At 41.9% G+C, this 72089-nt stretch overlaps 1 protein-coding gene across 1 annotated transcript; it reads left to right on the forward strand.

Moving 5' to 3' along the window:
- Positions 1-10538: 10538 nt before the first annotated feature.
- DUT (deoxyuridine triphosphatase) lies at positions 10539-21818 on the forward strand (the record flags this gene model as incomplete). The annotated part of the gene is made up of 6 exons (XM_084241271.1): positions 10539-10731; positions 12945-13036; positions 14369-14413; positions 20549-20623; positions 21255-21325; positions 21762-21818. Exons 1-6 carry the CDS (start codon positions 10577-10579, stop codon positions 21816-21818), a joined length of 495 nt encoding a protein of 164 aa, XP_084097397.1. The 5' UTR covers positions 10539-10576.
- Between the last annotated feature and the right edge of the window lie 50271 nt (positions 21819-72089).

Here is a 72089-nt window from a genome sequence, read left to right on the forward strand (position 1 = left end):
ACCTTTAAATAAACCTGACTTTCTTAAACAAAGTTGTTTATTTTATCTAAAATGTCTGCTAATTCCTTTTTCGGCTTCATGGGACAAGAACCTGTGGTGGCCAAAGGGCTAAATTAACAGCATAGACCAGCATCAAAGGCACAAAACAATGCCTGAGCTAGCCATTGTTGCAACCATCAAGGAACTTTAGTTATGTTTCTCCAATTGCTAGCCGATTAACTCACCTAAAACAGCCTCAAACATCCCCTGCACTAACCTCACTCATTTTGAGTTGTTTCTGTTGACAGATGAAATTGAAAACATATGACATCATGAAACCATGACAACTCAGTCCACTGGTTCCACCCGGACAGCACAGCAGCCCCAGTGTCCCAGGAGCGGGAAGAGCAACTGTCCTGGCAACAGGAACAACTGAGTCATGCTGAGCCCCTAGCAAATGCATCTCTTCCTACCCTGCACTCTGCTAGAAAAACCCTTCCCTCTTACCCAGAAAGCTGTGATGGTTTCTTGAGCATGTGAGTCCCCTGTCTCCTTAGCTCTCCAGGTTTCTGAACAAATCTCACTTTCCTAACTCCAGACCTTGCTCCCATGATTGATTAACTTAGCTGTGGCGCGGAGCCGAGCTTTCCCATCATCAGCCTCTTATATCTCCAGGTCATCACAGAAACTCTTATCCCACCAAGCTCTTGTAAAATATCTCTCTATTGATTTAACTCCCCTGTTCAAGAGCCTACACCTTGCAATCTTTCTAGACTTCATTCCTCTGAACATGAGCAGCTCTGTAGTGCTTCCTCTGGACCTTCCAAGAGGGAAGACAGGAGACTCCTTTTAATAGGGAAAGTCTTGCGTTCATTTGTCTTGCATATTGTGTTCCAGTATGAAACAAGTTAAAAAGTGGATTCCATTGCTTTAAAAGATATTTTACCTATAACATCAAATATAAACTATTCTGCTCAATTTTTAAGGCTTTAAAAGCATTTCTCTTCAGAGGATATAGGAAAGCTCATCTAATCATTTAACCCTTTTAGTCCCCAAAAGTAACCTTTCACACCAGTCATAATAATTTACTCACACAAGTAGTCAGATTCATTTAATGGCCACACCCTGGTTAATGCAAATTCTGAAGCTTAGAATCACTTAGGTTTCTCTCACCTCAGACTAAACCTTTTCTATTGCCTCCAGGCATTTCTCCACCAGGATACCCATTTAATTTCCTCATTCTCTCCATCCTGGAAAACCACCTCCTGGAAGTTTCTGCCACTCTCAGTGCTGGACACCATGTCAAACCACATTTAGGCACGGAGTCACAGGACATACCTGTATCCCAGCCACACACCTCTCCCCATTTCATGGATTACTTTCCTGCAGCTTCTTTGATAGTCAGTCTGTTCTAAAATCTGATTCTCTAGTGTGTCTAGTTTTTTCCCACAACCTTCTGCATGACCGTAGACCTTAGTCACTTCTGTTTATTACTGGGGGGATTCTATTACTGAGAATCTCCATTAATGAGATGTTTTTATCATCAGAATAAAACCAAATGAGGTATGATCCTTGGTAGGCATGCTCTTATTATCTGCTTTACACATTCTCTTTATCTGTTTTTTCTCTTTATAGCCAAAAATGCCACCATGCTTTATTGAAGGTTTAGAATAACTCAAAGGGGTCAAAATATAGATTAATGAGCAAAAATGAAAAAAAAAAAGCAAAACTGGACAGTAAATTTGTTTTTCTAGACTTTTAATAGACACAGCTCCAAAGCAGACATACAAATGACCCAGAGACACACAAAAATTGCTCAATATAACTTATTTTAAGAGAAATGAAAATCAAAACCACAATGAGCTATCATCTCCCCCGTGTAGGATAGCATTTATATAAAAAAAAAAACTGGAAACAACAGATGTTGGTGAAGATGTGGAATGAAAGGGTACAGCTGAAATTGGTACAGCCTCTCTGGAAAACAGTATGGAAATTCCTTCAAGAACTGAAAACAGAAATACCAAAAACCCAGCAAAACCACTTCTAAGTTTTTGCCCAAAGAATATGAAAACAAATACGAAAAGACTTATGCACTCCCATGTTCATAACAATTATTCACAATAGCCAAAATATGAAATCAATCTAAAGGCCCACTGACATGACTGGGTAAAGAATGGTGGTATATATACTCAATGGAATTGCTGGGTCACGTGGTATTTCCATTTTTAGATTTTTAAGGAATCTCTAAACTGTTTTCCATAGAGGCTCTACCAATTTAATTTCTTTCCAACAATGAATGAATGTCCCTTTTTCTCTACATCCTTGCCAACATATAAATTGTTTCCAGTCTTTTTGATACAGGCCATTCTTACAGGTGTGGACATTAAATTGAACTGCAAACAAAGATCAAAGTGAAATATAAAAAATTAATCTCAGGGCTCCTAGAAGCTGCCTGCCCTTTCTAGTTTGGCCATTCTATTCTACAGATTGAACAAAGCACCCACTGTTTCTGCATTACTTTTCTTTGGTTGCTGAGCTAGCTCAGGATGGTTTCTATTACTTTCAAGCAAAAGATGGCGAATGTCTCTAGAAAATAAGTACAGTTCTATGGCCACACATATTTGGGAAATGCTGCAAAGCACATAATGCCAGTTTGGAATTTCACAATGCCTATTAAAGACTCTGAAGAGTCCTGCAGTACAGAAATTGCTTTAACTACCTGATCCATCATAACCAAGGGCAGGTGTCCCTGACTTGCGTGTAACTTCCCTTAACATCCTATATAAGTAATATTTCACTTCAGGGAATACATGAAGACAGGAAATCACATTGTCATCCCAAAACAATTCATCCTATTATCTTGGCCACCTTCCATGTAGCATTTTATCAATTATTTGCATGAATTTATTGCTTCAAAGTAAAATATAAATACCTTGAGGTGTTCTCCTTGGTAATCCTTTTTTTCCCCATAAATTTCCCTTTATTGCTCAGAGTACAGAAAGGTGATATCAAAAAGGCGTATGAAGAAGGAAGAACAAGTTAGTAGAATATGGAAGATCTTAACCAATGGGAAACAACAGGAAGACTGAGGCAGAGAAATCTGAGAATTCTAATTTCCTCCTGGGTCAAAATACTGGAGAGAGTGGGGTTCTTTCTTTTCTGGAAAATGTTCAAGCTCGTAAAAGAAACTATCATCAATACAAAAATGTTTGATGATCTAGAATGTATTCCCAAACTGAAATTTTGCAAAGTAATGTGTTTTGCACTGAGAAATAATCAAGAAAAATGGTCAGGGATACACACTATTTTTCTAAGAATGGCTTAAAGGAAGAATATATTAGTTCATGTTATGCAGTGGGACTGTGTCCCTCCAAATTAATCTGATAGGACTGGCGGTGTGAAGATGGAAGAAGAGAGTAAGAGTAAGGAGGAGGAAGAAGAAAGTGAGGGGCAGGTAGATGGGGAGGCAGAGGGGAAAGGAGGGAGGAGAGGAAGGGCAGGAGAGGAAGGGCAGGAAAAGTCTACATAGTGTTTTGTCTGTAACAATTATTCACAATAGGGGCCTCCCTGATGGTGCAAGGGGTTGAGACAGCACTGTGAGGCTGTCCGCAGCCTCTGCAGCACGAATTCGATCCCCGGCCAGGGAGGTGACCCGCAACCTGCATGGCGCAGCAGACTCTCCTGTCACACCTGCTGCTCCCCTCAGCAGTGTACTTCAATCTGCCTGTTCTGCTCCCCACTCTGTCTCTGGTGAATCCTCTCACCCCCCAAACCTCTGGCCTGTACCCCAGTTCTTATATGCATAAATAAATAAATCTTTAAAAAAAACACAATTATCCACAATAGCCAAGACATGAAATCAATCTAAAGGCCCAGTGGCATGACTATGTAAAGAATCGTGGTATATATACCCAATGGAATTGTTTTGTTATACGGTCTATAGTGTTTTGTAATAGCAAAAAGATTTAAGACATAACTAAGATTAACTATTTTAAAGAAAGACTATCTTCATTTCCGACCTTTCATGAAATGGCTTAAAGTGGTCCTAGATCCCAAATCTCTGTTGCAAAAATTGCAGCTTGGTACCTCTTATTTGTCACACCAACTTGCAGACATTAGTTGTTTTTGACATTGGGTCCATATTTACTTCAGTTTGATTAATGCAGTTATGGATGGGAATATTACCTGGGCCTCCATCATCATACTTTGAAACTACTAAGCCAAAGGTCAGGCTGGAAGGTTAGTGAATATTGCTGAAGGTGACTTGAAATGATTCCTTGGAGATACTGGTCAACAGGATTTTCCAAGACAATAGGAATTTTCTGTGGCTAGAGGAATACATTGCACAGTTTATAATCTCAGTGTTTGCCAAATATCCTGCCCTTCTGATAAAAACAGTTGGTGTGCTGGAGAGAATCCAGTTCTGCTACTCTGGCCAGAGAGGACCATACAGTTAAATACTGAAGCAGAGACAAGTCCATGGAAAGGTCTATAGCCTTTTCCAGTCCAATGAGAGGCTCTTCAAAAAGGAAAGATGGAGACACAATTTGAAGAAGATAGTGTGAATCAGGAGAGACAGTAGAAGTCTAAAGTGACTTGGTTTTGAACAGCTTTCTAATTTAGTCCATATATTTCCAATTCTTCTTTGTCTAATCTTGCAATTAAAATTGTCAAGTACATCAAGTTTCTAATTATTCAAAATTTCACTTTGCATTCTACAGGAAGTTTCAGACCTATGTAACTGTTGGTGACTTGCTTTAATAGCCTGCATTTGGCTTAACCAGGAAAAAACTCCAAATGCTATTCTGCAATTATTAAGATTTCTTATTCTTAGTAAAATTATACCACACATTTACTGCTAAAAACAAAGGCCCTCGTGTTGACTCTATATTTAGGTAAAGGAGCCTCTATCAAATAGTATAGGGTACAGTGGTTTTAGTGAATTTGGTAATATTGGTTAAATGTGAATTCTTTCCAGGATATAGTAATCAGGTGATTGTTCAGAAAGAAATTCCCCAAAGCAGTGGACCTTAATCAGGAATGTAAAACAAAATTGCCCTGGAGTAAGTAGTCAGACTATAGAGGGGTTTGGACATGTACATTTGGGCAAACTTTCTAGGTGCTTCTCCTGAGTACCCTGCCTCTTAAGCCATCTGCTTTTATTTTCTTTACTTCTTGAAAACTCAACAATGCTTTAAAATGAAATGACAATTGTCCTCTGGGCTTTAATGACAGAAATTTCATCTCCTGGTGCTTCTACACATACTGGCATAGTTCAGATTCAGCATTTCATATTCATTGTGTTAGTTGAGAGAGACTTGGTATGTGGTGTGTTGGTGAGAACTATAGTTCTGAGTTAGTATGTGAACTATCCTGATCCCCTTGAATCTTTGTAGTGTGATACGGCAATAATCTGTGAATTAATCCAAAGTGGCTTTGTACCAATAAATGCTTGTTTTGTTGACTAAGTGCTAGTGCTCTACTTGTTTATCTAACTGCCACTCAATTTCATGTCAATCTACTAAACAACTTATATGCTTAAGGTTCATGTGCTGCTCTTGTGAAATTGAAAGGTTATTTATATTTATCTGATCTCTGTTCTTCCTAAGAACCTGGCAAAAACATCCTTTGGCTTCCACATGTTAGATGCTAGATCAGTTTTTTCCAAATTGGGTTATCTAAGCCATCCCAGGAGCTATAGCAATGGTATTCTGGACCAAATAGTTTTACAAGAATGCGCTTCCATATGACCAACATATATTTGTATTTTTTAATGATGCTGATCTGCCTGGGTCTTCTTTCACATCTCCCTTATTTCGCTAGCACGTTTACAAAAGTTAGGCATTCTTCTTACGCATGTTCAGACTTACTCTGGTGCTTTGCCCATGGTGTAAAAACCTCTGGTCTTGAAACAAAGTTGTATTTCTAAGTTTTGGTATCAGAACACAAAGTATGACTTCTCTCTTTTCTTAGTTTACAAATTTTTCTAGTAAAGGTGAATGGTGGTATGATAAAGTATTTGGGCCCACGACAGAATGTTCTAAATTCAGATACAGTACAATTGTGCAGTTATGGGGAAATATGGTGATTTCCTATCAACATTCTCACCTCTTACATTCTTGAATGACTGTTAAAAATGCACTCCCCACACTGCTCCACAGACCAAGGAGAGTATAAGAGTTTTGTTTAAACTGACAAAAACAGAGAAAAGTTCCCTACTGGAGAAACTCTCATAAGAGATTTGGGCAAAGGGACAGCCTAAGATGCAGAAAGAAAAGCAAATAAAGTGATAAAAATATGGGTGTGCATTTTACAAAAATAATTATAAAAAGTAGTAAGGGGCCTCCCTGGTGGTGCAAGGGGTTAAGCACCGCACTACGAAGCAATTGGCAGCCTCTGCAGTATGAGTTCGATCCCAGGCTGGCCAGGGAGCAACCCACATGGGGTGGCAGACCTCTCCTGTCTCGCCCGCTGCTCCCCTCAGCAGTGTACGTCAGTCAATCTGCCTGTTCTGTTCCCCTCTGTCATTGGTGAGACACACCTCTGGACTGTACCCCAGCTCTTGTATGCAAAAATAAATAAATCTTGGGCTTCCCCAGTGGCGCAGCGGTTGAGCGCTGGGTTGCGAAGCTGCCCGCAGCCTCTGCAGCGCTGGTTCGATCCCCGGCTGCTCCCCGGCCACCGGAGGAGGGTCCCACATGGCGCACAGACCTCTCCTGCCGCCCGCTGCTCCCCTCAGCAGTGTACTTCAGTCCTTCTGCCTGCTCTGCTCCCCGCTCTGGCTCTGGTGAATTCTCTCACCCTCCTGCGCTTCTAACTGTACCCAGTGCTTGTATAAATAAATAGATAAATAAATAAATCTTTTTAAAAAAAGTAGTAATAATAGTGCTTATCGAGATTCAAAGAAAAGTTATAAAGTACTAGGCTTTAACAAAAGAAGGGTAATGGAGTTAAAATGTTCTAAAGCTTATGTAGGAGAAAGATAATAATTTTTACTAATCTTAGATTTTAGACACTGGGGAAGTAAGTGTCCATGTTTTAATTTATCTAAAATGATCAGAGAGTGAAACTTATAAATTAGAAGAGGGAAAAGTAAACTAATTTAAATTTTAAAAACCTAGTTAATAAAATTAATAAAACGAAGGCAAAGGGATACAAAGAAACTTAAAACACCTAGAAAGAACTCAAATGAAAACAGATTTCAATCCATCACAAAGCTTAGTGGAGGTAACACAACAAATGAAATGAATAAATTTGTAATTGTATGCAGCAGTGCGTGCCATGAAGAAAAATCAAAGAGGGCATGAAGAAAAATCAAATAGCATCTGAGCTGAGAAATCAAATATTGTATAAAAATGAACAACGGTGTAAGAAAATAAGTGAAATATATACAGCACCATAAAATTTAGAAGCAAGTAAGTAAATTCCAGTGGGGGAGGGCATTTGTTGAAGGGTAGGGCAGGGACTGCTATTTTTCATTGTGGGCTTGCAAAAGCAATAAATGGAGGAGTAGAGGGGACACCCTTTGAAAACTAAAGGAGTAGACAGAAAAATGAAGACTGTGAAAAGTGATCACATACAGGAGCTACATGGAATAGGCAATGAGCTCTCTAGCATTCATTCACAAAGCATTTATGCAGCACTACTCCCAGGCAGGTGATGCAGTTACAAATGACTGGTCTCTCAGATAAGCATTAACAACGTTGTCTTTCCCATATTTCTTGCCATTCCCCCCTTGCTGGACAGGTTTGTCTTCTTGCATTCCAAGGAAAAAGCAAGCTGGTACACCCATCTCTGTGCTGATCTCTTCCCCCTCCCCTTTGCAGACCCCTGTCCATCTTTTTTTCTCCTATGTATAAATACCCCTGCACGCTGCCAAAGAGCAGGCCGGCTGTCTTTCAGACATGAGTCCTTCTCATCTGTCAACAAATTAAACCATTTTCCTTTTCCTCAAACTCTGTTTCTGTTTATGGCTGAGGGACACTGAGGCCAGCCTTCAATATCACAGATACTAAGGTAGGCCCCAGATATAAAGGGATGAAGGAAGACATATTATCGTTGCCTCAGGGAGCTTATGTCTACTAGAGCAAACAGACAATAAACAAGAAAATAAGTAAAAAAAGACTGTAGTAGTAAGTAGTGAAACCAGAAAAATACTCAATTACTTTTCTAGTAAGTAGTGAAAATGGTGGTGAGATGAAGATAGGACAAGCTACTTCAGTTCAATTTGTCAGGGAAGTTATTTGATTTAAATTTGTCTGAATTAAGTTGAACTTGAAACACAGGAAGATAAATTAAAGCAGGCTGTGTGCAGGTTCAGCAGGTTCCTGGTGGGGCAAAACTTAGAAAGCCACAGCGGCCAGAGGGGCAGGATGACGGCTTGCAACAAAGTTGGGCCAGTAGCAGCCCATTCGTAATAGCTACAGGTATAAATTTGGCACGTCATCAGGATACAGGTAATATTTAAAGTCACGTGAGGTGTGCAAATAGAGTATAAACCATAATCTCACCCAGAGTAATTCCAACATTTAAGATGGGGCCAGTAAAGGAGACCGAAAAGGTGTGGCCTTGTAAGGTGACCCATCAAGGGAGTCTGAAACCCCCCTAACACTACCCTGATTTCTTAGTCATTTCTCTGAAACTGATCTCTATTTCTACCTATATCGACAAAAGCGCATTACAGACTTTGTGTCAGTTTCAGAGAAAATTGGGGACACGTGTATCAAACTTACAAATTATCTAGCAAGTTATTTCTTCATCCCCAAGGTAAGTTATAGCCAGAGTCTTGGTATGACAGCCATGGCAGCCAGCCCATGCTTCTGTGGGGTCGTCCCAGGGTAACAGGGTGGTTCCCAGAAAAGGGGGAGCTTCCAGGTTTCCTGCCCCACCCAAGGGAGGGTGGAGCTGAGCAGGGAGAGAAGAAGCTGCAGAGGAGACTGAGAAAGGAAGCAGGATAGAGCCAGAAGGAGACCTGGAGGAGGCACATGTTGCCGAGAGACACATAAAGAAACTACACTTGCCCTTTGGTCGTGGACGGGGTGACACAGATGTGGGTGAGACCCGTGGTGAGGTGATAATGGCAGCTTTTATCTTGATTTTAATTTTGCTCTTTTCCTTCCAGGCTTGTCTGGTTGTTTCTGACCCTTTTCTGTGGGTCCCCACTGGAAGATGCTTTGGACTTGGGGCAGGCTTTGGGGCCTTGCTCTGGGCCAATCCCATTTGGATGGAGTTTTACCCACGAGGGGACGGGCAACTGTGGGTGCTTGATTTAGAAACTAGATTCTTTGCCTTTCCTGTATTGTTTCCTAATTGTACTAAAGTCTCATGTTTAGTGTTGATGCGGTGGATGGCAGAACCCATGTAGAATAGGCAGGTTTGCGGGGTTTGGGCTGCCCCTCTCCCTGCCCTGTAACACCAGCTGAAGACTACAAGACCTGTGGTCACCCTGAGGGCTCTGTCCCCCAACTTCCTCCCTTTCCCTTCTCGCACCCCCTCCCCCCCCAACAAGCCGCGCGCGGCCTTGCGCTCCCGCTCCCGCGAGGCCCGCGTCCCCGGGCGCGGCACGGAGCTAGCGCGCCAGCCCCGCGAGGCCGCACGGCCGCGCCGCCGCTTTGGGGACCCCGAGACTAGACACTGGCGTCATGGCGGCGAGCGGCGGCGCCCCCGGTAAAGAGCAGAGCCCCCGGCCCCGGCCCTGGGCCTCGCGGGCGGCCTCGCAAAATGGGGGCGGGCCTCAGCGCGGCCGGGAGCCGCGGGGGAGCAGGGCGCGCGTCCCCGGCCGGCCCGCGCGGGCGGGAGGAAGGCCGGGCCCGCCTCCAGGCGCCGCCCGCCCCGGCGCAGCGACTGCTTCCGAGGTCGCGCCGCCCGGACGCGCGTCCCCAGGGCCAGACTCGGCGCGGGGCGCACGCCCAGCCCGGCGTCCCTACCCGGGGCCGGATGACCCCGCTCTGTGCCCGCCTCGCGCTCCCCAGCCGCGTCGCCCCCTCTTTCCGGCGCCTGTTTCCAGAGGGGCGCAGCGCCGGGCCCGGGGCGCACCACGCGGGGTTCTCCGGCCCGGGCCCGCCCGGCGCTGCGCGGCTCCAGGCGCCGCGGCCGCTGTCCAGCACTCGCGGCCCGAGCCGAGGCCTCCGCGGCGCCGGTGAAGTCGGGGCCCCGCGGGGAGGGCGCCTGCTAGGGCGTGGGGAGGCCGGGAGCCCCGCCCGCGCCCTGGGGCTGGGCAGAGGCTGGCGCGCCCCGCCGCGTCCTGCCCCGCCGGGAGGGGGCGCGCGCGCGCGCGCCGCCGCCCTGCGGGGCCCCTGGTGCGGGGAGAGTGGGCCCCACGGGGGGTGTCAGGGGAGGGAAGGAGACCGACTCGCCCCCACGTCGGACCCCCACGTTGAGATTGTGAGGTTTAAAAAGGAGCCGACGTTGCCGGCCCCGGGGCTGCGCGCAGGCACGAGTTCCCGCCCCAAAGCCGAGCCCGCCTCCAGCGCGGGGTGGGCCGAGCCGGGAGGGGACGCGGGGCGGGGTCGTGCGCCGGCGGGAAAGTTCGAACCCGCGCCCGCGCTCACTCTGCTCCCCTTGCTCTCCCCTTGCGCCGCGCCGCCCGTGCACCGCCATGCCCTGCTCCGAAGAGGCCCTCGCCGTCTCCCCCAGCAAGCGGGCCCGGGCCGTGGAGGAGGGCCCGGCGCGCCTCCGCTTTGTCCGGCTCTCCGAACACGCCACCGCCCCCACCAAGGGGTCGGCGCGAGCCGCGGGCTATGACCTGTATAGGTGAGTGGGGCGCCGGGGCCCGCGCCACGTGGAGAGCCACGGCGACCCCAGCTCCGGCGGGGATCCCCAGCGCCCTCCGTGCCGAGCGCGCAGTGCTGCTCGCCGGCTGCCGCCGCGAGAATCACTTTTTTTTTGCATATATGTAGGTTTCTGTCTCCTCACCCCCCCCCCCCAAAACCCCGTTTGGCTTTTTAGCTTTTCCCTTTTGGCATAAATTCAAGAGGGATTTAGGCAAAGGGCACAGGATGGAACATATCAGTGGATGGGCGCCGTTACCTGTTTTGCAACATTGACTGCACCCTTTGCAGAGGTGGGATGGATAAGGTCCACCTGGCCTTCTAAGAGTGATGCTCTGGTCCAATAAAGAAGAGAAAAAGCTTCATGGGGGCCTGGGTGCTGAGAATGAACTTGCCTCAGAAAGATTAATGGAGGCTGCTTCCTCCTTAAAGGAAGTTTAAAGAAGTTAGTTTCTCTACACATCGTGTTTCAGTTCACCCAGGGACTGGGAATTTCAGAAAGTTGCTGAATAATAGAAGGCAGGGATGTAGGTCATACTACCACCCTTTCATTCGTACAGCACTTTTTACCTGTATTAAAAGCTCTCCTCTGGCAATTTTATTTGATCTTTACAACAATTTTGAAGTGGGTGAGAGTTTAACTTTTTTTTAGATGAGGGTGTTTGTAAGGAAATGAATTGATGGTTACCCAAGGGATTGACTATAACAGACTTTTGACCATGAGTTGGGTCAGTTTTCCCCCTACCCTTGACTACTGTGCCCAGTTATTAGAACCATTAAGGTAGGTGAAAAGCGATTAGGGGTGGGACCGGTGTTTATGTGACTATATCCCTAGGCTTTATTTTAAAGCATTTCAGGTAATTCTAATGTGAAACTGCATTGTTGTGAGTCTTAGGAGAGACTTGAAGGTACTTTAAGCAGCCTCCTGATGAGCAGAGGTAACTTTCTATAGACTGAAATAGACATCTGAGTAACTGACCTCTTTTATAAATTAGGCCTGAACTATCTAAAGAGAGGAAATTCCACTGAAAGCAGTGAAAAATACAGTACTGCTTTACCAGTTTTAAAAAGGTCTCCAAAGTAATTTTCTGTTCTGCTCATTGTAAAATCTATGTTAACTTTTCACCAAGGAGGGGACTAAAGTAGTAACAAGAGAAGCAGCATTTGCTGAGTGGGCTTTAGAGAATCAGATGCTCAGCGGTATCCATCTCCAGGGCCTGTTGACAGTGATCAGCTCTCCCTCAGTGAAGTTCATGGTCACCGCTTGGTATACTTACCAATATTAGCAGAACATGCCAAATAGCTCCACCTTCCAGCAATCTGTCTCTCCCTTATTGTGTCCAGCATTTCCCCCTTCTGCTTATTCTCCCTAATTACATGGAGGGTTGTTGTGAGAATAAAATGAATTTTATAAAGCAGGCAGAGCTGTGCCTGGCACACAGTAAGTGCTTCATAGATGTTGCCTATTATTAACTATTATTTACCTTCTTTCTGGGTTATTTTCCTCTTTTCATATCATGTTAGTGAAACATACACCTTTTAAAAGTCCACCTTTCTGTTACTTCCTGACAATATGTAACTCAGTTTCCCAGTAACTGTTCAGGGGTGAACACTCACATATTGACATCTCTTTCACCAAAATCAGAATGACTATCTCTAAAGCTGTCACAATTTTACTAATACAATAAAAGAAAATATCTTATTTTTGATTTCATCATAACTTTTTTCAGATGAATTAGAAATTAGTGCCCTGAACTCAGCAAGACTGGTTACAGAAATCTGAAGTTGCGTGAATTATTTTATGACTTTATGAAACATTTATAGTTGGTCAACAGGGAAAGAACATGTAAGAATTTTATGAATAGGGCCTCCCCGGTGGCACAACGGTTGAGCACTGGGTTGCAAAGCTGCCCGCAGCCTCTGCAGTGCCGGTTCTATCCCCGGCTGCTCCCCGGCCACCAGAGGAGGGTCCCACAAGGCGCGCAGACCTCTCCTGCTGCCCGCTGCTCCCCTCAGCAGTGTACTTCAGTCCTTCTGCCTGCTCTGCTCCCCGCTCTGGCTCTGGTGAATTCTCTCATCCTCCCGCGCTTCTGATTGTGCCCAGTGCTTGTATAAATAAATGAATAATAAATAAATAAATCTTAAAAAAAAAAAGAATTTTATGAATAAATACCAGTTGTCTTCTTTGTCTTGCAGTGCTTATGATTATACAGTACCACCTATGGAGAAAGCCCTTGTGAAAACTGACATTCAGATAGCTCTTCCTTCTGGATGTTATGGAAGAGTAGGTAAGTGGTTTAAGACACAGGTGACTACTTGTCAAGGTCTTCCTTTATATGTTCCTACCTTTTAGTTTTACTTGGGGTACTGATGAGGGTTGAGCTATTGTTGGCCTGTGTTCTAAAATAAATGCCATTTGATGGCAAATGCAGCTGTTTGAAAATTTACATTCACATATCAGCTGTTTTCTGTCTTTTTACTTTTTTTCCTTGATTACTTATTTGCGCTTTTAGGATGCTCACACTGGTCAGGAAGTTAGTCACCCCTTCTCACTGTGAGGACAACAAAAAATATGTGATTTTAGGACTATGTTGCATAGACAGTCAGATTTCTTTGTGAAATTAGTGATGAGTGGCCAGTATTTGTTAGTAATGAGATAGGAACAAACTCAGGGTGGCATTTTGTATCTTGAGAGTAAAACTTATAACCCATGAGTGTGAAAACTTAATAAGTCAGTCTTTAGAGAGAAATGAGCTCTCTCTCCAACTCTTTTTGGCAAACATTGCACTTTTAAGAGTATTTTGGGCTGGGGGGGGGGTCAGGTGATGGAGTGAAGTAAAAATGAAGGGGCAGGATTTATAGACAACGTTTGTAATTTAAGTTCTTCTGCAAGTTAAGATAATTAATGGCAGGCCTGATACTGAAGTCAGCAACTATAAGTATAACCATAGCTTTTATGTTTTTTTCATTTTAGAAATTAAAAAAAAGAATGAAAAAGCATAGTGGAATTGAATTTTTAAGGTTTAGTTTTTGACCTTTTGTTCGACTTTTGGCCTGTTTGACGCTGGGAGGCCCGTTTCTTGCTCTGTTCATTTGGTTCATGCAGACATGCCTTTGGCCAGATCATGAGTAGGAGTCCCAGGTTGTAGGCTAAGTTCTGCTGCTGTGTGGTTAGCTTTATGCCCATCTCTCTGTCATCTTTGCTAGTACCTTGTAACATGCTCAGTTCTCCTGTTTTAAAACAAAGTCCTCTTCCTCAGCCCTGTGCCCCTGCCAGCTACAGTCCTCCTTGTGTGGCCAAACTCCTTTAAAAAATGGTCTACACTTGTCTCACCTTTAGTCCAAGCCAGCAATGTGGCTCCCGGGCAACACCTCTGCCATTTCTCAATTGACTGAAGTCCTGTGGAGTGGTTTAAGTTGTCAAATTTGTAAAATAGTCTTTTCGACCTTAGTAATAAATTGCAATAAATGAAGTCTTTAATTCAGAGCCATCTGTTAAAGTTATGATGATTGTATATACCTATTATAGATGAGAGTGACATCCTTCAATTGTGCCAAATTATATCCATTATTGCCCTTCTCTCTTAAAATAGCCAGTTTCTCCGTTTTTTCCTTTTTAGCTCCACGTTCTGGCTTGGCTGCAAAACACTTCATTGATGTAGGAGGTAACATTTACATTTTTATTCTGTAAATATTTGTAAGTATTTGCTTTGTCTTTGCACAGGAGGTAATAATCAAATGACAGATTGTATTTTTATTTTCAAGGATATAAGTTTTGTTGTGTCTTGCCTGTTTAGCTACTTCCATCTCTGAGTAAACAATTATGCATTTTTAAATACTGTTTGATTATCTAATTTTTAAGTGACGTTATGTAAACACATGTTATTTTACTAGTAGATTATCTAGATACTGCCTGATAACTAGGATTTTTCCTTTGACTTAGTGACAATCTGTATTAGGTCCAAAAATGACTTTTTAGGAGAACAGTTGTTATTATAAGGGGAAGAAAAGTTTTTATGTTATTGTTTAAACAGTTATACTTTGCTAAACTTATGTATTTAATAATCATTTAAGCAAAATATTCTAGAAAATGAGGGTCTTTTTTATGATAAAGATGTCATTCATGTTTGGCAAAATATAAAAAGTGAATAGCTCCTTAAAGGCATGAGACAGCACTGTGCATTCCTGTTACAGTGTTATACTCAGCAAGTCCTCTGTGTCTTCTGTTTCCCTTACAACTGGCCTTACTCATTTCTCCCCAAGAGAGCAGCTTCCTCATGGGCCCCCTTTTCAAGGAGGTGCCCCAGTCTCCTCTGCAGCTGCCCTGCCAGTGGGTTCTCCAAATTGCCTGTTACAGTAAGGAAATTCTCAGCTTCCTGATGTGGTTCCTCTGCTTCAGATCTCTTTATGCTGGGGTACATACCTCACTAACAGGGTCCTTGTGTCCTGACCCTTCCTTTTCCCAGTTGAAAGCAAGCAAATGTTTCACTAATAAGGTATCTTTGGCCTTTGGATATTTGGGTATTCTATTGATAGATTCTCTGCCTCCTGTGGTTTTTGACAAAGCTGCTTTTTTTGCTTTTTTTTTTTAACTAAGTTGACATTGAAAAGCTGGGATCTTCACATATGAATCCCATACCCTTGTTCTTTCCACTGCAATTAAATGCTGAGGATCGCCTGCCCATCCCCTCACCCAAACAAGGTCACTGTTAACCTTGCTTACCCTGTTAAGCAAGGGATGAAACCTGTCCCTGGATTGTCTCCATTGCTTTCATTCTCCATGAAGCCACTAGGTGGAGCTGTGGGGCAACACAGAAGCAGTTCTTAGGGACCAAAGAGGAGCTGAGTTCAACATGGCAGGAACTGACAGTGTGCTGGAGTTGAGGATTGCCTGGATTTAGTTCTGTTTGGTTTTCAATTATTTTATTTATTTATTTGTTTGTTTGTTTGTTTATTTTTTAATAGAGGCATGTTTTTATTTATTTGTTTGTTTGTTTGTTTGTTTGTTTTGTTTATACAAGCACTGGGTACAGTCAGAAGCGCGGGAGGGTGAGAGAATTCACCAGAGCCAGAGCGGGGAGCAGAGCAGGCAGAAGGACCGAAGTACACTGCTGAGGGGAGCAGCAGGCAGCAGGAGAGGTCTGCGCGCCATGTGGGACCCTCCTCTGGTGGCCGGGGAGCAGCCAGGGATCGAACTGGCGCCGCAGAGGCCGTGGGCAGCTTCGCAACCCAGCGCTCAACTGCTGCGCCACGGGGGAGGCCCCCTTATTTTATTTATTTATTTATTTATACAAGCACTGGGTACAGTCAGAAGCGCGGGAGGGTGAGTGAATTCACCAGAGCGGGGAGCAGAGCAGGCAGAAGGACCGAAGTACACTGCTGAGGGGAGCAGCGGGCGGCAGGAGAGGTATGCACTCCATGTGGGACCCTCCCTCCGTGGCCGGGGAGCAGCCGGGGATCGAACCGGCGCTGCAGAGGCTGCGGGCAGCTTCGCAACCCAGCGCTCAACCGCTGCATCACCGGGGAGGCCCGGTTTTCAATTATTTTTACAAGTAAGAGTAATTTAGGACTAGAAGGATATAAAAGAATACATATATTTAAAGGATTGGGAAAAGAAGGGGGACTTTGGAGTAACTACTGAATTTGGTTCCCTTCCTTGTCACTACCTACCTAGCTATTATTTAACTTTTCTGAGCCTCAGTTTTTTCATCTGTAAAATGAAAATTAGTGTTTCTGCCTCTGAAGGGTGGGAGGATTAAATGATAATGTATATAAAGCATCTAACACTGCTTGCCACAGATTAGACACTGTAAGTTTTAATTCTGATGTGTGGAAACTCCCCCACTCCCAACTTTGTTAGTAATTTTTGCTTTGTTTAAAACAGCCCTCTGGAAAAAAAAAAATTCATGTAAAAGAAACGGAAAGTTAATTTGCCCGGTGGTTGGTATGGTGCTCTTCATAAAAATCACATTGCAGAATGCTCTTGGATGCAGAGTATCTTAAAAATGTCTCCTAGGCACAAGTTTATCATAGTTGGCCACAGTTTTTATTTCAGAAGAGAGATGTTGTTAGAAATCCCAGCTGTAAATAAGGGTCAAAGGGAAAAGTTGAGTATGCAGGATTCTGTTCAGAATTCACATCTGGTAGGTGTGGATAATTTTCACTAAGAAGGTTTCCAACAAATGACATGCCAAAGTCTTGACACAGTAAAACTTTTGCCTGAAGTCAGTTAATCACTCTGCCAGTTCCAATGCATGATTTTTCCAGTGATAATTTCAAAATACTTTCTGCTTTCTCATGAAGAGAAATATCCCTGGTGCTTATATCCTTTATGTAGAAAAATTGAATAAGCTTTAGAATTGTTTTGAGAGTCAAATCACCTTTGAGTAATAAATCAACTTGGAACTATTGAAATTTATTTTTACTGTCAGTATTCTCGCTAAGAAAAAAAGTACTCATAACGGGGCTTTTTCTGTCATACCTTTTCATTGACTTCAGGCTACTTCATTTCTTTTAGGCTTTTTACATTTCTGTGTCCCACAGATAAAATCTTGATAGATTACTTGACATAGCAGAATTCAAGACACACATTGATTTGAGTATTCCTGCTAGGACTACATTATTTTTTAAACTTTTTTTTCCTAATCATCTTTTTTTTTTTTAAGATGTTTATTTATATATACAAAAGCTGGGGTACAGGCCAGAGATGCAGAGGTAGCGGAATGAGAGGATCCACCAGAGACAGAGCTGGGAACAGAACAGGTAGACTGACTGAAATACACTGCTGAGGGGAGCAGCGGGCAAGACAGGAGAGGTCTGCTGCACCATGTGGGTAGCTCCCTAGCTGGCCGGGAATGGAACTCGTGCTGCAGAGGCTGCAGATTGCTTCATAGTGGGGTGCTTAAACCCTTGTACCACCAGGGAGGCCCCTGCTAGGACTACTTTACAGAATCATAGCAAACGTCTTTACAAAAAGGGAGTGTTCTTATATGGTAGAAGATACCATAAAATCAAAAAAAGAAATACTTGGAAATCATGAGACAGAGTTAAATACCCAAAGAGATAAGGAAAAAAACCATAAAATATAGAAAACATGTAAATGTCCAACAAACATGATAAAGTCCAACCTCACTAGTCACCAGGGAAATGCAAGGAGAACCCATGAGATACCATTTTTTACTCATCACACTGGCTAGAATTAAAAGGATGGCTTCCACCTGGTACTGACATCTGGGACTTTGGGAGTGGGTAACCTTCACTACCAGTGATTGCATCTGAATTGCTGTATCTCTTTTGCAGTTTTCTAGCAATAGCCACTAATAAAAAAAAAAAAAATAGCCACTAATATATAAAATGTACACAACCCTTTGACTAGGAAAGTGCTTTTTTAGAACCTATTTGGTAAGAATAAAAAGCACTGTTATTCAAGGACCATGCATTGTGGGCTGCTTTGTTTGTTATAGCAAAAATGTCACAGCAGCTTGGATGTCTGATAATATAAAAGTGGATAGTTAGATAGAAATAGTGGTACTGTATTTCCATATCTTGAACCTAAAAAAAAAGTGACTGACTTCTGTAATCTCAAAGAATGTCTAATAAGTGGAAAAATATGTATAATATATTGTTATAAGATTAGATTCCTTTGGAAGGGCAGGGGGATGTTAATAGCTTTTTCTTTATATGTGTTTGAACTGCTTGGGTATTTAAAAATTTTTTCTAATAAAGTGGAAACAAGAGTTCAGAAACCAGTGAGTCCACATTGTGTTTATCTAATGTAGTCTGCATAAATGAGTGTTAAACTATACATCACATCTCCCGCATAGAGATTCCATAGCATTCTCTGATCATTTGTTCTGGCATGAAATATATATATTCATTAAAGCTGAGCTATGCTGTTTCTGCAGCCAAAATTTTTCTGCATATAAATAACAAAGAAGCTGGTCCCATCTTCTATCATTTCTTTCAATAAATATTAGGGCTAAATTAATGGTCAGCTGGTAATGGGAAGGAAAAAACAGGCTTCATAATTTTTTTAAATTGGTTAAAGTTTTATTGCTGTGCAACGAGAAAAGAATGTTTCCTTCAGTCTAGACATAGTATGAACCACTCTTCTGCCTTTCAGCCACTTTTATATTTCCCCTTCTCACTTCAAACATTTATTTATCTTTAATTAAAACTCTTAAAAGTATTGTGTCAGTAACCTTTTAAGAAGTACTTAAATTCAGTTTTTCTTATCCCTGGTAATTCATTCATAAAGTGCAGGAATTCATTTCAACTTCCATATTCCAGGAGAGAAATCTAAAATGTTGATTATTCTATGTATTTTTCCCTATTGGTAGAGCTTTTTTAAGATTTGCTTTTTTTCCCTTCAATATGAGAATATTGAAAGAGAAGGTTTACTCTTGTTTTTAAAAGAAAGTAAACTTGGGCCTCCCTGGTGGTGCAAGGGTTAAGCACCCCACTATGAAGCAGTCTGCAGCCCCTGCAGCACAGGTTCCATCTCTGGCTGGCCAGCAAGGAAAACCACATGGCACAGCAGACCTTTCCTGTCTCGCCAGCTGCTCCCCTCAGCAATGTATTTTAATCAGTCTGCCTGTTCTGTTCCCCACTCTGTCTCTGGTGAATCCTCTCACTCCTGTATCTGGCCTGTACCTCAGTTCGTGTATGCATAAATAAATCTTTTTTAAAAAAAAAAAAAGAAAGTAAACTTTTTTCAGTTGACCAGCAGCATTAATTCAGTGAGTTAAATTCCTGATTATTTTTATTTCCTTTAAGGGTTTTATTAGAAGGTGTGTTTTTTAAGTAAATCTAAGATGTAACAGGGAGCTACATTTAATTAAGTTTACAAGAATCCAGCATTTTATAAATTAAAGAGTAAAGAATCGACATACATAAAGGGAATTTGGCAGGGCTGAGGAGAGGGAATGACTGGTAATGGGTATTGGGGGTTCTTTTGGGGTTAGGAAAAATGTTCTAAAATTGATTGTGGTGATCAGTGCACAACTCTGAATGCCCTAAAAATCACTGAATTGCGAACTGTCTTTCAATATTTAAAAAAAAGATATGAGAAGGCCTGCTGCACCTGTATTATCTGTGCTTCTATTTATGGAAACATTTTAAATTCTTGGCCCAAAAACAAATGCTAATAAGAAGCTCTCTAGGCCAAGGCAGAGCTCTGGCTCAAGTTTCTTTCCTGCAAAGATCTTGCTGCGCTGGTGTTTATAAACTCAAACAGGTACTAATTATACACAATTTTAGGTAAAAGTGTATTCATTTCTTCTGAGAACTCCTGCTCTATTTTTGTTATTAAAAATGGAGTGTTACGGTATTTGCCAGACTCCTACTGAACAATGGCAGCATTGACTTATTTCACAGTAGATCTTAAAGGCTTTTAACATTTTTTTTTTTATAACTCAATCATATTTCAATCTGGATATTAGTGGGAAGCTGCTATCAGAAAAACCTTTATAACCCAAAACAATTTTTTCCTAGTTTTTTGGGTAGGTTTCCAGCATGTAGATGGTGGGTTTGCAGAGAGTAAATCAGCATAATCTGTATGAGTGCCTGTTCCCTTTGATAAGAGTCACAGGATGGAAAGTTAGGACCATTTTCTAAAGTCTTTATATGTGCATTTTAGTAACACAATTCCTTAGTTTTGAGGCTTTACATAGTGCCAAGAGCACGATGTATTCAATTGTAAATACAAAAATGTCAGCTACATAAGAATGACTTTGAGATAATCTTGTACCTTTAGTGTTTAGATGCATAAACCAAGTTAATATTATTTTTCTCTTCTCCAGCTGGTGTCATAGATGAAGATTATAGAGGAAATGTTGGTGTTGTACTGTTTAATTTTGGCAAAGAAAAGTTTGAAGGTATGTTAAGTAGATAGACTCACATAAATGTATTTCAGTCTTGAGTTACGTGTGTGTAAATAACACATACTGTGTTGACATGACAGGGGAGATGCTGCAACCACAAAGGTGGTTTACCCAGAGGCAGCTTCCCCATTGCACTGTGGATGTGCCAACCCCTGCAATTTGCCAAATGTGGGAAACTTAACTGTGAAATTTGTAGTAGTCAGGGTTGCATTTATACTCTCTCCCTTGATCTTCTCAATTCAATAAAAGTTTGTATGAATTATTGTAAAGTAAAAAAACAAAAACAAGGGCCTCCATTGTGGCCTAGGGCTTAAGTCTTAGTACTATCATGCTGTTACCACTGCAGCCTGTGTTCAGTCCTGGCCAGGTGGTGCAGCAGACCTCTCCTGTCTGCCCTCTGCTCCCCTTAGCAGTGTATTTCAGTAGATCTGCCTGTTCTGCTCCCCACTCTGTCTCTGCTGAATCCTCTCACCCCCTGCACCTCTGTCCTATACCCCAGTTCTTCTACGTTTAAAAAAAAAAAAAAACCCACATCCTTATTCTCTAATTCTCATTGAACAAGGTAGAATAGAGAGAATACATCAATAATATGTCAATACTAAACTTTTTTTTTTTTACTTTTAAGTCAAAAAGGGTGATCGAATTGCACAGCTCATTTGTGAAAGAATTTTTTATCCAGAAATAGAAGAAGTTCAAGTGAGTATCAAAAGCTGAGTAGAGAATGAGTAATGTAATATCTTAGAGAAGAAAAAAGTTTTTGCAGATTTAATATGCTATTTGCACCAATTAAATAATAGCATATATGAGTTGTCCTATTGTAAGCAAAAATTAAAATCTTAGTTTTAGAATTTCTTGAAATGTTTTTCATAGCTATTAGGTATGATTTTGGGATAACGAGTAATTTAAATGTATTGTGAAATTGAAGTATTTAGCTTTTTTGAAAATTATCCAATATTTTAGAGCTTTTTATGTTAAAGATTTAAATTTCCTTTTGTAGTCTTTTTTTGCAAAGATGGTACAGTAAGAACAAAAGTCTTACAAATAAGGAGCTGGAGAGAACTGAAAGAGAATTTGAAATTAACTATATGATGAATTTGAAATTAACTATATTGCTATTTTGATGTCTTTTTAGATTTTGGAGGACACTGAAAGGGGTGCAGGAGGCTTTGGTTCCACTGGAAAGAATTAATTTATGCCAAGAATAGAAAATGGCAAAATTACTTTGTTAAAAATAAAGTTTTTCTTGAAAGTGTTTTTGGTGTTTTGCTGTTCTGTAAACTCAGTAACTTTAACTTCTAAAAATACCTGGTTCTCTTGTGATCATGGAAAGGGTTCCTCTGTTGGAATCACACAGAAACTTACTTTCTTGTGTTTTTCTGTATCTGATGTATAAATTTGTCTTCACCTAATAAGTTTCTTTTTAAAATTAAATGGTTATTAATTATAGATCCAAAAAATATATTATTTGACAGTGCTACCCCTCAGCATTTTGTTTTAATTACTATGTTAAACTATTAGCAATGCCTTTCATTCAATAAACTTGAATTCTTCCACAGATATAAAATACTGCGTTAAATGAATCAAAAGAAAATAAAAGGAAGTTAATCCTTTTCTCCTTAATGGGTCTAAGAAGCTTTTTTCTTTTTTAATCTTAATATTCTTCATGTGGATGAGAGAATCTTCAGTTTTTTATATTTTTAGGTTTTTAGGAATATCTTCCTTTTGGTAGACCCGGATTTGACTCCTGATTGACTAATGACTAAAGTACAAGGAAACATAACTTGGGAATTTCCAGTGGGTTGGTTCTCCTGAATTCCATCCCATCAAGTAAATTGTACTAGTTGGTTTACATGATTTCCCTCGCCAAAGTAGCAATAATAGTCTGTATCCAAGAAAATATTCAGTTTAATAGGAGTGAAATTTAATAATGATGAAGTATGCTGGAGCCACTGGGTTTTTCCATCACAAGTACTTTTGAATAAATGTGTTTACAATAGGGGCTGATTCTGTGGATTAGCTTGATTCATGTCTGTTGCACCTTCTTTTAGAGCTGCTTTTCTTTGCTGTTCTTATCCAGTCCATTTGCACCAACTTTGGGGGTTTGAAGGCATTGTTAGCCCTCGTGTATGAGACTAGAGAGGCATCCGGGGTAGATCACACAGATGGGAGTGCTCTGGACTGGCCTGGTTTCTTGGAAGCACAGGCTAGAGTTTGCTTTCTGTCCTTCAGTGGTTCTCAAGATCATTTAATAGTAATGTCTTTTCCAGCTGTGGATCACAATTTATTATTGAGACATGAAATCAGCTGAGAGGGTCATAAAAAAATCTGAATAGAAAAATAGCAGAGGGCAACACATGTCAGATGGGTAAACATTGTGAAGACTGGATTACATATTCAAGCATGCGTGTGTACTGAGTCATGGTATAAATTATGTCTGCAGTCAATAAAATTCAAATGGAATTTTGGATTTTTAAAATTAAATGTGTATTACAGATCCAAAGAAATACATTATTTGACAGTGCTATCCCTTCAGCATTTTGTGCTAAACTAGCCAGAATGGATTCTGTTGTCTGAACTCTGACCAATACATAGTAATAGCTGAGTAAGAACAGATCATGTAGTGTGACTACCAGAGCTATGGTGTTGCCTGCACTGTGAATTTAGTTAGACCACTTTCTGAGAGGCCAATGTACTATGCATATTTACACAGTACTCTTCCTCATAGCAAACCTGTGAGAGGAGGTAAAATTAATGGATGACTAAAATAGATTCAGAGATGAGGAAGACTAATAAAACTCAGGTCTTTGTCTTCAAAACCCATGTTTATAATACCTCCTGTCTTTCAAAGGACAGAGAATATAGAATGGAAAAGATGGTTAATGAACATTCTCTAGTTCATATCTGGAATATGTTTCCATCTCGGCACCACCCTTAAAAGAAGATGCTCAGATAGGAAGCTACTCTGAAAGTTACAGGCTTGGAACCTTATCCATGGGGTAGATGAAAGACCTGGGGAGTACTTGTATGGAGAAGAACGTATTGTGAGTGTGAGGACTGCGCAGGGAGTGGATCTCTAGGATATGAAAGATGTTCTTAAGATTTTAAACATCAGGGCCTCCCTGGTGCCGCAAGGGGTTAAGACTCAAATCTATGAAGCTATCTGCAGCCACTGCAGCATGAGTTTTATCCCCGGCCAGGGAGCTACCCACATGGCACAGCAGACCTCTCCTGACTCACCCGCTGTTCCCCTCAGCAGTGTATGCCAGTCAGTCTGCCTGTTCTGTTCCCCACTCTGTCTCTGGTGAATCCTCTCACCACCCCCACCTCTGGCCTGTACCCCAGTTCTTTGTATGTGTAAATAAATAAATCTTTTAAAAAAATGAATTCCCCTTATTGGCAACCAAACATGATTAAGGAGAGAATTTTAAAGGATCCAGGAGTTTTCCTGAAGAAAATTTTAATAACTGAAAGTAAGATTATAGCAGAAACTTGTTTAATATGAAATTATTATGTCTTTGTTTAGCCTAATTTTAAAGTGGATTTTACAGATGAGTAGCGAAACATTTGGGAGAATATATACTAAAATAATGATTGTCTCTGGTTGCAGAACTTGCTGTTATTTTTTTTTATCCTTTTTGTATTATCTGTATTTTAACACTTTTTATACCTGAAAACTACCTAACTCGGTTTAAAAAAGTTTAAATTTTATAGTAAAATATTTTTAATTTTGATATATTTACTAGTTTAATGAAAAATTTGAATAATTGAAAGTATATGAAAAGTTATGATTCAAAATGACAAGCTTTAAAGAAAAATATCCAAGTTGGTCAAATGGAAAACACTTGCTTTGGAAGTTTTAGACCTGAGCTTTAGTTTTGCTCTTTACTAACTAAAAGATCTTGAATAGACAAAATAATCATATGAGCATCTCCGCTTTCATATAAAATAAGGAGTGTATCAGAACATTCCAGGCGGCTTTCCTCTCTGCTCTTCAGTGGATCTCAAAACCAGACTTCATGGCTATGGCAAACTGCTGCCACCTGGTGGCAGCTCTCGAGTGCTGCGGTTTTGAAGGTGTAAAACCTTCATGGGTATTGTAGGGGAGCAAAACTTTGCCACAACAAAACCTATCTTTGGCAAGAAGTTTATTTCATGGGAGGGGCACTTTGGCTGGGTAGAAGTTGCTTTTTTTTTTTTTAAAGATTTATTTTTATTTATTTATACAAGCACTGGGTACAGTCAGAAGCGCGGGAGGGTGAGAGAATTCACCAGAGCCAGAGCGGAGAGCAGAGCAGGCAGACCGATGAAGTACACTGCTGAGGGGAGCAGAAGGCGCGGCAGGAGAGGTCTGTGCGCCATGTGGGACCCTCGCCCGCGGCCAGGGATCGAACTGGTGTTGCAGAGGCTGCTGGCAGCTTTGCAACCCAGCCCTCAACCACTGTGCTACTGGGGAGGCCCCAGAAGTTGCTTTTGATGTTCATATCAAATCTCTGTGAGGGTCTTTCCCCTTACCTCTTCTCAATGGAGAAAGCAAAAAGTACCTTTGTGTTTCCAGTCAACACCCTAACTGAATTTCTCATTTCTTCCCCTTCCCTGGTCCTAGCTAAGCTATTTAACATGCCATCTAAAGCCACAGTTGCTCAGCTGGGCTGGGTCTCCCCCATATATACAGGAGATATACATTTACTATTAAATTTCTCTATGATTTTTTCTCATCAATCTATTTGATGCTTGTTGGATTATTTGCCAACCTAGAAGAACCCAGAGGAGATGAAATGATTACCTTTGCACCCCGATAATATATATGTCTAGCATCTAGGTGCTGGGCAGTACCATGCATTCAGTTTGTGTGTTTCTAAGTGACACAGTTGAAATAAGAGCTTTCACATGCTTCCTCTTGACCTTGAGGACATCATTTAACCACTTTTGAGTGGCTTCCCATATCAAAAATAAAAATGCCCACCTTTATTATTAGAAAATCTAGATGTGCTGAATGTAAAGTATCTCCCACCATCTATAGCAAAGAATACTTGGTCTATACATGGTAGTAATTATTCTCAGGAAGTTTATCATCTAGCTTGAGAGGACACATAAAACTCTGTGCAGATGATAAGCCTTGTGGGGGGGGGCGGGGGGGGAGGCACAAGGCACATTCTGAAAATTGCAAAACCAATGTTCAAAACAAGAATATAAAGAATACGTAGGAAGCCTCTGATAACTATTCTGGAATAGTAGGTTAACAGGTTCACACCAGAGAGACCTCAATACCAGAGAAGCAATGGTCAGTCAGGAGAGTTTGGGGCAAAGATTAAAAGTCACATCAATCTGGAAAATTGATATTAATCTACTGTCTGTGACAAGGAGATGAAGAAGGCATCACGTAAACAGCCAGCTAATGAGCACAGAGGATGGCAAGGGAAAGATGGGTGAAAACGACACTGAGAAGCTGCAAAAGTGAAGTAAATCTTTCTAAAATGACCTAACACAGATTACAAATGAATTTTCATTCCTGACAAAGGGAGACTAAGATGCATTTGGTGTCATGAACACAACCGAGGCACAGCAGTTGCAGGATAATTTCCACGGCTCCTAAATCTGGGGCTGGCAGCCTCTCCACAGTGTTACAGAAACATCTCCATAAAAGGGGAGGCATCATGTGCCCTGCTCCACCTCATGACCTAAGTGGCCAGGTGAAGCTCTATTTGACAGGGAACCCAGGTGGGCTCTGGGGAAGAAAAGGAGAACGGGAGACCTCTTATTCTTGCAGCCCAACTTGTACCCTGGTAACGCTGGGAAGGAGACAGGTGGAGGAGAGACATGCAGAGACACTTGGAAGAGACGCATAGGGAAACTGACAATGGCAGCCATTACCTTGATTTGTACTTTAATTTTGCTCCTTTAACCCCAGACATGCCTGACCCCTTTAACCTCCTTCTATAGTTACCTGCCAGAAGGTGCCTTAGACTTGTGGCAAGATTTTGGACCTCAGCAGCCTCGCTTCAGACTGGGCATTTGCCCACTAGGAAATGTAATCTTGGGTGTTTTATTGGGAAACTATCATCTTTTCTTCTCTTTCTATGCACATTAATTCTAGTAAAGATTTTTCACACTAAGCCTCTCCTTTGCCTTTGCATGGATGTCCCATTTGGGTGTACAAATTTGGGGACCCCCAGTTGCCCCTCAGGCACATGGTCACACCAGGACAGGGCAACTTTCCACTCTCGTAAGAATACTAAAGTAAATTGGTTGGCCTTCTCATACACTGTACTGTAAGCATGCTGTCCAGGAGTGCCCAGGGACCTCGAACATGGGGTGCACATTGCAAAAGGGCTTGGCCATCTGCATGCACAAAGGCAAGGAAAGCTTACTCCTCGTGTGAAAGATCTTTAATTGGTGCGCACAGAGAGAGAAGAAAGGACTTTAAAATAAGCAAACTTTGAAAAATTTCTATCCCATCTTCACCCAAACAAGCTCTGCCCAAGTGGGGCAGCCGAGACCTGAAAGCACCAGAGCAAGTCAATGCACATACTGTCAGGAGCCACAGCAAAAGGGCTATGCAGTCCCCAGAGAGCTGGAAAAGTCAAAACATACCATACAATCCACCATGAGGTCAAGATAGCAGCTGCCATTGTCTCTGCTAAAGTGCTAAAGTCCCAGGAAGAGCCTCACCAAGTGTCTCTTTTCAAATGTCTCTCCTCCTTCCTTCCACCTCAACTTATATATCCACCTCCCTCCTTCCCAGCTGGCCCTGCTTGGGCAAGGCATGCTGGAGCTTGCAGTGCCAGGCAGCTGCAAGTAAATGGGGTTGGGGTGGGGCATCCTTTCAGAGCTCGGCAATGCTCCTCCCCCTTTGAAGGAGAGAGACTCTGGAACAGCACAAGAACATAGGCAGGAAACACACTTTTTGTGCTTATTTCTAATGGACCTGGGAATAAAGGGAAAATAATATGACAACAGTATGCTTCCAGAAGTCCAGTCATTTTGAGTATTAGAAACAGTATTTTACCTCCAGGAAAATAAAATCCCAAGAGTGCCCCATTTTGAACCCCCTGTGGGATTTATAAAGGCTGAACTTTTAGTTGACATGAAAATTTTTTTTCTGGCATCTTAGAGAAGCAGGCAATTTCAGAGGTGAGGTTTTGACAAATAGTAGTGTAGATCCAGACAGATGACCGGACACTCTCATAAAATAGACTTCGACTAGAGCAAATGCAAATAATGATATAATCCCCTGCAGTTATATGTTTGGAATGGAAACATCCCATTTTGGGGACTGATAGGGAAAATAATATTAGAAAAAGACTGATGCTGTATGGGGGTCTGTCAGTCGGGGAGTGTTAGATAATTCCCTGATGTGTGGAATAATAAGGTTCAGAAAAAAGGCGGCGCTGGCTGGCTGAGACTGTGTCTTATTATCATAAAAGACATGAAACACTCTCTCATAGTCAGAAAAATCAATATACAGCCAAAGAAGAGAAGCTGTTTGATGATAAGGTAATAAAAACTTCAAAGGGTAACTTTAAAATATTTCCTAATTCATTTCAGCCTAAATTTATCCCCATGCCCCTCACATGCTGTCCTCCAGCTCTTTCGCCGGAATATGTTAGCCAGTCTCCTTGGAATGGAGACCGTGCCAGACTCCAGGGGTGATGGTCTGGCAGGAAGAGAGGAAGTGTTTTTTTTTTAATTGAGAGCCATAAGCAAGTGCTGACACTGCCTTACATGTGTTGGGGACAATGGCACGTGCCAATGGGGACCCGTCCACTTTTCCAAGAGTCTTGCTCAGAGGTGTTTGGCAAATGGTTGCAGAAGCCACAGCTCCTTCCCTCCCCTAGGGGATGACAGCCACATTTTCTACTCTACGTGTGTATTATAAACACAATCGATGGGAACAAATGCTCTTCTTTTTTCTCTCCACACGTATTTTGAAATGTAAAATTTTTTTCCTTGCTTCCTCTTTTCTAAGCACCCCTTGGTGAGCGGGGTAGTGGGGTAGCGTGGATATTAACCTCAGTTGAATTCAGAGCTCCACTAAGCAAAGCCTGCATTTTCTAGGCCCAAGGAGACAGTGAAAGGAGCGGCGCGAGTTGATGCTGAGTTAGAGGGGTGGCTTAATCATGCTGGGTTTCGAGTCTGAGTGTCCTCCCTCCCCTCCCACCCTATCCAGTTCATGTGGCTGGGGGTTCTGACTCCTGTTTCCAGTGCCTCTGAGCGGGTTGTGTTAGCTGCCTGGGTCTTGGCTTATCTGCAGTACAACTAAGTAGAAGATAGAAAGAGAGAGTTATTTTTAAAGAGTGTTTTATGTGTTTGACTCAGTGCCTACACTGGCCATCTTTTGTTTAGCAGGCAAGCATCATCACCTATTTGCCACATTTTACCTGTGCTTTCTCCCTAAGATGTGTTCATAGACACAAGATCTCATCTTTTAAACTGTTTTGTTGTGATATGTTGGCTTTTTTTTTTTTTTTTAAAGATTTATTTATTTATTTATACAAGCACTGGGTACAGTCAGAAGCGCAGGAGGGTGAGAGAATTCACCAGAGCCAGAGCAGGGAGCAGAACAGGCAGAAGGACCGAAGTACACTGCTGAGGGGAGCAGGGGGAAGGAGAGGTCTGCGCACCATGTGGGACCCTCCTCTGGTGGCCGGGGAGCAGCCGGGGATCGAACTGGAGCCGCAGAGGCTGCAGGCAGCTTCGCAACCCAGCGCTCAACCGCTGCGCCACCAGGGGAGGCCCAATATGTTGGCTTTTGTTAGAATCAACAATCAGAATTGGAATTGGAATGCAAACAGTAGGAAGAAGACACTTGGCCTTTTAAAATGTTGTATACAGGGCTGCCCTGGTGGTGCAAGGGGTTAAGCACCGCACTATGAAGCAAACCACAGCCTCTGCAGCATGAGTTCGATCCCCGGCCAGCCGGTAGCTACCCACATGGCGCAGCAGACCTCTCCTGACTTGCCCACTGCTCCCCTCAGCAGTGTATTTCGTCAATCTGCCTGTTCTGTTCCCCACTCTGCCTCTGGTGAATCCTCTCACACCCCCGCACCTCTGGCCTGTATCCCACCTCTTGTATGCATAAATAAATAAATTTAAAAAAAATAATAAAATAAAATGTTGTATACAGTTTCCACTACCTAAAAGGAGAGCTTTGCTCTGAACCTATGGGAAAGCCAAAGGATCCAAAGAAGCCATTTGCCATTCACTTACAGGGAACATTTTTGAGCTTTCCAGATCCCCTCTCCCCGCCAAAAAAATCTAATAAATTATCCTGAACAACACATAAGCTTAAAACAGCACTAACATCAAGCAAAAGCAAAAATGATAGGACACACACACCTGTCTAAAGCCGCTGGGCCCTGCTGCTCCCCACGCTGCATCTAGCCCGGCTGCCGTAAACCAACGTGCTTTTCTACTTCTGTGGTAAAAGGGAAACTCCTTTTTGACTCTGTCGTAAACAAGTACTCAAGTAGCTCTTTCCTGAAAGTGGAATGGCCTGGTTTGAATTTCTGAAAATGGGGCGATGGCTGTATTCCAGGCATCGTGCTGTTATGTTACTTTACTTGACACGGTGTCTTGTAAACCTGGAGCAGAATTCTTAGGGCAAAAACTGATTTCCTAGTTTTTAGGGAGCTAGCAAACCATTCTGATGGGGTACCCAAGTTTTAGAGTGGGCAACCAGAACTCTTGGGCAACCTGAGAAAGACAGGCAGTGAGACTCAGAAGTGGGGGAGAGAATCCCAAAATGTAGTAGGAGCTAATAGGGAAGGGACAGGGGTCAGCGAGAAATTTTTTGCATCGGACACCAGCAAGGAAATTATTCTTTTAAATATTTATTACACAAATTTCATTCATGTATAAAAGTGGAATGCATGGTATTGATGAACCCCCATGTACTTATTCTTTTTTTCTTTTTTTTAAGATTTATTTATTTATGCATACCAGAACTGGGGTGCAGGCCAGAAGTTCCGTGGGGGTGAGAGGATTCAGCAGAGACACAATGGGGAGCAGAACAGGCAGATCTACTTAAATACACTGCTGAGGGGAGCAGCAGGTGAGGCAGGAGAGGTCTGCTGCACCAAGTGGGTTGCTTCCTGCCTGGCTGGGGGAATTGAACTCCTGCTGCAGCAGCTGGCAATAGCTTGATAGCTCTGTTTTTAACCCCTTCGTCATCAGGGAGGCCCTATCATTCTTAACAATTATCACCTTATCCCTGATTATGTTTCTTCTTTACTCCACTTACTCCTCATCAACCCCCAATGAATTATCTCGAAATAAATCCTAGACATTGTATCACTGCATAGATTACATTTTTTATTAGATCTTCAGAATGCATAAAATTCTGTTTTACTCCTTTGGCTGAGCCATCTATGCTGTGGTTTCCCTCCTATTACATAAACTTCAATAAAGTTGCCTATACTGCTATGGTGTTAGTGGTACTTTGGAGGAAGGCTTAAAGTAAAAAAAAAAGTTTGCATGTGGCCCAAAATAGGTAAAGAGAAAGACAGAAGGATGAAGTTTGATGCAGAGCTGAGATTAAGAATGGACAGAACTCCCAAGAATTCTTGAAATGATTATAGGGATGGAGAGGAAGGAGGAGCCACTAGTATCTCTAGCAGGTAGTCATGGGAGAGCTGTGTGTGTGCATGTGTGTATTATTATTAACATGAAAAGTGACTCTAAAAGACTGGAAGATTTGGGGACAGCCCAGACAGCTGGCATTTGGGTTACAGTTATATATTCCAAGTTTCCTTTCCTTGAAAGGAAGGAAAATACTAAATTTAAACACCATCTTTCAATTTCTTAGTAAATAATTTCCCTTTCTGTCTTTTGTAAATGCAGACTCTAGACATCAATGCAAGGCATTTATTCTCCATGAAGTCTTTCAGACACATGAAATCACTCGAGAGGAGTAGGTAAGCAGTCCCAACCTCAATAGTTTTCAGCTGTATTCTGTAGAGCCCTAGTTAAGTCAGGCTCTTTAATAAATTGTGGTGAAATCAGCAAAAATTACCAAAGGTTATGGAAGGTAGTTCTAGAACTGTGCACAATTCTCTCACAACATTTTCACAGAAAAATAAAAAGGAAAATAGAAATAATAGTTGTATTAGATATAGATTTGCTGAATTAATAATGTGTTTTAGTTTATAGATAAACAGAGGAATTTCTTTTCTTCCCGTAAGAGCCATCTATACAGAGGATAATTGTCCAAATAACTTCCAATGTTGAAAGACTGTGACCTTTTATGCATAGTTGGAGTATGAGTTACAGGTGAGTTAAGAATTCATTTGCTAGGGCCTCCCTGGTGGCACAAGGGGTTAAAATGCAACCTATGAAGCTGTCTGCAGCCACTGCAGCACCAGTTTGATCCCCGGCCAGGGAGCTACCCACATGGCGCAGCAGACCTCTCCTGTCTCACCTGCTGCTCCCCTCAGTGGTATATTTCAGTCAGTCTGCCTGTTCTATTCCCCACTCTTTCTGGTGAACCCGTTCACCACCCAGAACTCTGGCCTGTACCCCAGTTCTTGTATGTATATATAAGTAAATCTTTAAAAAAAAAAAGTATTAATTTGCTAAATAAGAGAATTTTTTTTTTTCTTTCAGAAAAGAAAATGACAACTTTCTTCTCTGATAACTTGTCTTTCTGTCTGAGGGAAAGACAGTCTTTGAGAAGCAACAATTATAAGCAATATTAGGACAATATATTGCTGAGAATATTGCTGTTGAAAGGCCTGAGAAAATAATATCCAGGCATCCACTAGATGTCACTTGATGTTTGCTTTTTGTAAAGGTAGCAGAATTTTTTTTTTTTTTTTAAAGTTTATCTGCAATTATGAATCGACAACCCCCGGTGGGTCCAAACTGGCAGAAAACAAGATGCAGCAACATTTGAGGGAAAGCAGGCAAAAGTCATTAAGTGAGAACAATGATTATAACTTTAAATAAGGTTTGGGTGGTTACGGGGTTTGCATAATCCCTCTTGGCATTTATAAGGATGAAGAGAAGCCAGCAGCTTTGCCCTCCTGCTGTGTTTAAACAAAAATGGAAAATCGTAATGAATAGCTAGATTTTTCCTATCTTCCATTTTCTTTTTTCTTCCTTCTCCCTGCCCATGTTTAGGAGAATGCCATTTTAACAACAATTGCCCTTTAATGAAGTTACTTAGCCCATCTCAGACCAATCTTTGTTCACATTTCTACCCACAAATTAGAACCTTTAACCCTTATTATCTCAGGGAAAGGCATGGAACAAAAGTAAATGGGGAAGATGTCTGGAAATTTAGCAAGGGTTCTCTGGGCTTATGCCCTTCCTGTATTTGCTAACTATCTCATCATCACTTCCAAGAGAGCCCGGGTTTTGTTTTGTGTAACAGGTCTTTGTTTATTTTTTTTAACTGTCATTGTATTTTGGCTTCAGGATGGTTAAATAAGTCTCAGTATTAAGTAAACTTCTCTGACCCTGCCTATTTCCTGTCTTGTCAAACCTTTCCTTGTAAGAATAACAGGGTTCTTTTATTTGGTAGTGTGCAGCCTGATGTTTTTGGCATGCTCAACATTTTTGACTTGCAAAAATTTGTGACCTCAAGTGTGAGAGAAGTGAATGCTTGCTTCAGTACCTCATCAGGTCCCAAACCTCACAAGGGTCCTGTGCCTACATGTTAGAGTTGGGAAGGAATTATCAGCATACTTATCCCCAAACATCACAAGTAATGATTGCAATCAATTTTTCACTAAGTCACTAAAGTGATTAAACCGGTGAACACTTAGTAAACATTTTGCTGCTAACAAACTTATTAAATCCCTCAAACTGACCTAACTATACAAAGATATGATAATTTTTATGTACTGCGTTCCATCTAAATAAGTCATATTTTAAAAACCATTTTCAGACCAGTAATACATTCTGTGGCAGAGGGAGTGTTGTTATTCCAGATCACAGAGTAGGCATATTGCTGTTGCCTAGTCTTGACAACTCCAGACCTAAACTGTTTTAAAATGGATTCTGTAGCATAAGAACTACCAAAATTAAAAGTCTCGTCCAAGGTTCCTCACACACACACATTTTTTTCGAGTGGCTACTTAATAGCATTTTCTCTATATTTTGATTTATCTTCTATTTTTCAATGGTGTAGACGTGATAAGAATTAAAACCATGTAGAGCATCTCTTGCTTTTAAAGATTGACAGCTGCTAGACATTTATCTCGAATCATCGGGAACTAATGAGCATGAGGACTGATTTGAAGATGGCATGGAAGAATGTCTGTAATCACTTGGCAGCAACCTTGATCATTATGAAGGTCTCAGCTAACAAAAATCTTCTAACTATCTAAAGTGGATGGAATTTGATAAAAATACTACCATGTAGCATTCTCTTCTTTTAATCTCTAGTCAAGAAATATTGTTCTAATAAAGAGCTTGTGATAGGCTTGTGATAGTAACAAAGAAGTTGAGGACTGAAAATACATATTATCTGGAATACTTTTTCTCTGAAGGTCTGCGACCCACTTAATTTAAGATCATCTTAAACTTGTCATCAAATTTCCTCTATTGTTCATTGTCATTAGGCATTTCTTCTTTTCCAGAGTTGACTCTAAAGAGATTTAAATAGTATTGTCTACATTAATTGTATTTAAACCACACACATATGCTTTCCTCTACTGAAGAACAAAACACTATTTTGTCTTTTTATATAAATAAAAATGAAGAACAGTAATACCAGAAATTGATTTATCACCTTTTCACTTTTCAATATAAAGCTATAACATGACAGTACAATGAAAAGTATTTAAAATCAACATGTTTTAAAGAAATATCCTTTCAATTAAAAAGATGAAAACCCAGCATAAAACTCCTAAGTTATTGGTAATCTTAACTCTATTACAATAAAAGATTATTCTACCACTATAACAAAACAGAAGTTATGGATATAGGCTTGCAATTCAACTGCCAAAATTCAAATATTGACTCCCCCATTTACTTTGTGGATTTGGGTGAATTAACTTGCCTCTCTCTGTCTACATATACTCATCTGTTAAAATGGGAGGAAATTATACATGCTTATGTTCTCCTTTTTTGAAGAATGAATAAATTCAATTTGTTTGAAAAAAATTTAGTTGTTGTCTTTTTAAAAATCCTACTTGCAAATGCTTAGCACAGACCCTCGTTCATGGTGGGCACTTAATAGAATTTATTGTCGTTATTACTATTATGAAACCAGATAATTATGTCTTTACAAACTTTGGCCACTTGGTATACATCTGTCATACATATTTGTCTAATTAGAACTTTGTAAAGCGTTGAGTATTTGAGGTCAAATTTTCACTGTCACTAAAGCACCTGAAAATGCATTTTGAATTTGGTTTGTGATAGTTGTAAACCTTAATACAGACACAAGAATCAGTGAACTTTTTTTGTTATAAATTAATCATATTTGTAGTAGAAAAAAATAATTGCTCTAAAACATCTAGAAATTTAGAGGACATTTTGCACAACAGTTGTTCAATATTTGCCCACTTGAGAAAGGCTATGGGGTAAAATAAAATATTTTCACTTGCCATTTGTTCTTTCCTTTTAAAGTTAGTCTGAACTATCCCCAGTCTTTTGAAAACCATTGACTAGTGATAAATGCAATCCATACTCACAGAACAAGTTTTATTCATTACTACCATATTTGAGATTGTTTAGCAATCTTAATGCCAGTGGGTTAAAAGGTCATATGATTCATGTAAATAGTCTGATTAATAGTAGAAAAAATTAAGTACTATGGTTTGTGGCAACAGTCCAGCCTAAACAACAAGAGTGTTCATCAAATATTCAGCTGCAGTATTTACAACAAACACATTGACTAAAGTAATACAAATAGAATAAAAAATATAAAATTCAGGCATCTTAAAATGATCACTCAATCTCTCTTGAACACATATGCACACCATAATAGTGGTGTTTACACATTTGTTGAAATTGTGGAATTCTTGCTATTTTTCTTCCAGGGCGTGACACTTTCCATCACCCACTGATCTGAGTCAGCAAGGCCAGCATGACCCATGTGAGTTACTAGCGCCCCAGAAGTAGGGTTGCAAGTCTGATGGAGCTTTAACAGATGCAAAAGTGCCTCTCGAAATAGCTTCAACAGATGCAAAAATGACCTGTCCACACAGCAGGTCTGCCTAAGCATTGATAAAAAGAGTCCAAGGGAGTATTTTCCACTCAGTTACACAATTTTGCATTTTAAGTGCCTAATCCTTATAGATAAGTATAATATTTATCAGACTTAATACTGTATATGAAAGTGATAGCAAAAGTAAAGCCTTTAAGTCATGTCCTTAGGGTGCTTTTTCAATCTTCAATAGTTATTCATATTCTCCTTATACTGGCTGTCTCCTACTGATTCCTCACAAGTAATAGCTGTTCTAATCCTGGTTATCACCACTGAGGCTATTCTGGTGCTCAGGACAGGAGTCTCAGGAGACTGCAACCCTGTACCTTCTGATCTTTGGAACAGCCTCTTGTTTGTACCATAGCCACTCTTCCATTGCAGCATGATATTCTATAGTTTACCCCAGATTAGGAGCTTTTTAAGGGTTCACCTATTCTTCTGAGATCACCCAATTTGAACAAAAAATTCTAATGCCTTTGTCTCACCTTACCAGTACGTTATCCTAATCTTTATTCTCCTAGGAGAGCCACACTATTCCCACATTCTTTTTCTTTTCTCAAATATCCTGCTCTTCTTGACTTCAAATTTCAGGTTTCAGCAGGATTTTAAAAAATAAGAATTTCGCGGTAGCAATAGGTGGAGACTGCATGGCAATATTAAGATGGTCTATTTGCAACTGCAAACACACCCTGGGCTGCCTTCCTTTCTAAGTGTCACTGTGGACATTTGCGGTTGTTTTTCCCAAGCATCCCCTCTTTCTCTCCCAACAGCTCTTGCTTTCCATTTAGCATCAGAGTGTTGGGGGGAGACTGAGCCTACCTAGTGCTCTGGTGCATTTCACAGCCTGGTCACTAATTGATTCAAGGGTGGACATGTGACATAAGCCTGTACAATCCAAGCAAATGTTGAGAATTTTGCCGGGAATTATCAAAGATTCCTACTCTTTGCCAGTGGATTTGAACAAGGAAGCATTAACCCCAGCAGAGCATGATGACCATCCCAAAACCAAGGGAGGCGACTGTTTAGGATGCAGCTGACACAGTGACACGTGAAGCAGAAAGCAACAGAAGGGAACTGAATAATTTGGTGACATCCTGATAAAGAGTTGGATGGTATCTCTCTACTTCTGACCATTTTAGATAAGTGAATACATTTTTTTGGCTGTCTTAGCCACTTCGGGTTTTTTGTTACTGCTACTCTTAGCATCCTAATGAAAAGCCTTTCCTATTTTTTTTTTCCACCCCAGAAGGTCTCTGCATGTGGCAGGACTAACACCCTCTTGAATTACAGTTTGCCTTGTTTTAAAGGCACTATGCTCCTTTTAACAGAACCTAATTTTTTTAAAGCATATTTAAATTGAACAATCAGGATTTAAAATAATGACTAAAGGTGATTACATCTGAAAATTCTAAACTCTGGTGGAATATTGTCATGCCATTTGTTGCAGTAGAGCTGATAACTGATAAAACTAATTTTTTTCACAACGATGTTTTCTTTGAAGTAGTGGTTGATGAGTTTGATGTCCAAACTCTTTGGATCCCTAAAAGGATTATGGCATGATTTTATAACCCCTCACAAACCCTTCCTCTACCCATGAAAATTGCTAAGACACACACACACTCACACACACAGACACGCACACATTTAAATTTGTACACATATATTTACATTTGTAATTGGCATCAAAATATCAAAATGCACTCTGAAATGAGTAATTTATTTTAAATTTCTTAGGACTTTCTGATTTGTCGTTTAATTGCTTCGGCATGGTGCTGAACTACTTCATGCAAACAGCTCTGGAAGTCAACGATAGAACAAAGGGTACAATGAAAGTAGTACAATCCTCTGTCTGCTCCTCTCTACCTGAGTCAAAACACTTTCAGCTATTTTTTTTCTTTGTTTTCATGTTTCCAAATAATACACATGTGCAGCTATTTTCTTTCAAATTTGGGTATTCACTACTGGATTTCTTCTGGAGCTGATGAGAGTCTAGCTTTTTCACCAACTTCTTGCTACACTCTCCTGTTCCCCACTTGCTTCTGTCCAGCCCCTCCATGTAATTGTGTATCAACATTTTGGCTAAGTTTATAGCTCAGTATATAGAATATATGGCAACATGTTAATGTCATGTGTTTCCTTATTAATAGTCTCTTTCTTCTTGTTACTTAATTTTTCATGTGTTTATCATTATTTCCTCCCCTAATTCCTGATCACATAATAACATTCCCCTGAATAGAACTGACCACTAAGGTGCTCTAGCAGTTTTATTTTTTTTTTTTTCATTTTTTTCCTAGGCACTTCCCTTTTTCATCCCTCTACCTCCTCCAATCATGGCTGCCTGCTCTCTGGCCTCGGTACAGCTGTCATTCCGGGACTCAGCATCTCCCTAGGAAGATGTGGGCTTTCTTCTTCTTCTTATCTATTGCCTGGGTCTCATGCTTTCCTAATTTTGGCTTATGTCTCATTGTGGTGAATTATAGTCTCCAGTAGTTTCTTGTAAATTTTTTAAATAAAGTTACAGTAAACACATAGTGATATGCACCAAACTTAAGCATCCGGGTTAATGAATTTTGATTGATTGATTGATTTTAAAGATTTATTTATGAATACAAGAACTGGGGTATAGGCCAGAGGTGCGGGGGGTAAGAGGATTCACCAGAGACAGAGTGGAAAACAGAACAGGTGGATTGACTGAAATACACTGCTGAGGGGAGCAGCAGGAGAGACAAGAGAGGTCTGCTGTGCCATGTGGGTAGCTCCCTGGCTGGCCGGGGATCGAATTCGGTGCTGCAGAGGCTGTGGATAGCTTCAGAGTGCTGTGCCTAACTCCTTGTGCTACCCAGGAGGCCCTGCTACTAAGTCTTAAACCCGTCTCTTTTCGTCTCCCTGGTGGTGTAGGGGTTAAGTCTCAACACTTTCATGCTACTACCACTGCTGCTTAAGCTCAATCCCCAGTCAGGGAGCTAATCTTTACAGCACAGCAGACCTCTCCAGTTCGGCACACTGCTCCCCTCAACAGTGTATTTCAGTAAATCCACCTGTTCTGCTCCCCACTCTGTCTTTGGTGAATCCTCTCACCTCCCCCTACACCTCTGGCCTATAGCCCAGTTCTTTGATGCATAAATAAATCTTTAAACAACAACAACAAAACTGTCTTGTGTTGGCCACGACACATGTCCTCATTTCTTAATTTCCTTCCACTTAGGAGTGGAATTACTGGGTCATAGATTATCTATTAACGTCTTGAGGAAAGGTACAATCAGATGAGGCTCTGTTACCGTAACAAATAAGTCTTGCATCTTGATGATTCAATATGGCAAGTTTCTTCAGGCTCACACAAGTTTACTGGAGGTCCGGTAACTCTCCAGGGCATCTATCTTTGTAATGATTCAGTGACCCAAACTGCTTCGGGTTTGTGACTGTACAGTCTCAACATGTGGCCCTTTCAGAAGGTTGGAGTTCATACTCTTTCTGATGTTTTGGCCAGGAAGTGCCACTTGTCACTTGTGCTTACAACCACTTAATGACAACAGATGGCCCTGCCTGACTTGGAGAGCTCTGGATGTACTATCTACTATGTATCAGAAAAGAAAGGAGAAGCAAAAATTGATGAGCATAAATTAGGTCTATCACACTTTACACATCTGACAAAAACTCAATTCTAATGTCATCCTAAAATGAGTTTGAATAAGTATCAAATTCTAAATAGAAAGTAATTATTTTCCTTGGCATCTAAAGTCATTTGTCCATATCATTTGGCTTCCAGTGTTGCTTAAATATCCATCATGATTCTTTATGTTGGGACAATTTGTCCTCTTTGAAATTTTTTAGGATTTTCTCTTTATCCCCAGTATTCTGACATTTCACAATGACATGTTTTGATGTAGATGTTTGCTTCTTGTTTGAAACTATTATGTTCTTGTAGGATTTTCTGGAAGATTTTCTCAACTTTATCTTCCCATTCTTTTATTGGTTTAAAAAATGATTCTAGTTTTATACTCACAATTTTAAGAGCGTTTTCTTGTTCCCTTTGTATTGCATATTGTAGTTTTATGGATTCAATTACTGCTAATTAATAAAAGTTTTGACAATTTACCCTTTTGCATTGCCTCTTTCCTCTAACTGCTTTTGGTTTTTAAATCCAGATTTTAAAAAATCCACCCCCCCACATTCTTCTTGTTTTGTAAGTTTTTTTTTTTACTGAATAACATCATAACATTATATAAGTTTAAGGTGTTCATCATTATAAATCAATCCTGTAAATACTACATGCAGTTCACCACTAAAAGTCCAATTTTACCCTTGACCACACAATTGATCCCTTTTACCCATCTTATCCACCTTCTCCCCCCTATCCTACTGGTAACAATTAACTGGTGTTATAGTCTAAAATCTTTAAATTTATATTTTATGTTAGAGAAATTCCTCACATGTCCCGAGATCTTTAGCTGCCTGTTTACATTTAAGTGTCAGAGAATAAAAAGTGACTGGATGGGCCTCCCTGGTGGCACAGGTGGTTGAGCGCAGTGCTGTGAGGCTGTCCGCAGCCTCTGCAGTGCCGGTTCGATCCCTGCCAGTCGCGGAGCAACCCACATGGTGCAGCAGACCTCTCCTGTCTTGCCCGCTGCTCCCCTCAGTAGTGTATTTTGTCATTCTGCCTGCTCTGTTCCCCACTCTGTCTCTGGTGAATCCTCTCACCCTCCCGCACATCTGGTTTGTACCCCGGTACTTGTATAAATAAAATAAATATTTAAAAAAAAGTGACTGGAAGCTTCCTGGACATGGGTAGACAAGACTTATTGACTGATGAGCTTCCCCTAGAACGATGAGGTGAGACTCAGACATATTGAGTAACTCCCATGTCAGTATTGGGAGGTGTTTTCTTTTGGGCTGGTCACTTTCTCCAATGAACTTGCCAGTCTACTCCATGGAAAGTAGAAGCTTGGATGTCAGCACCATCAAGCTTAGAGGTGGTTTCCAAATCTCACATTTCAGAATGTGGACTTTCACTTAATTTTGTTTGTCTGGCTCCCTGGTATTATTGAGCTCTGAATCCTACTGGTCCAGCATCTCAGAGATCAAATGTCTTGTCTTCTACCAGGGCAGGGAAGAGATATGCACTTCATCATGGGGGCAAAAGGGAGGGTCTACCGTCTATTTAGGCAGACTTCCAACAAATTATTTGGTTTGTCTACTTATTCCCCTCATCTTCATCAGCACCAGAAACCATCAAGTCCTGACTTGATGGTTCTCTAGAGCAACTCATCTCATCGCATTTCTCCTTGGCTTTCTCTTCTTAGTTTTTATTAGACTCTTAGGTTGCACTAGCTTGTCCACTCTGCTCAGTTAGCTAGCTACTCTGCTTTTTTCAGCTGCATACCTTTCAAATGAAGTCCACAAATCTTGTCTGATGTCTTCTTTACAGTTCTTTTTGTCCTCCATTGGAAATTCCCTCATTGCCATTTTTTTTTATTATTTTAACTGATTATTCAATTTTTGAAAAGATTTATTTATTTATGCATACAAGAACTGGGGTACAGGCCAGAGGTGGGGGTGAGAGGATTCACCAGAGACAGAGTGGGGAGCAGAACAGGCAGCTTGACTGAAATACACTGTGAGGGGAGCAGCAGGAGAGACAGAAGAGGTCTGCTGCGTCATGTGGGTAGCTCCCTGGTTGGGGACCAAACTCATGCTGCAGTAGCTGCAGATTGCTTCATAGTGCTGACGCCTAACCCCTTGTGCCACCAGGGAGGCCCCTGATTATTCGATTTTTATTGGTTATTTTTAATTTTCCATGTTCAGCTTGAATCATCATTTCCTAAAGCTAAAATATAGTCATATTATTCCTTTTTCTAAAATCTGTTAATAGAAGTACGGTACTTAGAGTATTAACTTGAGCCTCCTTATGTTAGCTCACAAGATTTTAGTATTCATAATTTTTCTAATCTAAATCCAACAATCCAGATATATGGAGTTATTTACTATGTTTTAAACATTCTTCTTCTTTCTTGTTTTCAAAGGTAAGCTTAGATTTAGAACCTGTTCTTTGGAATCCACTCTTCCCCCTTCAAAGCATCTACTTGCTTTTTGCCTTCCGGATGAAGCATTCTTTGATTCTTCCACACCAAAGTAACTATCTTTTTATGTGCTACAAAAAGATTTAGATGTGATGTTTCCCAGCCCCACAATGGAAGACTGCAGTACACATTATCAGCTCTCACTGTAAGATCATATCTTCTTTGAACTTCATAGCACTTTGCAAATGGTCTCTGTAGGGTGCATTGTTTTTCAGGCTTTTCTGCCCTCCCACCATTAGGATTGCCCTGTCTGATGGGGCACCTGCAGTTGTTACATTGTCGCAAGCTGTCTTATTTACTCCTGTAGGTCATAGGAGGAGGAGTATTCTGTCTGGAGTATAATCTCCAGACAGTCACCTGGAGAAGCAGTAGAGAAGCAGAAGCAGAAGAGGCAGGACAGAGAGAAGGGGAAAAATGGGTCAGGTAACCCAGAGTGAAGACTTGCTGGGGGCATGGAGGCCTATCGGCCTCCTGGCCCTCGGCACCCCTGCCTGGCAGGTACCTGGTTGCTACAGTGCATGTGAAGCTCAATAAAAGCCTGAGAAAGCCACTCAGCGCTTCGGAATTCCTCCTTTTACCCGGTCTGCTGGGATCATAGAAATCCTGCTGTGTCCCTTTCTGTCACTACAGTCTCCCGTGTCTTGGACACATGATATATATGTGGCCAATGAGTGAATGAGGACGAGATAAGGCGAGGAAGTTTTGGTGTTATAAAATGAGGGCACCAAAGAGCAAGACATTCACTTGCGACTCAGATTTCCAGGTCCTCATTTTTGCCTGACTTGGGCTTGGAGTATATAACTCCTGTGTTTTTACTCTCAACTCTGCTCCTTTGTAGCACAGGGATATTTTCTGAATGTCATCATTTTTTGGAGAGAGGTTAAAAACTGCTTTGAACTTCAAAGGCTTTGGACCAGCCTTAAAGCCACAGGCATCTTTGTTTCAAACCTATAGAGGAATTGTTTCCCTAATTGTGCTACATGAGGTCTTTCTTCCCAATGCCTGGAAGGCAATGACACCACCATTTGGTAAGACCTTACATCCAGGCACTATGAGCTCCCCACCCCCAGGGTGGTCCTGTTCTCAATGGCAATTTTGTCCTTTGGTAAATATAACCAAAGTTTTTTTTTTTAAAGATGCACTTTTTTTGGCCTAATCTTGTTTGCTCAATACTGACCTCAGATGAGGCTACATACAAGTCCCACCCCACAGCTGTCTCACTTGGTAATCTTGTCTTAGGCCATGGTTTGTTTTGTAAAAGATCCAGCTGTATGGAAAGTCCCAACAATTGCAGACTGTCAATAGAATAGAACCCTCAAGACTTTGCTGCTGAAACTTTGGGGCGAGAAGACCTGCTCAAGATTGTTCCCTCTCTGGACACTCCGTCTCAATGCCTGGGAGACTTTTCTGACAGTTGCCTGATTGAGACTATTCAGACAAACACATTTTTCATATCAGAAACTTCCTTCAGAGCATCAGTTCTGCAGCCAGCCAGACATGGGCTTTTGCTCTTTTGTGTTAAATAACCTTGGAAGTTTACTTAACTATTTGGAATTGTTATTTGTGCTTCTGTAAAACTGGGCTGGTTGTGAGAATGTAACAAGATAATGTTTGCAAAGCAAGTAGCACACAGTAGGTAGCCCTTGTGGAATTTCTTCTTTCAGAAAGAATGTTGGAATTCTCTCTAGGTTTTCACTGTTACTGTTGATCTTTTTAAAAATTTCTGTTTTACAACCCAAATGCCCAAAAATAGATGACTGGATCAAGAAGATGTGGTACATATACACCATGGAATATTACTCAGCATTCAAAAAAGATAAGCACATGCAATTTGCAGCAACATGGATGGAGCTGGAAGGGATCATGCTCAGCGAAATAAGCCAAAAAGAAAAAGAAAAATACCGGATGGTCTCACTCATAGCAGGACTCTAGAAAACTTAAATAAGGGACCAGGAAAATGAATAACTATAAGAAAGTGAAAATCAGACTCAACAAAAAAACTATGAACTATGAAACAGAGACACTTTTGGGGGGGTGGGGGGCGGGAGGGGAGGGATTGGGATCAGAAAGGGGGGGTTGCAATTGTATGGGGAATATAAAAATAAAATTTATTATTTAAAAAAAAAATAAATAAAAATTTCTGTTTTAGTCATTGTTTATTCTTTCTTCATTTTTATCAAGGTATATGGGGGCTTTTTTAGCTTACATTGTAACTTTATACATTTAAGTCAAGCAAAAATCCACTAAATTTTGGTCCTAGCTCTGATATCTGATTTATGATTACTTCTTTTGTCATTCACATTTCCTCTCTTCTATTTTTTGCCACTTTGTACTTCTCCAGGTTTGGTGACCGTAACAATAATCTCAATTTGAGTTTGAGAGATGTTTCTAAGGCATCCATCTTCGTAGTTGGGAGGAACACAGAGCCAGGCAAGGCCTTTTGTGGGGGTGGGGGTAGTCTGGAAGTGAGAGGTGTTGGCTAGTGGGGATGTTACAGGGTTCCCCGATATAAAATGGGTTGCCTGGCTGTGGGTCCCCACCCGCGTGCTTAAAAGGGACTTATCAATACTCCACTGCAGGCACACATGAAAGGTTAATAAAAGGTTTATTTACAAGGGAAGAGGAAATGAGGAAAATGTACAACTCAGGGAGAAAATCGGGAAATAAAGCCTTAAATGCATCCTACCCGTTCTGCCGACCTGGAAACCCAATGGCACTCTGAGAGCTGGCCGCAAGCCAAGAGCCCTGAAGCCAAAAAGCGCCCCCACAAGACCCACATGTCTGATTTTATACCCAACCTGGCTGCTTAACCCCAGCCTCAGGTCCCAGCATCCTTCCCTTTGGTGGTGATGGAATTTGTCTTTCCCAATGTCCTGATGGCTTTGGTCTGGAGTGGGGGTGGAGTCCACAAAGCCTGCATGGAATTAGTTTAGGACATCCTTTTCCCCTGTGTTGGCTAGACAAGAAAGCAAAATCACAAGAATTCAAAAACAACAAATGAAGTACCTCAGGAGTCAAGATACCAGGAATGTTGCCCTCCCCCTACCCTTTTCTACATCTTTCCTTTTCTCTCATTTAGCATATCAGGTCCCAGGATGGCATCCTAGCTGGCCTTCCTCCAGCTAAGGAGTCAATATTTCAGTTTCCCAAGTTCAAACAATTCAGGAAAGGAATCTAATTAAACCAGCTCCTCTTTTCTCACCAAACTATAGGTCACTGGCTTGTCTATCGTCGGGCTGTCCTTAGTCAGAGTCCACACTGGCCTGACTGGACCTTGTCCCAGAGAGCAGTGCAACTTAGCACTTCTGTGGTTTCTGGCCCTGTCCCTTCCTCTGTCTTATGAGACAAGCCAGGGTTTATAGCTCCTAACATAGCAGCGTGTGGGATTTAACTAAAATGTCGATGTTGGGATTCTGACTCTAAATGAGAAATTGCAAGAAAAAAAATGCAATTAATATGTCAGAAAAAGGTGATATCATCATGATATAAAAAAAAGTGTTTCTAGAAATTTCCTCTAGTAAAAATTTGGACACCTGAGTGATCATTCTCTTTCCTTGGGAAATTTTCCTTTGTGTGAAAGTGGATAGCAAACAATTCTGAAGAAATTGAAAATACAGCAGAGAAAATATTAAAATTTCACCTCTGGAAACCCAAAAAAACACAGCATCACAGGTGGTTTCCCTTGTTCATTGAAGAGGAAGCAAGATACCCAAGTGAGCCAGCTGACTCTATATAGAGTTTGATGGGAAACAAGCCTTGAGGTGTGGCCCTGCGCCCCACCAACACACACAGGCACAACCATGCTTGACTAGGTGAAAACCCAAGGGAAGTAGGACAATAGAAGTAGGCCTAGGTCCCTACTGCTAAGAACCAGACACTTACTCATCTGCAGGATCATGCTCACGTGGCTACAAGAACATTAAAAATTTAGTCAAGAGGGCCTCCCAGGTGGCGCAGGCTGTTGAGCGCCGCACTGTGAAGCTGTCTGCAGCCTCTGCAGTGCCGGTTCGATCCCTTCCAGCCTCAAAGCAACCCACATGACGAGCAGACCTCTCCTGTCTCACTGGCTGCTCCCCTCAGCAGTGTATTTCGGTCAGTCTGCCTGTTCTGTTCCCCACTCTGTCTCTGGTGAATCCTCTCACCCTCCCACACATCTGTACTGTACCCCAGCTCTTGTATAAATAAAAAATAAAATCTTTAAAAAAAAAAAAAGAATTCAGTCAAGAGCCATGAACCATGCTTTAGCCAATGATGCATGAGCCGCCTCTACCTCGCATTCCCTGGGTATGACCTAGGTGAGCTTTGTCATCCAGGTTTGCAGAGTATACTTTGACATTCCCATAATGACAACATGGCAGCCTAAGGACACTCTCCTCAGAACATATCCCTGCCTTAAGCGACATATAACTGCATTGTCCAAAACCCGCTTTTCTCAGATTGCATGCCTCATGTTTCAAATCATGCCTAAAATTTCCCTACATATATCCAGGAGAGATACACTAAAATCTTACAAGGTTTTCTGCCTCTCCTCTAAAACATTCTCTCAGCAACCCTCTTTTCATCAGTCCTCTTCCCAAACCCCCCATTTCCACCCCGTCGTAGTAAATTCAACTTCCTTCAACACAGCTTTAGTTTTTTTTTTTTTTTAGTTTCTTTTTTTCTTTTTTTTTGGTTTATTTATTTATTTATACAAGCACTGGGTACAGTCAGAAGCGCGGGAGGGTGAGAGAATCCACCAGAGCCAGAGCGGGGGAGCAGAGCAGGCAGAAGGACCGAAGTACACTGCTGAGGGGAACAGCGGGCGGCAGGAGAGTTCTGCGCGCCATGTGGGACCCTCCTCCCGTGGCCGGGGAGCAGCCGGGGATCGAACCGGCGCCGCAGAGGCCGCGGGCAGCTTCGCAACCCAGCGCTCAACCGCTGCGCCACCGGGGAGGCCCAACACAGCTTGAGAAGTAACCTTTAAGGATGTCTGATTGGCGGACCCAAAGCCCCACAAATCCCTTGAACACTCACTCTGAGAACAACAGAGCACCATTTATAAAAGCCAAACTGATAATGTTGCTGCCACCGGGAAGGGATGCCAATGCCTCTTTTTCTTCTATTCTTCAGGACCGAATGACAAGCCCCCCAGGTTGAAAAAGAAAGTCACTCTCCTGCTTTTTTCCTTCCTATTTTCTAGAAGCCAGCTTTTATAAGGGGCAGATGACTAGGCACAGGGAACTTGGTTCTTATTACAAGCATGAGAACTGGGGACTTAAACCCTTCTTTTTTCCCCCCACCCATGTTCATTTATTAAATCTGAAATGTTACACTCAGCCTTCCTGTCAAGTTCAATGGGCTCTTTAAGAGTTTAAGGAAGCTCTGTCATTGATGAGAGATTTATTTTACCCTATGAAAAAATTGTAAAAAATGTAACTTACACCCCAAGACAGTATTTAAACAAACTAGGTGACAAATGTCAGAATGAGAAAGGAACCATTTATTGATTTTAGCAACTATTCCTCTTTTTGGCCAGCATCCCTTGAAAGAAATGGGTCAGTTTTATGCTGCTATTCAAAAACATCCCACAGACAGTGTTAGTGTTCTAGTCTGTTTTCTACATAAAAAGTGTTTCGTGAAAGACACGCCCGAACAGCACAAGACCAGAGCTTGGGAACCTCAATCTGTTCCAGAAACCAGAGTTCCCACATAACTACATAATGTGCTGCTATCAGATTACTGGCTCGCCACAATTGCCTCATGTAACAGTGAGTTCGGGGCACTGCCATGGGGAGGTGTAATTACCGGGGGACGCCTTAGGGTGCGTCCTCAGGAATTCGTGTGCACGACTCACAGGCAGGCCAGCGCTCCACCTCAGCATTCAACCTCAGGCCAAGGAGATCCAGGATCAGCCTTGCCAAGGTCACCCCCTCTCTCTCCGAGGTAATATTGTATATCGGCTGTTGTTCGTGTGATATAAGGGTCAAGGCAAGGATAGCATTTATTTGCACCGCTGTTCTTGTTTTCGTGCCTCTGCGATGTCTTTATTTCAGAATTCCCCAAATGACTTTTGACAAGATCCCTGCCTTTTTTCCCTTCCTTTCCAGGGAAAAGAAAATGTTTGTTGACTTTCTATAACCAGGTTCCGGATGGTGATGATGATGATGGCTTGTGGTGAAATTCAGTCATTTTTATATCAGATTTCAACCTGTATCCATTCTTGTTCCTATTTCTTTACCCAGCCCCAGATCCTGACCTGACAGGATCCAGGCTTCCAAGTAGAATTTATGGAGCTCAGCAATTCTAGCTGGATGACACAGTTGGATGTTGATTTTGCACAATTATGGACGTGACTGGGGAAGAGAATGCTTAGAAGACAAGACCCGGTCCTTCTGTGTGTGGTTGGCGGTGCGTCCAGTCGAAGTTAGTGCATCAAGTGTCCTGAGAATGAAGCCATACAGAGCTTACTAGAAACTGAAGAACTCTAGTACAGGAAAACGAGAAAACCTAGAATTTGATCCCCTATGTCCATCTTTTGAGTTTCTACTTGCGCGACACACATTCCCTCATGTGGTCCTGCTCAGCCCACAGTTCCCACCATCACAGCCTCGGTGGACCACCTCCTCTGACCCTGGACCACCACATCCCTGTGACTGCGAATCCTATGTCTCTGGCCTAATCATCACCCAGTTCCCAGCCCTGTCTATGTGAGTGCGGGTCACGGTTTACCTCTCTTAATGGCAAATTCTTCAACTGAAAATTATCCAGATGTCGTGGAGAACAAAATGGGCAAGAGGTTAAATAGTCTTGTATAACAATGATGCTGCAAGTTTTTTCCCAAGTAGCAGAATATTTTCTTCTTCAAATTAAATATTATGCAGATGCCCAGTATCTAAAGCAGATGAACATGGCACTGTGGAGATAGATGTTCACCACGCCGTCATGTTAGCCCTGCAGAAAACTCATGAACTCAAAGGCGTCTCAGAACATGCATAGGAAACCACTATCACACAGGATTCTGACGGGGGAGAGCAAGCCAGAGGTTTGTGGCTCATTTCAACAGCTGTTTCACTCTATAATTAAAGCTTTATTCCCATGACCCGCCGCTGAACCCAAGTTTCTTGGAACCTATTCAGAGAGAGAGATGGGAGTGAGCTATATAGTAAAGCAACGGCTTGTCCCCTTACTCAATTTCTTCAACTATTTTGCCGACAAGGAAGTTCCATAAGCCTTTTGTCAAAGGACCTAGATTCCAATCCCAGTCTGCTTCTTGCCAGCTGTGTGTGAGGATTGTTTGAACTAAGACTTGATTTCTTCCTGGGTTGATATCTCTATCAACTCATAATACCTCCTTTAACTTTGTGAGGATAAAAATCAAAAGCAGCTAATTTTATAAGAGAATTGTGCAAGCTGTGCATTCTATTACCTTTAAGGTTATTGACGCATATATTAGTGGCCTGGAGACAGGAGATACATCATCAGAGGAATTTGGTTAGACTATAATTGTCCTTAAAACCTAAATCTGGGGGGCCTCCCTGAGGGCACAAGGGGTTAAGACACACCACTATGAAGCTATCCACAACTTCTGCAGCATGAGTTCAATCCCTGGCCAGGGAGCTACCCACATGGCACAGCAGACCTCTCCTGTCTTGCCCGCTGCTCCCCTCAGCAGTGTATTTCAGTCAGTCTGCCTGTTCTGTTCCCCACTCTGTCTCTGGTGAATCCTCTCATCCCCCACACCTCTGGCCTGTACCCCAATTCCTGTATGCATAAATAAATAAATCTTAAAAAAAAAACAACTAAATATGTCTAGAAGCACACACAGAGGATACAAATTTCGAACAAAAAAATCCTTTTTTCAAAGCATCCTCCAGCACTATGGATACAAAGTTGACCTAGAACCTCACAAATCTCAGCATGTACCAGAAAGAAATTTAAGGAAGATCAATAGCTCCACTGGCAATGTATATAGGCCAGAGGATAGACATCCAATTCAGGCCTCTGGTAGTACTGGGAAAATGGTGAATTTCTGAACCGCCAATGTAGAATACTTGACCAAGCACCTGTGTGAGGTTAGGCAGAGGACAGAAAGTTTCAGTGTCTCCCCTGGGGCACAGTGTGAAATGGGCCCATAGGGACCCTGGCTGCTTCAGTGAATTTAAGCAGAAGCTCTTAGGATCCCAAAGAGAAGGGCAATGAGGACCAGCAGTGGTAAAAATGTGGCAACAATAATCTAAGACAGGTTCCTGCTATAATCACTCACACATTACTAGAGTAGTCAAAAGAAAAAAATAAAGAACTTAGAGATTTTTTTTTGGTGCAAAAGTCAGAAACTCATGGCACCTGTATTGCCTGTTACCTCCCCCAGATCATGGCAGAGTCCAGTATTCAAAGCTAGCTCTAATGGTTCCTATCTATACAATAGAACAATAATGAGATCATTTCATAGAATACTCAAAAACTTGCTGTTGCTCCCCAGTGAGTCATGCTGGCATTTTCCCACGTAGTGGAGACAGTCTGAGACTCCCTTTCATCAGTGCCTTATGGGAAAATATATCCAATATGTGAAAAGAAACTGATGAGCATTTCTGGTCTAGTTCAACCCTATTGACATCCTTGCCCCATCGTTATTCGGTGGGTAAGGAATCTGAAACAGACAACAGGCTGCCTGGCCACGGAACGGGGTTGCCTGAAAAGACTGGGCAAAACTGGAAGCAATGACCCTAACATCTACCTTGCAGAGTGTTTCTGCACAGCATCTCTCCTCTCTTCAAGTAGTCTTTCAAAGGCAGAGACACCACCTTCTGTCATTTTAGTAAACTTACTCTCCCCATGTTAAGTAACATCACAGTTAAATAACTATGAGGTGAGGTAAAAGGAAGCTCTGGATCCATGGAGAGTGATATGAAGAAAAGAAACCGCAGGGTTTCAGAAGGGAAGAAAAAATGATTTAACAGACCGTGAGTTGTCAATGACAAGACAGACTCCACAGGGCTGAAAAGCGAGGGTTATCACATTAATCATAGGAAGTTGGCAACAGTAGCTGGCTCTACCCTAAATATTTCTGATAACTTCTTAATTTGCTAAGCCTCTGGATGATTTCTAGGGGTTGTGCAGCCCAGGGGCTGAGTAGAAGTCTCCTGTGTGAGTGCCCGTGTGGCCTGCTCAGAGGCTCCCTCTGCGCAAGGCTATCTGGACACTGGCCACCTTCTCTTCCTCCCAACCTTTCCCCAGATGGATTCCTAAGTCCCTCTCTTTGCTTGGTCCCCTCCCGGCCTGCCTCTCTGCGGTGATTACCTCACCTTCCCCAGGCTGCCATTATCTGTCTTGCCCGCCCTTTGGCCTTCTCCTCTTTTCTCCACCCAGAGTTGCTTTTCTCTCCATCTGCCTGGCCTCTTTGCCTCTTCCCGCTCCCTCCCACTCCCTAGTCCCTAATCCCTTTCTTCTCCTTCCTCTAGTTTCCTGAGTCCCACCCATCCTTATTCATCTCTGTTCTGACTTGCAGATTTATTTCTCTAGCCATTTTGCTCTTTTTAAGTATCCAGGCCAGACGCTGAGATGGAAATGCAAAGAAAGTGTCTTTTCCCTGCACTGCCTTTCAGAGCAGATCTCCTCAAGGGTCTGGCAGTTCTCATCATGATTTACACTTGAACTGCTCCTCTGTTGTCCACTGGTGGACTTTCTTCGTTTTATGTAACTATGAAGTCCAATCTCTTTTTGTTGTTGTGGTTGGTGTTGCAGGAGGTGGGCAGTAGGATGAAAGCACCATGGGACAATGAGAGCAGGAGTCTGGAAGTGTTTGCACTGGCTGGCCTCTGTTACCCCCTGGAGCTCTGGAGCTTGGGAAACTGCATTTTACTCCATTTATATTTATATATTTCCTCATTATTTTGAAGTATATACTCAGTCTTTTATGCACAGAAAACCTGCTTTGGAGTAGGGAGAGTGGTTTCTCTAATGAAATCACTTGGGCAAATTACTACTTGTTTATTACATGAGGGGAAGGAAACAGAGAGGGATAGCAAGGGGGGCAATTAGTGTAATTCCTCTGTCTCTCTGTCACCCCCCCCACACACACACACATGGCCTGTTGAGAGCTTGCTCCCCCTCTTCTCTCTCACACCCTCCTCCTGACAACTACCACACTTATGACCTTGATGCTGGGCGAGTTTTTCCTGTGTCTATACTTACCCCCAATGTATTGACTTGTGTACATTGTATATGTTCAGATTTTACAAGTCAATTGTACATCAATAAAAAAAAAATGAGCCTAATCAGTTTACAGACCGACTGAACTTTCTTCTTTTCTCTCTGATAATGATTTAATTCTTCCTGAAAATGGTATAAGGATATTTTTAAAGTCACAGAGGTAGCCAATAGACGAAGTGAAAGTGTAATTTAACTATTAAAAAAGAGGAGGGTGGGCCTCCCCGGTGGCGCAGCGGTTGAGTGCTGGGTTGCAAAGCTGCCCGCAGCCTCTGCAGCGCCGGTTCGATCTCCGGCTGCTCCCCGGCCACCAGAGGAGGGTCCCACATGGCGCGCAGACCTCTCCTGCCGCCCGCTGCTCCCCTCAGCAGTGTACTTCGCTCCTTCTGCCTGCTCTGCTCCCTGCTCTGGCTCTGGTGAATCCTCTCACCCTCCCGCGCTTCTGACTGTGCCCAGTGCTTGTATAAATAAATAAATAAAAATAAATAAATAAATAAATAAATAAATAAATAAATAAATAAATAAATAAATAAAATGCTTTAATAAAATAAAAAAGAGGAGGCTAAGGGCAAGCGAAATAACATATATTCTCTATGTATTTCCTTTCTTCTTCCCCTCTTTCCTTCCCTCTTATAAACTACAGATACTTGGGGGGAATAAATTTAGGAAAGTGCACTTATATGTCTGCCTAGGCAAACTGTGTTGAGGCTGAGTGTGAGGCTGAGGATTTTAAATTTTTTTTTTTTTTTTTGCATAGAAAAACTCAGGTGTAGGTCAGAGGTGCAGGGGGTGAGAGGATTCACCAGAGATAGAGTAGGGAGCAAAATAGGTAGATTTACTGAAAAATACTGTTAAAGGGAGCAGTGGGTGAGCCAGGAGAGGTCTGCTGTGCTATAAGTGGGATTTTGAATCTGGAATTCAGACAAACCATCTAGCAAATGTGAGATTACAATAAAGACCTTTGTAGATGAGGGCCTCCCCTGTGGCCCATTAGGTTGAGCGCAGCACTGTGAGGCTGTCTGCAGTCTCTGCAGTGCGGGTTTGATTCCTGGGCAGCCAGGGAGATACCCACATGGTGCAGCAGACCTCTCCTATCTCGCCTGCTGCTCCGCTCAGCAGTGTTTTTGGTAGTCTGCCTGTTCTGCTCCCCTTCTGCCTCCAGTGAATTCTCTCACCCTCCCGTGCCTCTTGCCTGTATCCCAGTTCTTGTATAAATAGAAAAAAAAAAACCAACAGCTTAAAATAAAAACAGCTTAAAAAAAAAAAAAGACCTTGCCTGAAGTTATCTAAGGATGTGTTAGGAGAAAATGATAGAGAACCAAGGAAGTGGAAACACTGGATTGAGGAAACAGAGGTTCTGACCAAGTCAGTAAAGGGAAGTCCCAGAGGCCAGTTGTGTCGGGAGGTAGCCCTGCAAGCAATGGTGTGATTGAGAGTTGAAAACTAAAAGCCTATTGTTCTGTTGTCAATAACAGAAGGTGGAGGCCATTAGAAATTCAGGGAAAATAAGAATCTAGACAAGAAAGCCTTGATCAAAATATGATAGAAATGATAAGAGGCATGATTTTAAGTAATCCATAATGTGTAAGAAGAGAGAATGCTTTTGATCTTGATGCTAAATATATTTTGCCACATATAGCCCAGAGACCTGTTGAGAAGAAAATAAATCCTAGCACGTTACTTGATGCATCAGTGAGTGATATTGACTCAGCCGAAGCAATACACATGCTATGTATTCAATTTTAATTTTAAAATGAATCAATAGACAAGGCACACATGTCTAACACCGAGCATAAAAAACGTCATCGGCTTTGGTAATGCAAAGACTGCACCTAGAGTTCTAGTTTATTCTACAAAAATATTAAAAAAGGAATTGAAACGTTGCCTAATGTTGGTGGAGGATGGAATAGTGATCTAAATGTGCAATTTAAAACCACAAAGATAGCCAGCAGAAGAACTGAAAATGGTCCTATAATTAGCAACAATCAGGAAGATGAGGGGAGAGAGAAGGTAAAGGACAATGTAAAAAGCTAAATTGCATTTTAAGAATAAATTACTCTCCATTTATTGATAGGGAAAGAAATAGAAATCTAGGCCTGTGACCTAATAGGAAGGGTAACATGGGCTGCTTGACTCTGGGAAAGGATGTGAGGGGGAGGCTGAGGAGGTGTAATGAAAGGCCATTGCTTTAAAGCTCTTCTCTACATCATTTAAGTCAGGCTTATCCTTATGTTAACAAATTTCAAGTTGGGCCTCCCTGGTGGCGCAAGGGGTTAACCACAACATTGTGAAACTGTGCAGCAGCCTCTGCAGCACAAGTTCGATCCCCTGCAGGCCAGGGAGCTACCCACATGTCCCAGCAGACCTCTACTGTCTCGCCCGCTGCTCCCCTCAGCAGTGTACTTCAGTCAATCTGCCTGTTCTGCTCCCCACTCTGTCTCTGGTGAATCCTCTCAACACCCACCCCCACCCCGCTGCCACCCGTACCTCTGGCCTGTACCCCAGCTCTTGTATGCATAAATAAATAAATCTTTTTGAAAAAATAAATAAATTTGAAGTTAAAATTATATCATGCTCCATTTTCTACTTGTGCCCATTCAGGGCAAAGAGCACTCAGAAGCTCCCAGGGATGATTTCCTTCATTTATGTTTACCACATATTCTGTGTTCATTTTCCTTTTTCTTACCTCCATTTACCTTGGAATAAAATGGCCAAGGTGGTGACTCCTGGCACTAGAGTGTTGTTTCTTAGAAAACAAACGTAACTGCTTCCAATCTGGGCTCTTATGACCAACTGGAGAGCAATGTGTTTACCGGGCTCAGTGCAGCTGGAATTGGACCGCAGGGCAGGAAGCAGTGTCCCCAATGCCCACACGCCTTCGTTTTCTTTTCCTGGATGAGGACGCTGAGAACATTGTGTTTTCACAGATGGCCTCCTTGTTGAAATGTAGAAGGAAAAGTGTAAACAGCAATTTGCAACCTGTTCTCCTGTGTTTGTCTTGACATAGCACCCCAGAGGCTCTGTCTGCATGGAGGGGAATATAGAAAGGAGCGAGGGATGCCTTTCCAAGGAACCAATGTGGAAAGGCATGAGCTGAGACTCCCACTGGCCAGTGGCACAGAAGCATCAGGAACCTGCAACTCCACCAGCTACTGAGATCAGATGTCACTGTATTGTAACATCCCCACCAGCCCCCAAGTATCTGTCTACCTCCCAGGTATCGATGATACTAGATGATGAAACAGAGACAGTAAGGAGAACCGTGGGCACAGGGGCAGCCCTGGGAGCCTGGAGCTAAGAGGGGGCTACCTTAGGTAAGGGAAGTCCCATTAGGGCCAGTGATGGGTTCATTACATTATTAGTAGCCGTGTAATGTGTTAACATTGCTCCCACACATCCCTACCTTCCTCTAAGGGAATCGTTTCTACACTCAGTTCAATATTTCACAAACCTGGGGCCTCCCTGGTGGTGCAAGGGTTAAGATGCAGCACTATGAAGCTCTCCGCAGCTACTACAGCATAAGTTTGATCCCTGACCAGGGAGCTACCCACATGGTACAGCAGACCTCTCCTGACTCTCCCGCTGCTCCCCTCAGCAGTGTATTTCAATCAGTCTGCCTGTTCTGTTCCCCACTCTGTCTCTGGTGAATCCTCTCATCCCCCACACTTCTGGCCTGTACCCCAGTTCTTGTATTCATAAATAAATAAATACATCTTAAAAAAAATTTCACAAACCTCAGAAGGAGGTTTAAGTAAGTGGATCTTATTTCCTTTGAAGTCATCACAAATTGCTGAGTCACCTCATTTTGATGGATACCTGTTGGCCGAAGAACTCAGAGCACCATACATAGACTTCATTTTACATCAAATAATTTCAGATCTTGATGGTTAAACCCATTCTCAGAAAAGAAATGAAAAACAAGATACTTAAGAGTCTGGTATTAAAAATTTGTGAGAGAAACAACTACAGAGCACAGACCCAAATAGATATCTAATTTCTGAAAATTAAATAAAGTTGGAGCCAAAAAAATAGTATCTGAATCTGGGGCCTCCTGGGGGCAGAGGAAAACTGGGCAGCAAGTTGAATTCCAGTCCAACAGAGCTCCTGCCAATCCAGGGCCACTCGGAGGAAAAGTATCCAGGGCTTGGCCTGGCCAGGGAGCAGGACGTGACTGGGTAGCAGAGGAAGGCATCTTTGCATCCACTGTCCTGCATGGCCAAAGGGTGCTCTGGCCGCAGCCTTGGAGGTCCCCCCCATAACTTAATTTATAAGTATAATTCATGTTTCTCTAGAGAATAGTGCTCTAGGATATGGGGTGCTGCATAATATAGAGCATTTAGACTCCAGTAAAGTGTCCATCTAGTATTTGGGGACATTTTCCAGAATGTCTTGAACAGTACCAGCCCTGGTTGTGGCCTAGAAGCCAGGGCATGTACTCCAGCTGTGCCATCACTCTCGTGCCCGTAAGTGCCATTGCACCTTTTGGGTCTCTGTGGAGAGTGTCATGAGCAAGACTTCTGATGCCACTGAGGCTAGTTTCTCTACCGTCACTGGCGTGGGAGCTGTTCTCATGTCTTTGTCCATTTAGGGTTATATAGCAGATACCAGAGACAGGGTGGCTACACACTGCAATTGTTCCTCACCATCCTGGAGGCTGAAGTCCAAGATCAAGGCACTCACTGATTCAGTGTCAGCGGGGGGCCCTCCTCCTAGATGGCCATCTTTTGCTGTGTCTTCATGCTTAGAGGGGCAAGGCAGTTCTCTGAAATCTTTGTGGACAGACTATTGAATAACAATAATGATTTCTTGAACCTTTACTGGGTCCTGGGTACGTTCATTTTGTAGATGAGGAAACCAAGCATCAGAGAAAATGCTATCCCTCTGACACAGCTCGAAAGGGACAAGCTGATAGTTGTACCTGACACTGCAGTTGTCTGACAGAATCCATGCTTTCCACAAATGTACTTTGTTTTTAAGATTTAATTTTACTTATTCATGCATACAAGAACTGGGGTGTAGGCCAGAGGTGCCGGAGGTGAGAGAATTCACCAGAGACAGAGTGGGGAGCAACATAAGCAGACTGACTGAAACACACTGCTGAGGGGAGCAGTGGGTGAGATAGGAGGTCTGCTGTGCCATGTGGGTTAGCTCCTGACTGGGGATCGAACTCATGCCACAGTATGAGTTTTGAATCCCATTGTTGTTCTCTAATGGTGAGAGATGGAGGAGGCAGCTGTTCGCATCCTATCTCACACATCTATACTTAAGGTTTAAAGAGAGAATTTTTCTTCCTTGTGTTCCATTTAAGGGTGAGAAAAATATTCCCAGAAGCTATTCTGCAGTCTTTACCTTCATCTCAAATCAATGGCTGACAAAGGAAAATATTCCCATAACTAGTCTTGGGGAAAGGAGATTTTTATACTTCCTAAAGCCCATGCACTCCTGACATCTAAACTAAATCAGGATTTGGTTAACATGAAAGATATTGGGGGAATGGTCACTGGGGGCTTGGCCACAGTGCAGCCACAGTGAGGTTGCTGGAGTCATCCTTCCATGTAAGCACCCTGATTTCAGTATAGATTTTTTTCATCTATGCTTTAGACTCTGCATGACTAGTATTAATTGTATTTATCACTAGAATCCTCACAAAACACTCGACAGAGCGATTTTGTAATTGAGTACAGTGAAACAAGTGTGTATTTTCCCCATAGATATGTCTTGTTTTTATTACAGGAACTGAGAACTCATCAAGTTAATAAAAACAAGATTACCAATTTTTTTTTAAACTTCTACACTTGTTAAATAAAAGCCTAGAACTGTTGAGAATAAACAGTTTATTCTCTCATTACTGTGAGAAGAAAGGGTAGTGAGCTAAGAGCTCATCATCAGAAATGCCATCTTTCAAGTCTTTAAATATATTTTTCTCAGAGTTTCAACATAAGGGAGGTGATGGGAAGAGTGAATACCTTTGATGGGATCAAACAAAACACAAAAAATTATAATAGAACTGGCCATTGAACTAAAATGGTTCAAACTAATTTTCACGACAAAAGCAAATATAACACCCTGAATAAGATCTAAAGTGAATTATTAAAATGTAAAAAGGTGGTATGGGTAATCTGATTCTACTTACAAAAAAGTTATACATTGAATCAGGAATGTTTAGTTTATACTGCAATAACAAATAATCCCCAATCTTGTGCATAACGCAACAAAAGTTATTTTTTACTCCAGCAAATTTGCTGCATGTCTAGGCAATGTGCCAGGGCAGCTGGCCTCCGTATGTTGGCTCAGTATTCTAGCTTGATTCAGTCCATGACACTTCCCAGTCATATGCATTGACAATTTTATGTGATGGGCAAGAATGGCTGGGAAGTCAAGAATGGATACTTAGGTGCCTCAACCCTAAATTGACACAGGGGACCTCTGCTCATTTTTCATTGGCCAAATCAGGTCACATGGTCATAGCTAACTTCTGGGTGTGAGGATAGGTAGTTCTCCACATGTCTGGGGAGTAGAGCAGCATTGGCAATTGATGACCAGAAATAGCATTAGCTTACCTATCACACAAATTTTATTGGAAAGTAAATTCATTGGGTATAACATAAGGCTATTAGAAACATGTAAATATGTGGCCATGTTAATAGAAGTCAACTCTCAAAATGATGGAGATAATAATGGTGCTATTTCCCTTTTCTGGACAGAATATTCATTGAATATCGTGCTCATCTGAGGAACTTTGCTTTATGGAAAGCTGTGTGGAGATTCCTCAACCTGCTAAAGATGGAGCTTCCATATGACCCAGCAATTTTACTCCTAGGTATTTACCCAAAGGACACAGAACCATTAACTCCAAAGGGGACCTGCACCCCTATGTTCATAGCAGCACTATTTACAATAGCTTCTAAGCTATGGAAACAACCCAAATGCCTAAAAATAGATGACTGGATCAAGGAGCTATGGTACATATACACAATAGACTGTTACTCAGCAATCAAAAAAGATAAACGCATGCAATTTGCAGCAACATGGATGGAGCTGGAAGGGATCATGCTCAGCGAAATAAGCCAGAAAGAAAAAGAAAAATACCAGATAGACTCACTCATAGCAGGAATTTAGAAAACCTAAATTAGGGACCAGGAAAAAGACTAATTATAATAAAGTAAAAATCAAAATCAACACGCAAATATAAACCAAAGACAGACTACGGGGGCGGGGGGCGGGGGGTAGGGGAGGGAGGATTAGGGTCAAAATAAAGGGGGTGGGAATTTTATGGGGAATATAACCAGGATGAAAATGCATACATTGTGCAAAAATGAAAAATGATGTAAAAAAATATATAAAATTAAAAAAAAGAGTTCTGTTGGTACTAAGAGGAGAAGAGCTAAATGCAGAACTCAATCAAGAACTCTTTATATTTAGACTGGAGAAGTCTTCTGAGAACAAAGTAGCCATTCATTCTCAAATATATGCATATTTGACTTGCTTTAAGGAGCCGTGGGTGGTAATTTACATGGGGAAATATTTCTACTCAATTTAAGATGCTTTTGCAGTGGAAACTATACAGATGGCCTCAGTATGAGAAGGAAGACCCCATCCTTCTTGAGGGTGGGCTCTGAGCATGGGCTGTATCTCCTCTTTGGCACAAAGATTGGGGGAATTAAGAATTCAAACAACATTTGACTCCTTGGACTTGATCACCCTTTAAGATGCTTCTAGGCCCAAATTTGATAATTGAATGGTTCCTAAGTTGCCTATAACTCCCAGCTGTGTGTTTGCCCTAAGACCTACCAAACCACCAGCACTTGCTTGGATTTCCCTCCAGGGCCCTGGAGGTAGCCATGGCTGGGGACTGACTGCACAAATAGGAAACCAATGACTGATGTTCCATAGGCGTAGAGGGTGGGGCATGGTTCTGAGTCCCAGGCCACTGTGCTTTATCCGGAATTGTGTTCACAAGGCAGCTCCAAGGCATTCCAGCTCTAGCTGTGGAAACACATGGAAAGCCAAACACCCAATTGTCTTTCTGCAATGGAGCTGGGCTGAACTAATGCAAACCAAATTTGATTTCAACCAAAAAAAAAAAAAGACCAAGAAACTCTTGTTAAGCAGAGCTTTTATGTATCGTTTTATCCTTGAGTGAATTTTTACAGCTGCGTTGGAAACCCTATCAAATAAGGACTGGAACGTCTTTACCAGTTCCTGATGTACATCTCAGCCAGGGTGGCTGCATGGCCTGTCCAGAGCTGCCCTGCTTAACCACCAGGGGTTACGGGCTGCTTTGCTCAGTAACCATTTCCTGACCTCCTCCTAACACATGCTTTTCTTTTTTCATTTCATGAATTGCATTTTCTTGGTTACTATGGCTGCAAATTGTTGATGCTGGATTCATAGTCAGGTTTTATTTCTTTTTGTCATTTTTCCCATGAACTAATAAGCCACAGTGGAGTTAAAAGTGTGAGTAAATGGGAACCTTACAAAAGCATTTTTATATTCTATTGCCATTCCCTTCTTACCCTTAATCATTCAGTTGTTAACATAAGTAAATGAAAATGTTTGGCCTCCACCCTTCCCCCTCCTCTTCCCTCTCATTTCCCGAGCTCTGGAGGGGAAGAACCACTAGCCATTTCCCAGCAGGACTGATGGAAAGTAACACATGTCCTCAATTACTAGGATCAGAAACCGAAGGCACCTTTTGGGTTGGTGATGGATGACTGGCTGGCCCTGCTCTCTGCTGGATATCGCTGTGGGTGCCACGGTGGGAATGGTTTCACAGAGGAACGTTTTTCTTTCCTATGATCCAGACGACTTGTGTCCTGGGCCATGGACCCAGTTCACAGTGGGTGTGAGCCCAGCCTCAGCTTGTGTCTGAGCCACTCCACAGAAGAATCCAAGCTCAGAACCCATCTCATGGGGAAAAGACCCCAAAGTGAATCAGGACAAGTGCCCCAAGGCATTTCATAATGGCAGCAAAGCAGGTTCTAGAGTCAGAATACCAGGGTTTGAAACTTGTATCCACCACTTGCCACTGCCATGACTCTTTGGACATGGCTTGTAACTTCTTTTTGCCTCCCTGTTTTCATCTGGGATTTAATTAATGAGATTTAATTAATGAGATTTAATTAATGAGATTTTAAAGATCCCTGCTTATATACAGCAAAAGAAAATACAATTAGATTGTATTTTGATGGGAGAAAATATCTACACATTACATAAGTGATGAGGGACCAATGTCTAAGATATAAAAAATACAGAGTTCAACAACAGAAAAACAAATGACCTAGTTTAATCAATGGGCAGTGGATGTGCACAAACAATTCAGCAAAGAGGATATTCAGAAGGCCAATAGATACATGGAAAAATGTTCATCATCACTTCCAGTAAGAGAGATGCAAATTAAAACCACAGTGAGATATCATTTTATACCCATGTGAAAATGGCACACATTAAAAAGATTCCCCAACAGCAAGCACTGGAGAGGATGCAGAGAAAGAGTTACCTTGTGGCATTGTTGGTGGGCATGTAAACTGGTGCAGCCATTGTGGAAAGCAATCTGACTTACCTTAAAAAACTAAAAATGGGGGCCTCCCTGGTGGCCTAGGGATTAGGTTTCAGCACTCTCACTGCTACTGCCTGGGTTTGATCCCTGGTCAGGGAGCTGACCCATACGGCATAGCAGACCTCTCCTGTCTCACCTGCTGCTCCCCTCAGCAGTGTATTTCAGTAGATCTGCCTGTTCTGTTCCCCACTCTGTCTCTGGTGAATCCTCTCACCCCTGCACTTCTGGCCTAAACTCCAGTTCTTCTATGCAAACATAAATAAAAAATTAAAAAAAAAAAACAACAACTAAGAATGGAACCAGAATGGAACATTAATCAGCCACAGGGAAAGATGAAATGTTATTGCTTACAGAAAAATGGAAGGCGTTCAAGTGAATTATGAATAAAACAAATCAGAATGATAAAGACAAATATTGTATCTTTATGTAGTGGACAATTCAACAAAACAAAATACTTGTAAAAACAGTGGACCCTATGTTCAGTTAGGATAGTCCTTACCTGTTTCTCCTTCAGGAAGGCAGATTAGAACAAAGTGGCTGCAGTTCTCATGATTCATGATTAGTGTTTCTGAGTAAAAAGGAAAAACAAAACAAAAAAATAGTGGACACAGTGACAAAGTGAAGCCTGAGAATAAAACAGAGGGGAGAGGGATAGAGGGTCAAAGGGAACTTAGGGATGGTGGTGGGGAAATTTTTTAAGCAAAAAAATGCTAAAGGCATAGATATACCTTTAAATATACAAATATCAGTAAGCATAATTATGTAAGCCTTTCGAGGGAATAGAAAAATAGGTTTAAAACGGCATCAGTGGTTATCAGTTGTTCTTTTAAATTTTCTATACTTCTCAAATTTCTATTATTAGCTTGTGTTACTTAATCAGTTTTCAATCCAAGTCTTTGTAGCTTTAAGCATATAGGCTAATGAGCCACCTTTATAATTTGCATATATGAAAAATTATATGAAATTATATTAAGGACCTTGTCAGGAAACCTGCTTGTGAGTGTGTGCTGCAGCTTGTGAAGAGGCTTAAGAATAATTCTCTTGTAAGATCAAAATGAAAAGGGGAAATTGAACAAAACTAGATGACAATGAGGAAATAAAGTCGAGATCTGCTTTATTTTTACCTTTCCTACTAGTGAGAATTATACTCAAGCTGGAAAAATAGAATCCTGACTAAGAGAACTGAAACTGAAGACGGATAAAGAGACAAGGGCACATCTAAGTGTGATTATTTCCAAGTTCTCAGGACTAGATGAACAACGTGTTAAGTCACTAAAATTCTTAAAATTTGAATATGGTTTTCCAGCTTGAGTATGATTCTCACTAATAGAAAAGATATAAACAAAATAGGACTTCTTAACTTTATTTCCTTTTTGCTGTTTTTAGAAACAACCTCTGGTAAAGGCAAATCTTTAGTACTGAGAACAAGTCGGTTCTTCATGGAAAACTAGAAGATAGTGAAATACTCTAAATTAAAAAAAAAAGGATAACAGGGCATATAAAATTATCAACTTGAGTTGTTCTCTAATGAAGGAATCTAGTACATAGTAAACATCATGTATATTAGGAATACTAGTCCCTTTTCCTTGCATTTTTTGTTATTTTGTGTCTTTTCCTTATCATTTTGGAAATCTAAGACTTTCCATAAGATAAATAGTTCAGGAGAAAAGTTGAAGTAACAATTGAAATTATGAGGAAACATAATATAGTCAGTCCCTACCTCATGGAGCTTCATGAGAGTTCATTGAAACGTTTCATGAAAAAGACAGTGCTCTTTTCTGTTTTCACTATAGAAAACTAGATATTGTCCACCATTTATGTCCTCATCCTAGGAAAATTAATTTGAGCTCCATGGACTTGAGACAACTATATGAACTCAGTGTGAGGAGGAAAGACAGGTAATGCATAGACTGGTGTCACTGCCTCAGGATCTAGAAACTCTGAAGTCCTCAATATCTCTGACCAATTCCATTGGGAACAGAGGGCACCCATCCCATCAGTAAAGAATAATAGGTCATGGGGCCTCCCTGGTGGTGCAAGAGGTTAAGACGCAATCTAGAAGCTATCTGCAGCCACTGCAGCATGAGTTCGGTCCCTGGCCGGCTAGGGAGCTACCCACAAGGCACAGCAGACCTCTCCTGTCTCACCCGCTGCTACCCTCAGCAGTGTATTTCAGTCAGTCTGCCTGTTCTGTTTCCCACTCTGTCTCTGGGGAATTCTCTCACCCCCGCCCCGGCCTCTACCCCAGTTCTTGTATGCGTCAATAGATAAGTCTTTAAAAAAAAAGAATAATAGGTCACATGGAGTGGGCAGTGCCCTCTCAGAAACAGGAGGGCCCTAAATGACACGCAGGAAATGCAAATATTATTTGGATACCCAGAGCAGAAAGAAGAGATCTCACCATCTCTGTTCTGCTCTTCGCCTTCTTCATTTCCCTACTTTGAGTGAATAAGTTGTAAAGCAGTAGAATGTTCGGCAAAAACATATTGCTGTGGAGCAAGGAGGAATTAATTTTGGGAAAGAGGAAAAACTGAAGAGGTATGAACCAGGTGTTGATCATTTCCCTGCAAATATGAGAATTTCCAATTGAAAACTGGCAGCCACGCTAAATGGCTTGTCCCCCGTGGGAGAGAAAGACTGAATGGTTGAGTGGGATGAGGAAGCCTGATGTAATGACATTTCATCAAAAAGCAAACCTTCCCTGGGGTAAATGTTGTCTTGGGAGTATCAAACTCTGTCCATCATACATTTCAGCAAGCAAAGACTGAGACATATCACTTAACCAGAGATCTTCAGATGACAACAATTCCAGCAAGCCAGGCAGCGGAGCTGATTTCCCATTAATGTAGGTATGTCTGTCCAGCAGGGTTCCCAGGTCGCTGTCATGGAGAAGTTATTTGCTGACTCATCCTGAAATTGGAGAATTTTCAATTTTCCATTGTACTACACAGTCTGTTTTTTTCCAGAGAAGTCTTTTTTAAAAAAAATAATATTATGGAACATATGTGAACTCTGTTTAACTGTTTAATGTTCTAATAAGAAATGTTACTTGTTCTTGATTCCAAGAAAGGACAGGGGAATTCACAGCTTTTTGAAATTTTCTCAATTCACAGTGTAAAAAACCATGAGCCATGGACAATTAGTGGCCTAGCTTTTCTGAGACAAACTACTGAAAAATGCATTTTTGCATTATGCAACCCTGCCAAATTTTAGTAATACTTTCCTTTTTGCAATAAAGTTTAGATTCTGTTTTTGTGTCATTCTCTTGAAGCTCATTTCATTTATCTATGTGACCAGAAAAGTGAGTGAAAAAATTACCTTTGTTTTCATCCAGAAAACAAACATGGCTTCCAAGAATGCTTCTGTTACTTTTAAATAAATACTTCTCTTTTCTGTATGGAGAAGAGGTTCACTCTTCCTTATCGATTTTCCTTCCTGTCTTGGATCCTGGCACTGGCAGGTGACTGAATTCCAGAATTGCAGGAGTAGAAAGAACCTCAGAGACCCTCTATTCCAAATCACAGCCCAGAAACCAGCTGGGATCCTGGTGTCTCTGCTTTGTGAGACTATTTCCTGGGAGGGACTCATTTTCAGAGATGAGCATGACAGATGGACTACAGCATTTGTTCATTCATTTATTCACACATTTCTTAAAATTACTGCTCAGTAGAAGATGCAAGAAAGATTATAAATAAAAGCATATCAATACAACCTATATGTTCTCAATAAGGAAATAAACTTTATTTTAACATTTATCATTTTTTACATTTTTTAGACAATATTTGCTTCCCCCCACCCCCCTAGATCGAGTCCCCATAGAATTTCCTCCCCCAATGCACCCGTGCACCATCACCTCAGTCCCCTGTGCTCCTCCCTCCCTCCCTCTCATCCCTCTCCCTCCTCCTCCCCTGCAGGATGTCTCTGATTTACAATTGTCTGTTTTAGTTAAGCATTTTTAATATATACTCTTTGGCAATATTATAGGGCTTTAAAGCTAACTGGGAAAAGAATTTATTGATTTCAGGGAACTCATGCTTAAATGTTGAGTGAGAAAAGTTGCACATGCAGAATGTTGAATATAAACATTTTCCTAGGAGATATGTGAAAATTATATCAAAATGTTTTTCCTCTGTTTATTATTAAATAAATTATAAATGTGCAGAAAAGAAATTTTTAGTGACATGTGTAAAGCACACCTCCATGTAAGCACAGCCAGATCAGGGAGGAGAGCCCGGCTGGTACACAAAGCCCATTTCTTCTGCTCTTCCTCACTTCCAACAGGTATCATCATCCTATCTCTCTCTCCCCTACAGGTAAACACTCTCCTGACTTATGATAGACACATACAAGCAATTTAATTTGTATTTTCAAGCAATATAAATCAATTTTGCCAGATTTTGACCTTCTCTACGTGGGATCATACTCTTCTTTTGCTCCACATTATGTTTATGGGATTCATCCCCATCATCTTGTGCACCTAGTGGGAATTCATTTCTTTGCAGCCATTTGCTTTGTAGAAAAGAGTGTGGCATAGAAAGGGTTTTACCTCATCGGAAGGGTTGCAATTCATGGCTTTTAATATTCACATAGTGTGTATCCATTAGAACAATCACTATTTTTTACAATTTCTTTTTTAAACATTGTGTTTATTGAGGTGATCTTGATTTACAACACAGAATATATTCTAGGGGTAGAGGTTCATATCTCTACAAATGTATGTTAGCTCATGCCGTCCACCACCCAAGTTCCAATAATCGTCCACCATAGTTCACAGGGATCAGGCCCCCTTTTTGCTCCCCTGCTCCCATCTGCCCCTTCTGGTAGCCTCAGTTCTCCAGTCAGATATCTAGGGTTTGTTTTGGTTTAGATTTGTTCCTTTGGTTTGTGTCTGTATAGTCCGCATAGGAGTAAGATTATCCTGGATGCTTTTCTCCTTCTGACTTACTTTGCCTTCTACATACAATCCCCTCCAGTTCCACCAGTGTTGTCACAAATGGCAAATTTCAACTATTTTATTTTATTTTAATTTTATTATTTTTTAAAAGATTTATTTATTTATGCACACAAGAACTGTGGTACAGGCCAGAGGTGTGGAGGTGAGAGGATTCACCAGAGACAGAGTGGGGAGCAGAACAGGCAGACTGACTGAAATACACTGCTGAGGGGAGCAGCGGGTGAGTCAGGAGAGGTCTGCTGCGCCATGTGGGTAGCTCCCTGGCCGGGGATCGAACTCATGCTGCAGTGGCTGTGGATAGCTTCATAGGTTGCGTTTTAACCCTTGCACTAGGAGGGAGGCCCTCATCTATTTTATTTTACAGCTGAGTAGCATCCCACTGTGTATATACGCCACATCTTTATCCATTCATTTGTCGTAGGGCACTTAGGTTGTTGCCATAGCTTGGCTGTTGTAAATAGTGTAGCAATGAATATAGGTTTGAATATATCCCTTCAAAATGGTGTTTTTGTATTCTTCAGGTAGATATCAGGAGAGAAATTGCTAGATCATATGATAGATCAGTGTTTAATGCTTTGTGAAACCTCTATCCTGTTTTCCACAGCGGCTGGGCCAGTCTGCCAGTCTACACTGTTCCCACCAACAGTGTACAAGGATTCCTTTTTCCCCACATTCTCGCCAACACTTGTTTGTGTTTTTTGTTTGCTTGATATGGGCTATTCTTACAAATGTGAGATGGTATCTCATTGTGGTTTTGATTTGCATTTCCCTGATAATAAGTGATGATAAGCATTTTTTCCCCATGTGTTTGTTGGCCTTCTGTATGTCTTTCTTGGAGAAGAGTCTATTTGTAGACTTTGGATATTAGCCCTTTATTGGATGGATCACATGTAGAAGTTTTCTCCTACTTGGTAGAATATACTTTTGTTTTAATGATGGCATCTTTCACTGTGTAGAAGCCTTTAAATTTGATGTAGTCCCATTTGTTTGTTTATTAAGGGGGAATCTTTTCTTTTCTTTTTTTTTTTTTTTGAAACAATAGGTGGCATCCCAGTGGCAGGACCACACTTCCAACTGCTGAGCTTGCTGGGGGGGCACTCAGTGTCCCCCCAGCTGCATCTATCAAGCTCAGATGCAGCTTCAGGATGTGCAGCTCGGATGTGCTTCAGGAAAGCTTCATAGTTTATGCAGCTATTACTGTCCTAATGACATTCCAGAACAGTCTCTACTTCCTCTTCAATCCTCTCTTCCAAGTCTGGGAGCATAACACCTCCACTCTTTTTTTGTGAAAATTGTCTTGGACAGTCAGGGTCTTTTGTGGTTCTGTACAATTGCCAGTAATGTTTGTCCTATTTTCTTGAAGAAAGCCATCGGAATTTTAGTAAGGATTATAATTAATTTTAGGACATTTCATTATCCCAAAAAGAAACCCTGCAGCATTTAACTATCACACCTCTTCTCCCTTCTCTCCCCAGAACTAGCCAACTACTAATGCACATTCTATCTCTGTAGATTTTTCTATTTTGGATTTTTCATATAAAGGAATCCTATAATATGTGATCCTTTGTGTTATTTTTTATGGTTCACCCATATTTTACTTTATTTCTTCTTATTCCCAAATAATATTCCTTTATATGGATATAGCACATTTTATTAATCTGTTCTGTAGTTGATGGACATTTGGACTGTTTCCCTTTTTGACTATTATGATTACTGCTGCTATGAACAATGTGTACTAGGTTTTGTGTGGACCTAAGTTTTCCTCTTTCTTATCTTTTTTTCTTATTGTTCATGTAAGTTCTTCAGATATACTTGTGACTAGTCCTCTGTCAGTCATGTTTTTCAGATGATTGCTGATGGGTAGCTTCTCTGTGTAGCTTTTTAATTTTCTATTTTTGAAGATTTATTTATTTATTTATACATGCACTGGGTACAGTCAGAAGCGCGGGAAGGTGAGAGAATTCACTAGAGCCAGAGCGGGGAGCAGAGCAGGCAGAAGGACCGAAGTACACTGCTGAGGGGAGCAGCGGGCGGCAGGAGAGGTCTGCGCGCCCTGTGGGACCCTCCTCCGGTGGCCGGGGAGCAGCCGGGGATCGAACCTGTGCTGCAGAGGCTGTGGACAGCTTCGCAGCCCAGTGCTCAACCGCTGCACCATGGAGGGAGGCCCTTGAGCTGCATTTCTTTTGTTAACTTTGCTCTAATCAGGTCCAGAGTCTATGAATCTAGAAGAAAATCAGCCTCTATGAGACTGATCATTCTCTTTCAGTGCACAGAATCTACTGGCCATTTGACATCAACCGTTCTCAACTCTGTCCCCATCATTCATCTTCTGCTTCTCACACAGATTTTCCAGCTACTCCCATAGATGTTCTTCCTCCTCTCTAGTGATGTTGGAGCTCTCAGTTGGGGCTCTAGATAAGCATGAGCGGTGAAGTAAAGGTCTTGAGTCAGACTGCCTGGGCTCAAATCCCAGTCCCATTATTTATTAGTTGTGTCTTCTTGGAGAAGTTACTTTACCACTAAGTCTCTTAATAGAGAGTTTCCTAGTCTGTAAAATGGTGATAGTGTTAGGATAAAATGAGTAACTCCACATAAATTTCTTAATAGTGCCTGACACATGGTACAAGCTCAATAAATGTTAGCAATATTTATGGTTAATATCTGATGGTTCTATTAAAAGAAAAACCATTACCCGGTGTCATGAAAAAGATATCATATATTTAGGCACAATGTAGTAACATAGTGTTCACTCCTTGAAAAAATGCAAAGGAAGCAGATATCATGAAGAAACTATTGCCATCTATAACAACTACTCTACATCATCATGCTGAATCCCTCCTTGAGGGTCTACACCTGAGGGGAAGTTAAATCCTGTCCAAAAATTAACAACTCTGTAAGAAAATAATTTTAAAAAGATTTAAGCTTCTTGAACTCTGATCTAAGGGGCAGATACACCCCCTCTGAGCAGGGCCTAGACCACACCCCAGATGTCACCTTCCTCTAGTTGGCTTCTAAGCAAGGTGCACTGAACCTTCCACTTACCATTGTGCTCTTGCTGGGTAACAGTCCTCAAGGATAGGCCAGAGGGGCAGCCTTAGACCCTGTATTTCCTTTGGCTGGTTGTTGCGGCGGGAAGGGCACAGGGCAGGTTCTCTATGCTCCTGTCCGGACGGGTAAAGGAGAGTCCTGGAGCCCTCCGTGGTTTTTCAGGCTTTTATTGAGTTTACCAGGTACCAGCAGGCAGGGGTGCCAGGGGGCCAGGAGCCTGGGAGGCCTCCTAGCCCCCAGGGAATCTTCACTCTTTCTGGGCTCTCTGGCATTCTCTCATGGCCTCTGCTTCAGTTCCGCTCTCTTGCTTGTTCTCCTTTTCTCTGCTGGCATCCCTGTGACACCACCCTTATAAGCTTCCTCTCAGCCCAGGTGAACCCACCTACGCATGCCCGCACCCTACTCCAGGTGCCCGCCATCAGGCATGCATTCAGGACCACAGGGATCCATCATCAATCCTAATGGTGGGAGGGCAGAAAAGCCTGACAATTATTTACCCTCCCCTGGTGCTTTGCTGCTCCCTTCCTGTTCATATTCCCCGAGGCTCACCCAGAATCCAGAACTCTCTCAGGCTCACTTGGGCCTTCTACTCTCATTTCTTCACCAGCTACTTGGTTCTTGCCTGGGACTCAAGTCTAACTTCTGTTCAAATGTTTTCCATCTGAATTTGTCCTTTAGAGCAAGGTAGTATTTCCCTATGGTGAGGCTTCGTTGAAAGAGAGCAGGGTGGTCGGAGGAGGCACTGGAAATGTCAAGTTCATAAATCCAAGTGACTTTCAAGTGAGACCAGACAAAGCCCATTTCCCATGGGCTTCTGTCCAAAAAGCCTCACATCCAGTACAGAGGATGTTATGGCTGAGGAGGCTTGTGCTGAGTATGGGGCCAGAAATGAGCCTGGGAATACATAGGGCTAGCACTCATGCCTGTAGATTCTCTTGCATTTACCCTCCTGGGTCTTCCCAACTTAGCCCCTTGCACTAGTAAAAGTGCCAGGTGAGACCACAGACCCACAGCAACTCACCCTGCATGTGGCATGACATGTCCTGGCTACTCATAAACTCCCGGGGAGTTCATCCTCTCCAAACAAATTCAGATAAGGCTTTCAACTTGACTTCCTTTGCTTGATTTTCCCAATGTTGAAGGGCTCCACAAAAAACCGGATTTACCTCCTTAAGGAGCCAATTTTCCTTGACTCGGGCGTGGATGGCTATACCCACAAGAACATCTTAGCAAGACAGAGCAGTGCTGTGCTGTGAATCAGAGTGTGGATTTCAGTCCCAGTTCTACCATTTATCAGCCGTGTGACCTTGAGTGATTCCCTTAACCTCATTCCACCTGTTCCCTCATTTGTGAAGTGGAGCTAACGGTGCCAAGGGAAAGAGATACGAGAATTTAAAAAGATATTCTGCAAATAACAAGGTAGGTGATTCCCTGAAAAACACGATAGTCTTGCTGAGCCAGGAAATAAGATTGATGTTACATATGGAGAGGTGGTTCCTTCTTGGCCATTTGCAAGATGAGTTCAATAGAAAGTACAGTGGGTAGCTGACTCAGTGGGTAGTTGAGTCAGAAAAAGTAACTGCACGTGAACTCAAAACACTGTGTACAAAGAGCAGAGCTGGATCCTGGCCTTTGGTGTTTGATGCCTCAGGGTCTCTGACTGAAGGTGACGTGGACAAAGGACAGTGGCCCTTAGCAGGTGCAACGTCTGATGTCCACAGCGCTTTCGGACTTGTCCCCTGGCTGGAGATGGCTGTGTAAGGAAGTCTGGCTCCTGGACGCCTCAGACACCAGATCATCAGCTTTATTGAGGTGCTATCTCCAAGGGGATTTTGTAGAATCTCAACAGTGCCCATTGGCAGAGGAAACCACCGCCAAAAAGAATGAGGCTTCTTGGAAGACCAGGCAAGACTCTGCATTTAAAGTCTTCAAGCAAGGATCTGGACTGACCCTTGGACAGAAGACGCCTCCCTGGGGCTTTGGAGTCTTACAGAGACATAACGCGGGCGCCGAGGCATTTAAGGCTCATGTTTGAGAGAATATGAGCTCATTTTGTATCCCAGGCTGGCAAAGCAGTTACATTTGTTAAGTGGTTAGCACTCTGCCTGGCACATTTTAAGGGCTCCATAAACCATCCTCATTATTATTAAGCACGCGTGCAGCAGCAGCCAGAGGGCAGAGCAGTGCCCCTTGGCAGCTGGAACTCCCTAAGGGGAGGGCGTGGCAAGAGGCTGGAAGAAGAGAGTGGAATCATTGAGCAGCTGACACAAACCCAGTGAATCTCCCAGCCCAGCACAGAAGTCTGACCCAATCTGCGAGGCTTTTCTCCTGAGACTCTGGTTCTAGTCACAGAGCCGAGCAGGAACATCCTTCCTCTTAGCTGGCTGTGCTGGGAGGAGAACAGGGGGTGGCCCAGAGCTTGCCCAGATTTGGGAGCCTTGAGCACTAGCTCATCTCCTCCAGCACTCCCTGGGGCTCAGGAG

The sequence above is a fragment of the Talpa europaea genome (genome assembly GCF_964194135.1).
Source record: "Talpa europaea genome assembly, chromosome: 8".
NCBI lineage: Eukaryota > Metazoa > Chordata > Mammalia > Eulipotyphla > Talpidae > Talpa > Talpa europaea.